This window comes from Gasterosteus aculeatus, chromosome 1, assembly GCF_964276395.1.
Source record: "Gasterosteus aculeatus chromosome 1, fGasAcu3.hap1.1, whole genome shotgun sequence".
Classification (NCBI taxonomy): Eukaryota; Metazoa; Chordata; class Actinopteri; order Perciformes; family Gasterosteidae; genus Gasterosteus; species Gasterosteus aculeatus.
In genome coordinates, this window is record NC_135688.1 from 13,452,176 (window position 1) to 13,519,030 (window position 66,855).

General features: G+C 43.0%; 4 protein-coding genes and 1 non-coding gene across 7 annotated transcripts; 4 read left to right on the forward strand and 1 right to left on the reverse strand.

The window, feature by feature from the left end:
- Window positions 1–380: 380 nt before the first annotated feature.
- LOC120828018 (uncharacterized) lies at window positions 381–9,683 on the forward strand. The gene is made up of 14 exons (XM_040191304.2): window positions 381–578; window positions 2,364–2,684; window positions 2,885–3,193; window positions 4,596–4,877; window positions 4,966–5,101; window positions 5,390–5,559; window positions 5,652–5,933; window positions 6,087–6,383; window positions 6,476–6,760; window positions 6,881–7,043; window positions 7,623–7,783; window positions 7,956–8,031; window positions 9,140–9,167; window positions 9,324–9,683. The coding sequence occupies exons 1-14, from the start codon at window positions 512–514 to the stop codon at window positions 9,471–9,473; spliced, it is 2,727 nt and encodes a 908-aa protein (XP_040047238.2). The 5' UTR covers window positions 381–511; the 3' UTR covers window positions 9,474–9,683.
- Window positions 9,684–10,032: 349 nt separating this feature from the next.
- Window positions 10,033–14,395, reverse strand: rrp8 (ribosomal RNA processing 8). 2 transcript variants are annotated; one of them, XM_040193624.2, is made up of 8 exons: window positions 14,084–14,395; window positions 13,887–14,007; window positions 13,100–13,361; window positions 12,156–12,984; window positions 11,268–11,397; window positions 11,073–11,179; window positions 10,883–10,979; window positions 10,033–10,592 (listed from the first exon to the last, which is right to left on the reverse strand). In XM_040193624.2, the coding sequence occupies exons 1-8, from the start codon at window positions 14,275–14,277 to the stop codon at window positions 10,479–10,481; spliced, it is 1,854 nt and encodes a 617-aa protein (XP_040049558.2). In that variant the 5' UTR covers window positions 14,278–14,395; the 3' UTR covers window positions 10,033–10,478. The 2 variants fall into 2 exon arrangements, with proteins under 2 accessions (XP_040049558.2, XP_040049567.2); XM_040193633.2 differs by having other exon boundaries at window positions 14,121–14,350.
- Window positions 14,396–14,695: 300 nt separating this feature from the next.
- On the forward strand, window positions 14,696–27,645 carry LOC120829500 (scaffold protein ILK). Of its 2 annotated transcripts, none has more exons than XM_040193646.2 (13): window positions 14,696–14,885; window positions 16,594–16,859; window positions 22,445–22,610; window positions 23,019–23,114; window positions 23,227–23,323; window positions 23,433–23,516; window positions 23,686–23,771; window positions 23,873–23,982; window positions 24,161–24,288; window positions 24,485–24,606; window positions 24,679–24,778; window positions 25,955–26,085; window positions 26,208–27,645. In XM_040193646.2, the coding sequence occupies exons 2-13, from the start codon at window positions 16,771–16,773 to the stop codon at window positions 26,355–26,357; spliced, it is 1,359 nt and encodes a 452-aa protein (XP_040049580.1). In that variant the 5' UTR covers window positions 14,696–14,885; window positions 16,594–16,770; the 3' UTR covers window positions 26,358–27,645. The 2 variants fall into 2 exon arrangements, with proteins under 2 accessions (XP_040049580.1, XP_077954339.1); XM_078098213.1 differs by having other exon boundaries at window positions 14,746–14,885; window positions 21,998–22,610.
- Window positions 27,646–28,547: 902 nt separating this feature from the next.
- On the forward strand, window positions 28,548–37,325 carry apbb1 (amyloid beta (A4) precursor protein-binding, family B, member 1 (Fe65)). The gene is made up of 14 exons (XM_040193611.2): window positions 28,548–28,926; window positions 29,578–30,248; window positions 31,051–31,256; window positions 31,339–31,398; window positions 31,928–32,007; window positions 32,110–32,176; window positions 32,283–32,429; window positions 32,707–32,834; window positions 33,451–33,565; window positions 33,676–33,760; window positions 33,857–33,937; window positions 34,102–34,217; window positions 34,587–34,763; window positions 34,861–37,325. Exons 2-14 carry the CDS (start codon window positions 29,600–29,602, stop codon window positions 35,014–35,016), a joined length of 2,067 nt encoding a protein of 688 aa, XP_040049545.2. The 5' UTR covers window positions 28,548–28,926; window positions 29,578–29,599; the 3' UTR covers window positions 35,017–37,325.
- Window positions 37,326–53,817: 16,492 nt separating this feature from the next.
- On the forward strand, window positions 53,818–53,890 carry trnak-cuu (transfer RNA lysine (anticodon CUU)). Its single transcript has one exon. It is a non-coding gene; the product is annotated as a tRNA-Lys (tRNA).
- Window positions 53,891–66,855: the final 12,965 nt, after the last annotated feature.

The window sequence follows — 66,855 nt, forward strand, 5'->3', positions numbered from 1 at the left end:
AAACAATACACAGAAGTGAGTGATTTCCCAAACTGCAGACGGGCTGTCGCCGAGTGCCCCGGCAGGGACAGGACGGTGTGGGTGATGTATGGTTTACCACTTGCTGGGGCGCCCTGCTATATGAGGTGCCTGAGTAACTGAACAGACACAGCGCATGGCGACTTGGAGAAATTACACAGTGAAGAAAAAAACAGAAGTCCATTTATTGTTTCAGAAAAGCAAAATGGAGAAGCGGTTTGACAAACCTGACAAATCCTACTGTGTGTGTGTGTGTGTGAGAGTATGTGTGTGTATGTGTGTGAGCTTATGGACCAGATATGGGTGTGCAGCAAACGTGCACCCAAGAAGGTAAAAACATCGGTCTCAGCTGTAGAGGGTGTATACACATAACCATAAACCACAAGACACACACACACACACACACACGCACACACACACACAGGCTTTAAATACCTTTTTGCCTTAGATACTGTCAGATCAATGCGACTGTGTTTCACTCAATGACGCCAGCATGGGACACTCAGGGCTGTTTGTTTGGTTTTTTGTCCTAAATGTTGCTCACTGCTTGGAAATCATGGGTAAGTCTGCAGGGTTACAATCTGTCTGTGACTGTCAGCTGTTTATGGGCTTATTTTACTGGTCCTCAAGGTCGTGTTTAACCTGTGGCAGTTACACTAAACAGTGCTGCTGGTTTTCCTATGTGATGAGTCCAATTACCAAGGCACCTAGGCAATAAAGCCACGTGCCGCATGTATCTTGAACACCCTAAATGGTAACTATTTTTGCTAAGTAAGTATTTCGCTGACGGGCAAGTTCGCATTGTCACTCCAGCTGTCACTTCATCATTATTTAGTAAGGGCGTCACCTAAAACCACATTAGTTCCCTTTACAGCCTTTAAAAGTTAATATATGAGGGCCGTTAAGGTTTTCTTTTGAGCGAAGGAGAAACCCGCTGCAGTCTAGAGTTCAGATTTTCTACTCAATGTTTTTGTTGTTTTTCTCTTTGCTTCTGCTGTCTCTGGGTCTAAAAATGTTTGAAAACCAACAAAAGCTGTTTCTCAAAGTTGAAAGTCTTCTTTGTTTACCACATCCCCAGTCTGTGAAGAAATACCTGCTTTGCACCACTGGTGAACGGCTGCTGTTTGGTGAGAAAAAAAAGAAGCCTCTGGGGCTCAGAAAATATGGTGCAATGCATGAATCTTTTTTTTTCTCTCAGTTATTACTTAGTCCCTATTCTTAAGGTGTTCCTTTTACGTGGTTGGCTGGCATTTAGTTTGGCAAACACCTGCAAGGGCAATTGAATTATAAACCCACAAGGCATGATTGAAATGATGCAGCATATTTATTTCTCTCCCTGTGTGTCCTTCCCTCTTAAAAGGCTCTCCACATTGTTTCCATTTGCTGTGATCTATAGTAAGACCAACATCGTTTCAGCTTTCACCGTGTTTGATATAAACATCTGAGTTTCTACTGCAGCGGCCGGCTGTAAGTTATGTGGTTTTCCATGCCGCACAGCAGCATCATTATTTTACTCATCGTGTACCTAAAGCCGAGGTTCTTTGCTTCAGCTGCCTCATGGGCCATACCGTGTCCTCAAGTGCACTTTGATGAAGTCATTGCAGGAAGAAGAATTATGGAGCTTTGCATGCATTGCACACTATTCTTTCTGCAAGTGTTAAAAACCCGTCATCGGCTCTACGGAAACCTCCTCTTGCTGTGGCTCAGTTCTGAGCAGTGTGGAGGGTTGTTGGTGGATGGATGGATTAGGGCGTAGCTTTTGGACTGTTTTCATTTCATTAACATAATGGAGTCCTCTGATAAATATACATTGTGGGGCCAAGGTTGGATTTTGTAAGTGTCATTGTGTGCACAACGTCAATCCCTTTTTACAGTGCTTTGATTATTAGCGTTTTTGAGCCAAAGCTCTGTGTTGGAAAGCCACGCTAGCAGCACGGACGGAACCGTCTGCCAGTTGTTGCCCGACAGTGAAGGTGTCTAACGTTATCTGCCAGACATGAGTGTGTCAGCATTGTTGTCAGCGGGTTTGCATGGCTGGAGACCCTCACCCTGGTTTTTGTTGATTAGTCATTGACACATTCTAATAATGATAAAATGACCGAGAACCCCGTCACCACTGAGCCGGTTAGTCGTTCTCATCCATCACAGTTCCGCTCAACTAGTGAAAGCCGGTAGGATGAGAAGAAAGAGCTCAACAAAGGACATCTATCAACATGCTATCTGTCGGGGACAATCACGCCGCGTCCCTCAAACATTTCTGCTCTGCTGGCGTTTGCAGTTTGAGGGGCGTTCAGGTGAATTTATTACCTCATTGGGACTGAAGGTTTCACTGTTGTGTGTCACAGGTCTGGTTGGAGAGAGGATCCATGAAAACATCACAGCAGTCCTGGGGGAGGACGTCTACCTGAGCTGTACTTACGTGGGTGAGAGTGAGATCCAGGACGCAGAGTGGAAACGCCAGATCAACTCCAAAATGAAATCCAAGCGACTGGCCGGATTTTTTAATGGCGAGCCATTTAGCCGCGATGGCATCTCAAAGCCGGACTCTCTCACCAACCTCACAGTTAAGATGAAAGTGTCCAGTGTAGAAGTGGAAGGAGAATACATCTGTGAGTTTGAGGCTCAGGAAGAGCCGTATTACGGCAGTGTACATCTCACTGTAGTAGGTAAGTCAATCCAACAACCTATTATTTTCTTTGCATCTCCACAGTGAGAAAGAATGATCCTAATGGGATTTCCATAATTTAAAATAATTCTAAATGGTCGAATTGCATTTTGATTTAATATGGGGATAATCAATCTTTGACCAAAGACACGCCGATGTCTTGTCCAAGCACATTGACATGTTTACTGCATTCATTCACAGCCCGGCCTGACATACAGATGCTGGTGAAGGCAGAGACCATCAACGGCTCCCATTACCAGTCGGTGTCGTGCTCCGCGGCCGGTGGGAGGCCCAGACCTCAGATCAGCTGGTTGGTCGCCGGCCTTCCTCCGTCCCATGACCCTTTTGCTGTGGAAGTGAGTGAAAGTGTTCACTCAAACGGCACCTACACAGTGAGCAGCATCCTGCGCTTCCCCACCCACCTGCAGGATGAGGACAGCGTGACTTGTGTGGTCCATCACCAAACCTTGCCGGAACCAAAACTCACCTCGGCCAGGGTGGAAACCTACAGTAAGCTCACGCTCACCACCGAGTGTGTCCGTGTTGTTGGAGGGGGACACGTTGTCTGCCGCATTCAGCAGTCTCAGTTTTGCGATCATGCATCATGACTCAGCATCTCACAATACAATAAGGTTCCTCTGCTGATTTTTCACACTGGCCATTGCTTCCCACTCTGCTCCACATACACAACGACAGACCATAAATCACACAATGCACTTTATTAACGTGGGAATGCTCTCTCTCACTGACGTCAAGCATATGGAACACCACAATGCAGCAATATGCCAGTGAGTAATTAATACCATCAGCGTGCATTTTGATGAATACATTTCTCTCGTGAAATTTGATTTTTTTTCTCACAAACTGCTCATGTGTGAGTAAAAACCTTTCATGTCCCTCACTCCCACAACGTTTAGAACTTTAACACACAATCTATATATATATATATATATATATATACATTTTGCATTGACGTGTTTCTGCTGCCCTCACGTGGCTATACCAATTTAAATATATAACTATATATACAGTACACACATACATGCATATGTATCAGTCACCCAGGCTGGCAAGAAAGAGCAAGTAAAAAGAATCTGTCAGAAGTTTGGTTTTCACTCTAACTGACCCAGCAAGGCTCAAGTTCAACCACCCAGCGTGGCTCTGGTTCCTGTGTCTCTGGCACAGAACAGACAAAATAGGTCACTTGTAACAAACCAAGCAAATGCACTTATGTGGTGCTGCATCTCACCATTTAAACGCCCTCCTTTTTCAAAGGGAACCATGGGAAGTGCAGAGCATCTGTGGCAAGCTGCACGATGTAAATATCCCATTAGCACAAGCCCTGCCAGCCAGCTCATTTGTCCGTGACACATTCACACCCCACTGAAGCTGCGCAGCTTCAGTCATTTTCCAGCTGCAGTGGCTAAATTCACAATAAACTATAGGCGTCGATGGATGACATTTTTAGAGCCAAAGTGCTTAAACTCACTTTAATAGCACATACCCCTCCCTAACACGCGAGCTCGCTTCTCTTTCTCTTTCTCGTTGAGGACGGCTGGGTGCTGTGTGACACCACAACCGTTGTGTATTTGATAATAGACTCTGATCTCTGCTGATTCCCTGCATTAAAGCCCGTGATTCTCTCAACGTCTGTTGGCGAGCAGCTGGAATCTGTTCTCAGCTGCAGCCCAGCCAACAGATGGGACAGGTGCCTGAGTCAGCACTCTCCAAAGCCCGAGCCGAAGCCCTGTACGGCTTGTGCTAAGCTCATCCGGCCCCCGGCTTCCTATTCAACAAAAACACCCTGAATCTCCATTTCATATGTGACTTTTAGATTTGCTGAATGAAACGTCAGACACTCGAGAGAGAGAGAAAAAAAAAACTCTTTTCGCCTTTCTTCCCGCTCTAATAGCGAGGCCGAACGTGAGCGTAAAAGCAGAGATGGTGCAGAAAGGAGGAGTGGAGTTCTGGGTGGTCTCGTGCATTTCATCGGGAGGGAGACCTGACGCTGACATCGCCTTGGCTTTGGACAGCGGCGAAGAGCTGCAGGGAGAGAACGTTACGAACTCACACATGCAGACGAGTTCAGTTCTCCTCCCTGTAACGGTATATGAGGGCCACAATATCACCTGCGCCTTTGACCACCCCAAATTCACGCACCATGTGACACGTGTCATAGCGCTGCCGTCTTTTTGTGAGTATTAGCAGTGTCTCACCTGAAATGACTTGGCTGATCCTCCGGAGGTAGAAGTTTCATAAAAATGTGCTTTATTATTATGCAGATTTGTCAGAGGTGGGAAGCGACAGTGATGACCTCCGAGCGGCTGAACCTTTAGAGTTGCAGGAAGGACGGACGGACGTTGTCATCAGCCTGCCCGTCACTGGCAACGTGCCACATTACAACGTTACCTGCAAAAAGTACCCGTAACTGTACTTATTATTCTTTTTTTTTCTTTAGTTCTCTTGTTTTTCCGTTCGGTCTGGTTTTCTTTTTATCTTGAGAAAAAAGGAGAACAACATGGGGAAACGATGTGTACCTTGTGAGGATGTGTTGACTCGTTTGGTGGCACCAAACCACAGGTGACAGACGGCAGGAATCAGATACCAACTTGTTTCCTGACTGAGAGTCATATTTTCTACCTCGGGTGATACACTACAACTGAAACATGGAGTCTTCTTTGTATTCTTACTTGTATTTCCCTCCAGAGACGACGGCCCCTTGCCTGACGGTGTTGAGCTGTTTGGCAGCAGCCTCACTCTTCAGGGTCCTCTGGAGCTTCAGCACGCCGGCCTGTACGAATGCTTCTTCTCCTATCACCACGTTAAAGCAAACCTGACGATCCGTGTCACAGTTAAACCTCAACGTATGCTGCCTGGTAGGTGAAACTCTTCTTAAAAGACTTTCACGGGCCACATTTCCACATCGCGTGACCGTGAGACATCAACATGGAACCTTCTCTCCTCCCAGTTGCTCCAACAATTGGAGTAGACTTTCGGACTGAAGACGGACACAGGCTGATAGAGTGCTCAGCAGCAGATGCTGTACCTGCAGCCAACATGTCCTGGCTTCTACCAGAGGGTTCGTCTGGAGTTTCTTGGTTCAATTTCACTTCTCATAATGGAAGCCACTCCGTCAGGGGAGTTTTACTCCTCCCTGCCTGCTCGCCTTGGGAGCTCACCGCAGAGTGTGTAATAAATCACCCGGCGTTCGAGGGGCCGGCGAACAGAAGCATCACCCTCCCTCCCTGCGGTATGTTCGACAAATCAAATCAAATTTTGTCTGAGGAGCGGACGTTTTTTGGCCGCACAAGCGCGGTCCGATTTCCATGTTATCTTTCTTATCTTCTCAAAAGAAACCCCCTGGCTTCCTGTGGTGTTTTAAACTCCTTCTTTCCCCACGCAGCCTGCCCCGAAATCACCATCAACTCGAGCACTGAGTGGACGGACGGCGAAGAGTTCACGAAGGTGGACTGCTCCGTGGAGAGCGTTGCCCCGGCAGCAACCGTGAGGTGGCATGTTGGAAACAGCAGCAGCATCGGTTACCTGTCTGCGACTGAGGTCCGGCCCGATGGTTCGGTGCGGGCCCGGAGCTCCGCGCGTGTCCCGTCATCTTCGTGTTGTGGTCAGAATGTGACCTGCACAGTGGAGCATCCAAGCCTGGAGGCACCAGAAAAAAGAACAATGCACATTCTTTTGAACAGTGCGTGAGTTCTTTCTTCAATCTGTGACTCATACTAACTCACGCAGCTGCTTATCCTCTTCCTCTTTGTCACCCCTTGTTTTCTTTTGCAGAAGCCCCCCTGCTGGCTGTGTCTCTGGTGAGACAGCAGGAGTCTCCTCTCTGGCTGGCGGTGTGTGACTACAGCGGAGGGGGCGTTGGGCCTGACCTCGCCTGGGTCCTTCCCGAGAATGCCAAAGGCCAAACATCCCTGCATTCAGAGCATGAGGGCTGTGTCATCAAAGCCAGGCTGACTTATCAGTTTCCTCTGGCCCTTCATGAGGGGCAGGACCTGACCTGTGCGTATCTTTTGGAACGGGGAGTGACAGAGAAAAAGACCATTCACATCCCCAGATACTGTGAGTTTAGAATCGATACCTGCACATTAAAGTTGCACCAAATTTAGTGATTCACGTGAATTGATTCTGCGATATGTAGATTCAAGGTTCAGCTTCATGGTTAAATGGGCTTTTCTGCAGATATCTCCTCCGTCAGAGTCTTAAATCACACGACTCGTCTGCAAAGCCGCTACGTTGGTGAAACCATCACGCGTAGACTGGCTCTCAAGGAAAACCATCACAACCAAAGAGTGCTGCTCCGAGTCGAAGGCAACGTGCCAGAGTACAACCTCGTCTGTGAAAGGTGATGCAGCCACCGTTATCTACCACCTGATGAGGAGGCAGCTGTGCGCACAGTGTACAGTAAAACATGAAGGCTTTTCCCAGTTGTAAGGAGCTATCACACCAAGAGCTATCAGCCTGGAGATGTTTCCATGACAGGCATATCACCCAGAATAACTTTAGGTTTAGAGATAATTTGTAATCCCATCAATGTGGGTACTGCAGCCCTTTGGGTAAAACTACACACACACACATTCTCTTGTGAATATTCACCAGAAGACCAAACGTGTTCAAATCCACAGCTGGAAATAGACCCCAACTAATGCACATGTACTCCTATTATGTATTTGAATAACTTTTCAAAAAAAAAATAAGAGTGATGTACTCGACAAACAAGTTAACAAACAAATTGAACTTCATATTATGGCGCAAACTCCAACATCCATGTCTAAAGTGTTGGAACAGATGAGCTGTAAACAGAGTTTAAAGCACTGACTCATATAACGTTGGATTATGTCTTTGTGAGTGATTTGTTCGGAATGAGAAAAATATAAAATGCTCCTTCTGAGACAAATTCAGCTCAAAGTGACTTGTGTTACAGGAGCGATGGCGCATTTGCCCAAATGGAGGGTGATGCGATGGTCTTCCAGTCCCGGCTCACGGAGCGGGATGAAGGCCTGTACAGCTGCCGGGCGTCGTTTTATCACCACACGGCCACCGTCCACATTCAAGTGGAATTCACCAGCGAGAAACAGCAGCTCGGTGAGTACGGACCATGTTGTGTTTGTTCATCTACAATCAGAGCGACTTGTGTACTCAGTACATTCCGATCGCATCAACATGCTGAGGAATGCTTTTCATTATGAAGTTTGCTGCGACTTTAAAAAAAAATACATTCGTGGCTTTAACAACTGTGTCCGTGTGTGTGTTTTAGCTCTTGCTGTAGTCGTCGGCCTTTCTTCGGCCTTGGCCGGCACCCTCGTCCTCGTCCTCACCTCCTGGGTGTGCTGGTGAGTTAATCACCTGCACAGGTAACGGTGGTTGCAGCACGGCAGGTGACGCGTAGACCAGTGAGAACGGCGCTGGCGGTGGCACAGAACACGAGACAAACAGGATGCGCGGATCGTTAACCCGAATGACCAAAAAACCCCAATCTCATGCTGTTATTCACAAACAGGAAGCAGTGTGGCAGAAGGCAGACAGCTGCCTCTGCGCCGCAGCCCTGTTTTGCAGACAGGTAACACATTGTAGATGAACAGATTAATGATTCCAGTTTCCTGCTTTGGCTTTTAGCAGTGTTATTTCTGGCACTTTCAGCAGTCGGCTGCTGTTTGTTGGGCCAATTATGGACCAACGCCACATCAAGAAAGCAAAGGTCAAAAGTTCACAAGTCCACTACTTCAGAAGTATAATAAAATTCAAACTGCCAGTCACCATGAGGAAAGAAATAAAACCCATCTCTTCAGCGTGTCACTCGTCTTTTACGACTGATGTGGGACATCTGTCACAACCCTAGAATCGTTTAATGGCTTCTGAGTGCAGAACTTTCCACATATTTCCTGTTCGCTGCCAAATCTAAGTTCAGGCCTGGATGTAAATGAAGCCACACAGTGAAGCACAACAGCAGTTCAGAAGCTGCCTCAGTAGGCCCACTTCTCTGGTCAGAACATTTAGTCAAGGTGCCATTGTGCTCTTATCCCCGGCTGTGATGGGCGGGTCCTGTCAGGCTAATTTGGGAAGGTCAGTCACACGACGTACAACAGGCGAAAACATGACTCCCCAGGAGAAAAGCTATTTTGGAAACACCGTCAACCCCCCTTTGCAACCTCTCTTCCAGTACTGGGGACACTTTTTTTGACGGCCGCGGGTCTTCGTTGCGTTGATGTCTCTAAGGTCCTCGTGTACAAAGTTAGCTGCTGCGTCTGACGTGAGATCAATGGCGAGGGCTCAGGTCACCCCTCGCTGTTTCCATCCATATTCCTGAAGCACAACGCGGTCACGCCTGCAACTTGTTTGTCAGGTTAAATCACAGTGCCATCTAGTGGTAAAGTTCAACACTACAATCTCCTTTAAAAAAAGTCAATAATTCACATAAATTATTTCTTTGTTGTTTTACAGCAAAATACATAGCCGGTCCCATTATAAGGTAAGACCAAATCCAGTTAAGATGAAAGCTTGTTTTCCTCCAGAAAAAAAAAGTTTTCATTGGGAATATTATTTTTCTATTATCCAAATCTAAAAACAGCAGTCCCTCAACCAGTTGACTCTCTCTCTCTCTCTCTTTATATATATATAAATTCAGAAAAAGGAGTCTCTCGCTGCGTTGACATCTCTGATGCAAGAGCCCGGCTCCCCTGAGGTAAAGAAGTCAGCAGTGACGGAAAACAAAAGCGAGGAATATGGTCCGATGGTCAGCTACTCCATTGTCTTTGACATCAAGAGTACAGTGTGAAGATGAAAGGACTTTTGATTGACATTCTGCTTTGCACTGTGAACAAAGCTATTGATAAAGGCTTGCTGGAACTGCAGTGTATTTTTAGCATAAGACGTGAAATAATCCTTTTTATGTACTAAAATGTGATTTAATCCTAATGAATTTGAATGATTTCAATGTATTACTTCAATGTATTTGTCAATAAAATCATTTTAATATAAATGTAAATTGCTGTTTGTATCAAGTTGTTACCACGTAACTGGACCAAAACAATCTCCAGATAAAGATAACTGTAACCGTAGCCTCCCACCATCTGAACCTCGTGATATCTTTGGTCATCTAAATCAGTGAGGACCACCTGCTGTGGCAACCAGAGTTAAGTCTATGAATACAGTCTCTTACAGCTCATGAACCACCCCCCCACCCCCCACCCACCCATCCATCCACCACACACACACACACACACACACACACACACACACACACACACACACACACACACACACACACACACACACACACACACACACACACACACACTGTTACACCCTCTTGTGGCAAATTGTCACACACACAATTGAGCAAAACAGGTTTTATTCTAGACCACAAAGTACAAATCAAAAATCTATTTCTTTTCAATGTCCCTCTCAGATCAAAATAAGAGTCAGTCAGTCCTCCTGCACTGTAAAGCATACAGTCATGAAACATTTAAGAGTAAATTTTATTTTTTATTCGACAGGATGAACTTTACTAAAATGGTAGCCTGCATATGTTTAGGCTTTCTTTGAAATAAAAAATGTTTTACTGATAAGCTCATATCTACATTGATGTATGAAAAACAATGTACAATTAATGCAGAAAACTCAGCTGTCAAATCTGTGAATTACAGAGGCTTGAAAGTGTGGCAATTAAGAACAATACATTTAGACACAAATGTACAACTGCTGCTTTGGAAAACGGTAGATTGAAGCAGAACATTCAAACACACTGCTTCAAAAGTCCATGAAGTCCTCCCACATACATTCATCTTTTCTTGTAGAGACAGGGCCTCAACTGCAGTCCAAATTTCTTTATGCTTTCTGGAGCATCTTGCACCTTCACTAATTCAAAGGAGTAGAAATGAGTGCCCTCTGTGGACTATAGCGAGACAAGAAAAGAAAACACAAACCACTCTGTCAGTTCCAAATATTCACATCAGATAGATTAAGGTATGGTTAAGATCTTAAGATTGAGCCTTGAAATGTACATACAACTTACATATATCTTACAGTTATCTTGGATGTTTGTTGCAAACAACAAACCAATTTACGGAACATATTTTGTGCATGCAACACTGACCATTTGCTTTATTAGAGTAAGCATTTCATTTGCATGCGTCAATTTGGTCTATGTATGAGAAAGACCAATAAGGACTTTTGTTGTCTCACCTTGGTCGACATCTTGAATCCCAGACTTGTCAGCGCAGTGACAAAGTCCCGCACGTTCTCGAACCTGCTCGCCACTTCTGCTATTTTCAGGACACCCCTGCAATAATTGTGCAAATCGGTTGTCCAGACATGTGCTGTACATGCGCATCGTCATTATTCTTGCTTTTACAAAATCAGTGACATATCTCACCCTCTCTTTAACACGCGGTTGGCCTCTGCTAGGAAATCGGCCAGGTTGGTCCCCATGAGAGAAAGGCAGAACACAGCGATGTCCACGGAGCCGCCACGAAGCGGCACCTGCACAGAGGGAAGGCCTTACGTTTGCTAACAATCGCACGGAAGTGGAGGATTGGCGTGCAGGGAAAAAAAAGAAAACGACACTCACGTTGGCCATGTCACAGACCGTAACGAGATCGCAGGCGGCGGCCAAGTCGAAGCTGTGCACTTTGTTCTTCACGCTGCGCGCGATTTTACAGTCGCCACAACCAAAGTCTGCCACCACCAGAGAGGGAGGTCTGAAATAAACGGCAGATATGAGGAGTTTGCAATTACAGCATATTAAACTGAAAGTAGCAGCTCGCCTTTAAAGGGAATCAATACGGTGTTGAGGCTGCTCTGTAGTTCATAGGACCACTAAACAGGGAAAGCTGTTGATCTTCTCCCGTAACTGCTGACATAAACAAAGCGATCTTCCCACAGCAGCCAAATGACGCATCGAATCCACACCCACAGTGCAGCGTAGCCTCCTGCATTATTCAGCGCTGACAGTTCTCAGCAGAGTAATGGAGGATATTTACTGTGATAATCCAAGTTTTGGACCGTCGATAAGAAATGGTGTGGACATTAAATAGTTTTTACGGTTTTAGCAGTTGAGAGAGACGGTCCTGTTGATGTGAAAAAAGCGGACCTAAAGAGGTGTGTTTGTCACTCTGCATTTTATCAGGCTATATTGATCAATGAGAGCATCTAAATTTAGTCTATGTGGTGAATCAAATCAAAACATAGTTGAAAATATAATCGTGTTGTTTGGTTTTCCAACATGTATGTGTATATGTGTTGATCCTCTGCATGTGTGTTATAACTAAATCTCAGCTCAAGATGAACTCTTTGTAGCTTCAAACTGCATCCTATGGTCGTCTTCGGCAAACGTACTTGGCTCGAGCGACCCTACGCCAGAAGTGTGAAATTTAATTTGGTTGCGAAGGAGATCCGGTCACGATTGTCAGAAAGTAAAGTGTTTTGGAGACAACAGAACACAGTGATAACATCTCACTTCTGTCGGATGAAGGAGATGATGGCGTCCACCGGGTTGGCGGGCCATCTCTGAACCTGCGCCGTGTATCCTCTGTGGTAGATCCCGAAGGCCTCGGGGTCCTGCTGGAACATGCGCTTCGCCTCGCCGCTGGACGTGCTGTACAAAACCTCATTGATGTATCGGAAACGGGCAGAATCCAGTCGCTGCTCCACGCGGGACCTCAGCGAGGCGGCGCGGTCCTGTTTGGCCTCCTCTTCTTCTACTGCAGGCTCATCGTTCGTCTCAGCGGGACTCTGCTCTTGGACCGGCTCTCGCGTTTTGATCAATTTCCGCAGCTTTTCTCTTTTCAGAATCTCTTCTTTGCTCAGCTCAGGTTTTAGTCTTTTTACTGGTGACTGTTGCTGCTCACCTGCGATCTTCACTTTCTGTTTTGATCCAGAAGCCAAAGACTTATTTGCGTCTTTTTTAACTTTGGCGCCAATTGGCTTCTTTTCCGCTCTGAGTGCATTTGTGTCTGGTGCGCCGGATGAGTCTTTATCCACTTTTGTCTTTTCCAATTTCTGGGGTTTTCGTTTCTTTTCATTTTTCTTGGCTGGTGTCTGACCATTGATGTTTTTATTACTACGTGAATCTAGTTTGACTTCCTCCTTCAGCTTGTGTTGCTCGGCACAATTATTGATTTCCATCTTGGGCTTATCCTGACTGTATTTATTTTTACATTTCCTCTTGTTCTTCATCTTGTTTTTCCACTGTTGTCTGCTCAGTTTCTCTGTGTTGTCTGGTTTGGATTGGATATTATTTCCGTTGGTCGTCTCTTTCTCAGATGTTGTTTTTAACGTCAGGTCAGCTTAATGGAGGAAAGAAAACATTTAGATATTAACAACTGTGAATATCAACACGGTGTGCTTATTGATCCGGTGAATACTTTTCAAAATGTGAATAAATTCCAGCTAATTACTCACTTAATGTGTTTTCTTTCTTCCTCTTTTTTATTGCGGGTTTCTCGTTATTTACAGTCGGATCCAAGTGTCCATTGTTTGGCTGCTCTCCTGTTGTCTCTGCTTGCTTTCGCCTCTTACTTCTTTTCTTCTTTCTCTTGGTGTGTGATGGGACCACGGCGCCATCGCTGTCGCTGCCCTGCTGATGGTCGTCGTTCTTCCAGTCTGGCACTGAGCCCAGAGTCTGGAGGGTCCGCAGGAGGCTCTTCTTTCCAACCAACTTGGACTGATCAGGGGATGAATTCAGATCACAATAAGCCCTTCCATTGAAACATGCAGCCTAATGTCGCAGACTGCTAATCAGAAAAAAGTGTTTCTTTTTCTTTGTGAATGGGGAGTGAGGGGGGGCGTTGTACTACAAATTACATTTCTGTGTAATGTATTCCATTTCCAGGACGTGTATGAGATGCAGAGCTTGCTCAGGCAAACATTTTAGAGTCATTATCTTGTGTGTGCGTGTATACGTCAGCAGATTTAGATTACTATATTTTTCATTTATCTCCTCCTTTGTAGCAAATCTAACTTATTTGAACTTAAAAACAATTATTTATTGCACTGCTTGATTGTTCCAAAAATGAGATAATCTAAAAGAATCTACAGAATATCAGCAGTTAGATACATTTCCAGGCTGCAGTCTGTTCTTTCACTGCGTATGTTGAACTTGCACACTCAGGTTAACAAATTAAGCCTCATATCATTATTGGTGTTACAATTAATGGTTATTCTAACACGACTTTTACATTCAAGTTACCTTGACATCCGCGCGGCTGGTCGTCTTCTGTGTGTTTTTTCCGAGTACAGTTTTGCTCAGGACTTGAGCGTCTTGTTCGTCACTCCAGTCTTCATCCTCATTAAACATGTTCCCGGCAGGACTGTTAGAAACAAACGTAACGTAACGTGAATTCACTGCTGAAGATGAGAAGACAAACTGTGCTACCGCAGCGTTACCTTCTTCTCCATCGACACGCTAACTCGGCTAACTCACCAGTTTGTCTCCAACCAGAAGATATTTTACAAGTCAAACAGCTTGTTTCGTTGATGGCGGTGCTTGTATAAACAATTGTTTTTGTAACGAACGTGTAAATATGTCTGATAGCTGTAAAAAGATTGTCAAAGGCAAAAGCCACGTTGGTTGATCTCATGTGCGTAAAGGAAGCAAAACAGAACTACAGTCGGATGTTGATGACGTAAGCGCAGCATTGCTTTGTGGGACGTGAAGTTCTTAGAAACTACAAACATAGATGAACCTTAACTTCCTGCTGTTCGGGATTTGTAGAACAACACTGAACTAAGCTAACGTTAATTGGTATCATTAATATAATAACTATTATTATTACAATCGTCATCATGAGCCCATTGAGCTTTAATAAATAAATAAATGTGTTCATAAAAGTCTTGGTTAATAATTATACCTTTTACTACAGTATATGCATTGCACTTAAACATTCTTAGATCCGTTAACAATAGTTGTATGTAATTAAATATGAAGTGAAGAATAATACCATGAATTACTCTGCAGATTCTTCTTCTAAAATAACCATGACCTGAGGCTGTGAATAGTTCGACTTCGTGCAGTACTCGCTGCCGCCTGTAGGGGGCGGGGCCCCGGCTTTCTCAACCGCACGTCACCACGTACGTGCGGAGGCGGCGAGGGTGTGGACGACGTCCCACGGCACTCAATCTGCTGCAGACAACATAACGCTGTTAATAACTTCTAACCGAATTGCTCAGCAACAGGCGTTTGTACCCGGTAAGTTTGCCGCCTTGGGAGCCACATTTTAATCTCCGGTCGGACCGTTTGACCTCCCGACGTATTCTATGTCTATTGTAACGTCACGCCTCAGTGAAGCCAGCGGCGAATGAGAGAAGGCTGTGCGGCGCTTCAGGACGGTTGATGTTAGCTCGTTGATGCTAGCTCTCATTCGGTCAACAAGAGGATGCTAACGTCTGTATTGCGTGGAGCTACTTCAGTTAGATCGAGTGTAATGAAAGCACACGGTGGTACCGACAGGAGCAGGGCGGTAAACGAGCTTTTCTTCTGTGTGAACTGGGTCGGTAGTTCAGCTTTTCACGTGAAGGCAGTGGTTGAATTCAGACTGTCTGTGAATTCGTTATGTTTACGCTAACTAACACATGTAGGAATCTTAAAGGCAACGGATTAAAGGCTTGTTAAATTACCCTCAAATATACAACTTTAATTGTTTAGCAGTACATCCTCAATATTGAAAAACTGGAACCAGGAAATGTCTGACCTTTTACTCTTATTTTTGTATTTATATATTTCTTAAACATCCGATACATGTTCACAAAAGTTGCAGATATGCTGTCTGTCAATAAATCAACTTGGCTAACTAATTATTTAAACATTTCTGTACTCCCCAATTCAAATATGAATACTGTACATACAGTGCTGTGAAAAGGTATTTGGCCCCTTCCTGTTTTCTTATTGTTTTGCATATTGGTCACACATAAATGTCTCAGATCATTAAACAAATGTATATATTAGACAAAGATATAGAAAATGCAGTTTGAAAAAGCAATTCACATTTTTGTAAGGTGTGCGTTCCGTTACATCTCGCGTGAAACCAACACAGCATTTTTATAAAAACCATATCCCACCAACAGTCCCACGTGTTGGTGGTGTGATGGTCTGGGGCTGCTTTGCCGCGTGGGGACCGGACCACCTGATGGAACCATGAATTCTGCTTTCTACCAGAACGTGCTGAAGCCATCAAGAGCACTTGGGTTCTGCAGGACAATAATCCCAAAACCTCCAGCAGGTCCACCTCGCATTCTTCCTCACAGAAGAAGCTTAATTAAGGTTTTGGAGCGGCCTCTTCAACGTCAGGATTTAAATCTGATTGAGATGCTTTGACAAGCCGTTTACAATCAAAAACCATAACTGCAAATTACCAATATGGAAAAATTAAATCAATTCTGCAATGACAAAATGGGCCAAAATTTCTCCACATTGATGTGAAAGACTCATGCCAGTTATCGCATACGTTTGATTACAGTTGTTGCCGCCAACGGGGGAGCAACTAGTTATTAGGGTTAGGGGGCAATTCATTTTTCATACAGTGCCAGGTAAGTTTGAATAGATTCTTTCCCTTAATAAAGACCATTATCCTTTAAAAAATGCATTTTGCATTTACTCTGGTTATCTTTGTCTAATATTAAAATGTGATTGTTGGGAGGGGGCACATTGCAGCACTGTAATAGTTCAGATTTTAGCATGACAAAGACTTCTGTCCATGATGGTGCGTGTCGCCTTTTGCAACAGAGTGTTGTGAGTCACCCAGTAGGGTGGATATGATTCAACTCAACAATAGATATCTTTCCTTTCTTCTTTTCAGGTTTGCACTGCCGGGGAATAAAAGAGAGGGTTTATCACATGACGGAGATCAAACCCATGGATAAACGTTTCAATAGAGCATATCCCCCTTGTGTGTTTTCAGGGTTGCTGGAGTGCTCCTCAGTTCCTCAGAAGGCGTCCGTCATTATCCCAGATGAGGGACTGATGCTGGCCAGGATCCTGCTCAACCCCTCGGGTAGCCTCTCTCCTCCGTCCCACTTCAGCCCTGCATCTACTCTTGACGGGTGTAGCTTAAGGGAAGGAGGATTCACGTGCCACAATGGATGATATCTTCACGCAGTGCCGGGAAGGAAATGCAGTGGCAGTTCGCTTATGGCTGGACAACACAGAGAATGACCTCAATCAAGGGTGAGGCAGAAGTTTTCTTTCGCTTTTACTTGCATTTACCTTGGTAAATGTAAACAATATCACTTTTTGATGCCATCGTTCGACAATGATGTCCCAATAACATTACTAAACTTTTCTTTTCTATTAACAACACATTTATACAAGCTGGCTTTAACCACAGCAATTTGACTTTGTGACGCTAAATTACATAAATCAGAAGTCATTTTAATTAGGAAGTACACTGCCGTTTAATCACTTAGTATAAATGTGTCATTCTCAAACCCAAATGCCGATGCAGGCTGAGAGCCCGCCTCTCTGGTCTTTAGAGAGATTTTGGCCTGTGATTGAACCCATTTCCCTTTGGGCACATGTTTATATAGAGAATGTCAGCCGAGTACTTCAGAAGTGTACCGTTGGACAGGAAACGTGCTGTGATTGTGGGGTTGGTCCCTCTTTCGGTTGCTGCAATTGAATATAGGCCTTATGGAACTGAATGGACTGGAAATAACTGCAAATAAATACTGAAAGCTGCTGCAGGATTGGACATGGTTGTATCTGTTTTGATAGGTACAGATCGGTTGGACCTGCTTCCGTATCCTCAGCTTAGTGCTGGGCTGTATGGCCAAAAATTAATTTCGCGGAATTTTCTAGGATTTTCCCGGTATTCTTTTTTTGAGTAAACACATTCATTGATTGACGCCGAAAAGGATACCGCCCAACTGAACAGCTCTTCACCTCTTTTTATTGTTCATTGACCCCAGAGGCTGTGTCAACACATTTCTTTATTATTATTTGTTTCCCTTGTAGTTTCTCTCCCTTTTGGCTTTTTATTGTTTACTGATATATATGATATACTGTTGCAAATGTAACCCCAAAATAAGGAAAATATTTTTAAAAGAGAAATGACTGAATAATATGATTAATAATACGTGAAAATATTGTTTTGGTAGTATATTAATATGCAAAAGGTTAAACAAGTAAGCACCACTAGCAAGACGCCAGCTACTATTTTTATGTTCAATCTTTGTGGGGAGGTTTGCAGGCGGAATTTACGTCTGTTTTTGTTAAGTTATCCCATTGTTGTAACACCGTGTGATTGCATCGGTTCAGTGTGGATACATGATGCATTCCCAACATGTGACTTGCCCATTAGCTGATTGCATGTCAAGTTCCTTTATCCTGGTGATGTATCTCTCCCACTGGGTGGAAAATCGGTTATGCTTCCCTTTTCCGCTCCCTACAGAACTTATAGTTCTTCCCCTCCTACGTCTCTGCTATCCAACAAAATCTTAGCCGAACAGACCCCCCTCGCTGGATATGAATATGTTTCATGCTCCTCGATGATGGCCTGTTTACACCAATGTAACTCCCAGTCATGGTGGAATGCTGAATCTCCTTACATGGAATAACACCCAGGCCTCGAGGGAGCCGGCTACCACCTTCCAAAACTGCAGGAGAGGGGGAGGAGGTTATTGTAGTGTGAGTTAAACGTGACGTCGACACCCTGTGTGTGTGTGTGTGTGTGTGTGTGTGTGTGTGTGTGTGTTGGAGGGGTGGGGGTCGTGGGTATAGGGTATAGTGGGTAGAGGGTATGGTATAGTGAATTTATCAGAAGGGGAAATGCAGAGAACATCAGCATCTCCTCCTCTACTTATGTTTCCTGTTGTTGTCTCCCAATGGTATTAGAAAGCTCCTATCATTTCCCTCCCAACATTTCCTTAATGTTGGCGTCCAAGTCTGTTACAAAGTTTAAACCAAATTGGCTGCCAGTTATTATTAGGGCTGTAAATAGGTTGGAAAAAACCCCAAATTAATGTCATATTTTGAAATTCATTAATCTTCTAGATTAATCACAATTAAAAGTTTTATTTTTCTTCTGAAGACTAAATCTTATTAATTAACGTGTAATCACTTTGATGGAAGTAGCCTTCCATTGGTGTGTATTTGTGTTTTATGCTGCTGCTTTGCTATTTGGTGCTTCATGTAAGTACATGCTATAGTTCTGTGTTGAATATGAACTGACGATGCAATTAGTCAGGTTATTGAATAGGCTGTAACTAAATACTATTTACTTAAATAATCAGCTAATAGTAGAAAAATTGACTTCATAGTCAATCTGGAGGTTCCTTGTTTTGTCCCAATATCAAGCCAAAACACAAGTATTTAGTTTACTTGAATTGGCCCCAAAGAAAAAACGTATTGTTTCACCTCTAAATTAGTAAATTTGCTGAAAATGTATCTGCAGCTATTTCAACAATTTAATTCTTCGTTTGAGTTGCATGTTCCAGCTTATTAAATGTGCTGACTTGCTGCTTTTCCTTAACCTACTTTGTAATAGATTGCAGTATTTCCCATAGGTTTACATCTTCAGGGGAGGACGGCGCTCTCCTGATATAATGGTAGGGGAAACACTTTGGGGTTTAGACCGTTAGCCAATTCATCAAAACAAATATCATCTACAGAAGTAGTTGGCATGTTAATCGATCGCCCAAATCAAATGTTATCCGCCCCCTCAGTGCTATGGAAATAGTGCCTATTAATAATGTAAACGTGGCCCTGTGCTCTGTCATTCTCCAGCTGTTGCTGTGGTTTGGCCTGATACAAATGAGGTCGACCCTCTTGGCCCCGGAGTGGGTAATCATGGCTTTGGTGGTTATCTGTATTTAGTGTACTGTCTAAATGTGCAAGAGAAGTGGTGTGTGATCGCCAGTTTGAGCAGAAAACTTTCCCTTTTCTTTCGTGGAGGTCTCTTTTTTTTACCATTAAGATTGATGCTGCTGCTTCGAGAAGGAGCTAGATTTCCAGTCTAAATATTGATTTTATGTGTAATCGCTCTGTTGGGAGCAGCAGTGTGAGTCTTTGTTGCAAGCTCACTCGGGTCGAGAGGCTTGTTGCAGCAGGTACAAATTCTATCAGAAGAATCACTGCCAGCCGATCATGTGATTGAGGCAGAGCCAATTACCAGGTCTGACAATAAGGTTCTCTGGGCTCTCTGAGTTTACAGCAACAGATTCCAAACACAAATAGCACCTTTGAAATTAACTGTAGACCTTCAGTCTGCTTGTAAATGAATTAACGTGGGAATGACACACATGGAACAGCTGAGCAGCTAATTGTCCAATTAGTTTTGGTCCCTTACAAAGGGACGGGGCACGTATAAAGTTAGTTGTTCACCTGATTTGGATGTAAATACCTTCAAATTAAAGCTGAAAGTCTGCACTTAAAGCACGTCTCGATGGTTTTATTTCAAATCCATTGTGGTGATGTAAGTAAAGGAGAGCAGATATGACACACGAGCTGGCTTAAGATATGAAGGACCTCTCTATCACTCTAGAATTAGTGCTTACCGTAGATAATTTTGGCAATTTCTAGAAACATGGAACATAATTGTGACAACGTTATTCTCTCTCTGGACGTTCATTTCAATCTTTTCATTTGTGGTCCTGAGGCTTCTCGTACGAGGTGGTGGGGATGTCGGAGCAGAAACACACAGGGTGCAGACAGGGCCTCTTCCTCTGGCTTCAGTCTGCCAAAATGAGCACTGTTGGCAGGTGGAAGTGCCTGAAATAAATTACCGCTGCCCGTGTGGGTGGGGGGGGTAGCTGGAGAAAACCCTAGCACTCAAGTGCCTTTGGGTTAAAGGGATGAAGCTGCCTGAGAGAGAACAAAATCTATCCTATAAAAAGGGCCACCAAAAACCAAACACTCCCACAGGAAGCAGCGGCTCACTCAAAGTGAAAGTGCATTTTTAGCATGTGGATCGGGTCCCATTTGTTGTTGCTAAATGATAAATGGTCTATTAGTAATTGATGAAGGACAGTTAAAACAAACACTTTTTTAAACATTAATGGTTACATTTCTAATAATAATTTCTTTACATAGGAATACACAAGAAGAAAAAATAGTAATTTTTTTTTGGTCCATGTCGGCTTCTGCTTTCATTTCTCTTCAACCGTTCATCCAAATGTCCCATTGTGATTGAAGGAATTCCCCAAATTCCAAGAAGACATGTTTTTTTAAATACTTTTATAAACCAGCGCACCAGAACTTACGACTGGATATATGATCCTTTAAAGACGATATAAACGCTAAAGTTATTTGCAATCTGAAAATCTAGATACACAAGCAGGTGTGCTCGTGCTTGCAATGTTACTCTTTAAAGAGGAGCAGCATCGACTCCCCAACACAACCTCCTTCTCTAAACAGACTGTGGCTTGACACACAAATCAGTGAAGCGGGTCTATGGGAGTTTTTTTTTCTCATAAACTTAGTGTAATTATTTTTTTAGGATTTGTCCTTTTGGTCTGGAGGAAATTGCAGGTGTGGTGTGACTGCAGAAGGTCCCCCAGAGGCACAGATACATGTGTGTTTTGGGACTGAGGGTCTCTGTGGGACTCTCGAGGCTGTTTTGAACAGAGCTCTGCAGGATGTGAGAAGACAAGCCAGCGAATTGATGCCGTAGAGGGCCGGGGGGGGGGGGGGTAGAAGGTCGAGACTACTGCAGATTCATAATACTCCCTCAGTTCTCGGGTCACATTATTATGCTCTCTCCCCACTCGTCATTTCTGAGAGAGTGCATAACTTTGTTATGTGCTGTGTCTTGGAACAAACGATAAAGCCCTGATGGAAAATGGGAGCGTATGAAACATGGAATATGTCCCCAGTGCAGTCCAGCTGTTTCAGTGGAACAGAGGGGGAGAGGGGGGGGAGGGATGCGGACGAGGGGACGGGGGAGTCGTGGGACTCTGATGCGGGAGGAAAATTAGTATGAGGTGAAGAGGACGGGGTGACCACCAGCCAGGCGGAGAAGGGTTAGAAAGACAAGAAGAATGACAGCTGAATGAAGTCTCACCGGGGCCTATAAGGATCGACTCACTCAGCTCCTACTGTGTCTGAATCCCTCAGTCTTTATCTGGTCGGCTCTGAGGGGGTCTGCCATCAGTCACTCTGCCATGTCATAGAGGCCACTGTCCTAACATGTGTCGCTGCCAGCGTAAGTGAGACAATGACAAACGATGAGCCACCAAAAGGTCTATTAGCTGTTCCCTGAGTTGCCGCAACTTCCTTTTTCTGACGAAGCTGACAAAAGAACAAATTCTGCACTCAAAGCCGAGTGTCGTAATACTGAAGTAACTGTATTATTTTGTCCATCCTCATAGGTTTGAATGGGGCGGAGACCTAATGAAGAGGAGGATTTAGTGCGGGACGGTTTGATCGAAACGCATAACGCAGTTCTTTTAGGACTGGGGCGTTCATACAGTTCACGATACAGCTGAATAAGTTGATATTTTTCCTGTTGACCACCCAGTTTTCTCTCTTGAATGCACTCTTTGGAAAAGCAATATCATCATTGATGTACAGTGATACAAAAACAGTTGCAGTTTGTTACAGTTGGCAATGTGCCAGTTCTACTCCGGATTTGTTTACAGGGAAACATTTTATGTGGACAGCCAAGGGGCTGATGTTGCTGGTGTACTTTTTTTCTCCCTCCCGCTCAAATGATGCAAAGAGTACATGCAAGACAGGCAGGAAAAGTTGTTACTTCATGCATTACTGAGCGTTTTGGCCACACCCGTGCTGAAAAGGAACTCCTTTTCTCCCCGTAGGGATGACCACGGCTTCAGCCCCCTGCACTGGGCGTGCAGGGAGGGCCGCTCCAGCGTGGTGGACATGCTCATCATGAGGGGGGCTCGCATTAACGTCATGAATCGCGGCGACGACACGCCTCTGCACCTGGCCTCCAGCCATGGACATCGCGACATTGTGGGAAAGGTAGGGTCTATGTAAACACCGGGGCGGGAACACAGTGACGCTTCCCGGTTCCTCCACTGCAAACAGCGATGATACACGTCTACAAATGTCATTGTTGTTGCATCATAAGCATTTCGTCAGGGTTGAGGGGAAAGTTTCATAAGCTGCAAGTATGATTTTAAAACCTGTTTGCAATGTATGATGTCGAAATATGGTTAGTGATCCTTCATTTACTATGGGAACCTCAGTTCTCAGTTGCTGCCGGCATCTTTTGAGTTTAATGTTAGGCATGTCTCAATACCTCAGGTATGTGTCCTCGGGCCTCTTCCATGATGCCTGTTGGCAGTATTACCACTCATCCCTGTATACAGCTCAAACAGGATCCGACCAGCCTGGTTGTTATTTAATCCTTTGTTTCTGCTTCTCCAGCTGATCCAATGCAAAGCAGACACCAATGCAGCCAACGAACACGGGAACGCACCACTGCATTACGCCTGCTTCTGGGGCCAGGACCTTGTGGCTGAGGTTAGTGCTCCCCCTGGTGGTTTTAAAACGGAGACTAGTCCTTTTTTATGTGTAATTCCCATCTTCATGAACTATTAAAATAATGACGACATCAACCCATCTTTGTACTCAGGACCTTGTGACCAATGGGGCTCAGGTGAGCATCTGTAACAAATATGGGGAAACTCCCCTGGACAAAGCCAAACCTCACCTGCGTGAGCTCCTAAAAGGTATCCTGACGCCCCGTCATCACGCTCCTCATTCCAACATCTTCAAGTGCATTGTCGGAGGCTTTTGTTGTCCAATATCTCATTGCGAGCTTATCCCTCCACCACACAGAACAAGCTGAGAAACTAGGACAGAGCTTGGCTAAAGTCCCCTTCAAGGACACGTTCTGGAAAGGCACCACCAGGACTCGACCCCGTGAGTCACACGCACACACAGACAAGCTCCTTAGCTGACCAGTTTCTTTCAGTTGGTTCGGTCATAGAGCTGCTAGAAAAGGCAAATTGTTTCTTGCTGGCCGGGCAAACGATTTGAATGTCCACATTAATAACCGGGCTTTTGTCTAAACTCTGTCTTGTGTTTTTAGGCAATGGCACTTTGAACAAACACGCAGGCATTGATTTCAAACAGCTCGCTCTAGTGGCTAGAGTAAACGAGAACCAGTCTGGAGAGGTACTTATGCTCTTATTCTTTTATCCTTCTCCCTTTACTGCCAAATGGTCACGTAGAGATGCATGTCGTTCATTTCCCCCTTTTCTGATTCTTGTCTGTAGCTGTGGCAGGGGCGGTGGCAGGGGAATGAGGTGGTTGTTAAGGTGCTAAAGGTTCGTGACTGGTCCACAAGGAAAAGCAGAGATTTCAATGAGGAATATCCAAAACTCAGGTTATTATTTAATCTTGACTTTTGTTACAGTCTCTATGTTCTGTTGTCACTCATTTGTCTGTCTGTATTACGTTGAACCAATTTTTATTTATTATTTCTATTTGGGGGTGTCGTCTGTTTATGTCAAATCCTTTGTGGGTTTTGTCTGTCTGTCTGTCCCTCTTGGGCTGTATCCCAGGATATTCTCCCACCCGAATGTCCTACCTATGTTGGGAGCATGTCAGTCTCCTCCCGCCCCTCACCCCATCATCATCACACACTGGATGCCTTACGGCTCCCTCTACAATGTGCTGCATGAAGGCACCAGTGAGTACTACTACTCCTGTAACGAAGTCTGTACCTGTCACCATTTTTAGTTTTTAGCAGGGATTTGTGATTTATTGCACTTTTGCATTTGTCATTATGTTGCCATCACGTAGCAATTCAACTATCATCCCATTGTGTGGTGAAAGTAAGGGGGGGCTGAAACCTTTTTATGATTTGTGTGTCATTGTGCTGTTAGACTTTGTGGTGGATCAGACTCAGGCGGTGAAGTTTGCGCTGGACATCGCCTGTGGAATGGCCTTCTTACACACGCTGGAGCCCATGATCCCTCGCCACTATCTCAACAGCAAGAGTGTTATGGTAAGAATCTATGGTAAGAATTTCTGTTGCACTTAACGGTGACATCTCAATCAGTGTTGCTTGTTTCCACAGATAGATGAAGACATGACAGCCAGGATCAGCATGGCAGATGTTAAGTTCTCCTTTCAGTGTCCTGGCAGGATGTACTCGCCTGCATGGGTCGCCCCCGAGGGTAAGCGTCACTCATACAGCACAGATCCAAAGTGACAGCTGGCTCGAGTGGGAATGACGGATGTGGGGAACTCTACACTGTCTCAGAAGTACACGTAATCTGCAGCTGTTTTCCCCTCGAGATACAGTGAAATCCAAGATACATGGAAACATAAACTGATAAACAAAATAAGAGAGGGAACATCCGTAGCAGTGACCCGAGCCACAGAAAGAGGTTTTACTTTACAGAGCAGTGTTTGGGGAATGCTGGTATTGACTGCATTTGATACAGGATACTCGTTACCATAGAAACGACATTTACTTGGTTATGAGCCATGAAATGTATAGCACAGAAACCGTTGCTATTTATAAGTCATAAATGTACAGATTTGGTTACGGTGGAGAATATCCATCCGACTCATCTTCAGCTACGACATCTTTATGCCAATTAGGTAAATATAAAAACTCTAATGTAGAAACACTTGTGTGTCCGAGACATCAAAGATGTTTACTGATTCCTGAGCAATATATATATTGGGCAAGCGTGAGTGAGTGTGTACAAAGACAACCTCACAAACTGCTGTGCCAGTCTCATAATATTTTAGGGGCTCATTTATGGCTGCATCCTCAACAGCCGCTTGTGTACAATGACACACACTTTCTCAAAAAAACTTTTGTTGCCTGTCTTTATAGATAAATAATTGACTGCTTACTCTTCATTCACTACACCTAAGAAGCCTGCAGTGGGTAATGGACACAATTGAGACACAGTTTACTCACCTGTATTGGATCGGATGGTTTGTTCGGTTGACGGCTATCAGAACTATCAGCACACACAGTTATGCGAGTCATGATCGCTGAGCTGCTGCTCTGTGGCTAGAGACAGTCATTGCGTGCCCTTTTTTGGGGGGCATCAACTGTACACTTACACATGTACTGAGTTACGTGTGGCGAAGAGGGTCATCAAGCTCTTCTTAGACACCAAGTGTTGCATAGTTTACCACAGGGAATGTATGAACAGTATAGATGGAGCACAAATGCTGATTTGACCCCTCACATATTATAACTAATTGAATTATTTCTGTGGTCAGGTGATGTTCGCATTGAAACATATGTATATTATTTATTTTTTGTGGAAAGAGGCATTTCCTGTGTTTGCTCTGCGTAACCTTCACTTGCTGCCTTTTTTAATTTCCAGCCCTGCAGAAGAAGCCGGAAGAGATCAACCGTCGGTCAGCAGACATGTGGAGCTTTGCTATCCTGCTGTGGGAATTGGTGACAAGAGAAGTGCCCTATGCTGACCTCTCTAACATGGAAATCGGCATGAAGGTTAGCAAAGTTATCTTTCGTTGGTTCGGTTTACCAGCTGAGTTACTTATGCTCGCAGGCAAAATAAAAGGTTCAAGAATAAAGTGTTCAAGAATATCTTCTCTGTCTGCTCTGCCCTGTAGGTTGCCTTGGAGGGTTTAAGGCCCACCATCCCCCCGGGCATTTCGCCCCACATTTGCAAGCTCATGAAGATATGCATGAACGAGGACCCAGCGAAGAGGCCTAAGTTTGACATGATTGTGCCAATTCTGGAAAAGATGCAGGACAAGTGACCTCCTGTGCTCTTTGGTTCCGACCGTTTACTTATGGGGAACGTTTTACCCCAAATATCGTTTTGATATGGTGGTGTGGTGCTTACCAGTATTGCCTTAAACTCTTACTCTACCGCTGCGTTCAATGCCACTGTAGCTTCTGAGATGAATTCAGCGGCAGTTGATTTTTTTGTTTTTGTTTTCCAAAGTGTTTCCTTTTTTTATTAGTGTCTTCATCTTTGTTGCTGATGCTGCTCATCTTGTAAACTGTAATCATGTGGACTGAGTACAATCATCTTCAAACTGCTAGACTGAATAACCTGTGGAGGTCAGCATGACGGTGCATCTGAGGCCTTATATTTCTTAACTGGAGTTGACTGGCTGTTGAAAAAGTCACAATGCAAGGAAACCGCTTCTCTGTCATGTTAGCTGTCCGTAGAACAAATAAAATATTAACTCAAAGTTTTAGTAGGGGACAAAACTGAGTGTAACTTGGCTAGCATGAAAAGTCTCTCAAATGAAGCATTTAAACCACATTTAAGATTAAGACTAAATGTGTACAAGTGGTGGCCGGGAGAGTGTTTGGCTGTGTGTGGCTGTGTTGAGACTGAACATGACCCGCTGACAGTGGTGTTAAACGGGCCATGGAAACTTTATTTGCAGTGCGGCAACAAATATCAGTGTTGATCAATACAGTTTTATTTTCCAAATAATTAAAAAGATAACAGATTTTCTCTTGTTCATAATGGGATTATTCCAATAAATGACCGTAACCTAGTTTATCTTCATTATTGTCATTTCAAAAGTGTATAATTGTTGATCAAATTCTGTTTTCCTACAGAGTACATCGTCTCCTCTATTAAGTCTGAAGGTGTTTGTGTTAAAATCATGTGTTTTCATGTTGAATACATACTTTTTTTCACCAGAATGTAATTTCTTCATGGTTATCATAGGTATAGTTATTATTCTTTGTGTTGTTGTTGAGCATGAGTGCTGCCTTTCCTCCCATTTGTATGGCTACATCAGAAGCCGCTGTGAGCAGGTGTCCGGGACATCGAGGGGTTGAGTTTGCATCCTACAAACTGTCAGGTTGTTGCATCACTTGCTTTGATTGTTGTCGTCTTCTGAAAAACCTAAATGACTTTATCTATCTCCTGGCTTGTTTCTTCTACCTGCGTCTACTCCGTGCCTCCACCAGCTTGCTTGTTTGTGCTGCATCACAGGTTAAAGCCAAAATCAAGAATCACTTCTACAAATGTATGTATTTATATATAAGTATATTAAAAAGGAATCATATGGGCAACTTCAATGTGTGAATTCATAGTTGGAATTGTATGTTTTGGTGTTATTATGAATACTTACTTTATATTTGAAACATTGGAATGGGATAACTATTATAACTAATTTTGTTTTTACTGAATGTCCTAAAGGAGAGAGAAAGTTAAGTAAAATTCAAATTACATATATTTTGTGTGGATACACCTAATCCAAATACATATTTTAAAATGTAGGTAGTTATATTTGTTATCAATAAGCTTTAATAAAAAGAAGCCAAATTAAGCAGTTGAAATATTGAATATCAGTGGTAAAGTTTTTTAAGTCAACTAAAGATGGAACATTTTAGAACATGTTGATTCAGTTGTATTGTCTTGCCTTAATATTTAAACACGTGGATCTTCCACCTTACTTTCTAAGCATTTTTAGTTTAGTTTCAGTTTGTTACTGTCTAAAGTCATAATTTCAAACAAATGTTTGACATTTGTGCTTTTAATATAATTGGTTTGATTAATGTTATAAAAATTATATTTGATTGAATATATTGCTTCCACTTACAGATATTTCCTCCCTTACAAATTATGAAAATAAATAATTGGATAATGCTTTATTAATCTAATGTTTGTCTTTATTAAGGACATTATTTGGCAGCCAGTTTGTGAAAAATCACTGGCTGGTGAGTTTCTTACTTTCTAATAAGCCATTATTCTAGATGTGTGATTGTTGTTATATAAGACTTGTTAAATCAGCATCCCTTATTTCTGACATTGTAATATGTCATTAGATAGTTAGACATTGATAAACTACATCAAACCTCAAGTATGAACATGTTTGTGTATCAGTCAATAATAAAGGTTTTTTCTATAGATTCATCAAGCCTGGAGTTTCACAGGTATAATTAATAGTTAGAATGAGGACTGGTCAAGCAGCTGTTCTGGGGGTCAGAGGTCAAATTACAGCTGAGACCACCATGCCTTGAAATAGCGTCTCCTAAACAAAGTGTCTTCTAAGAAAACCATACAGACAAATACAAATATTTTTTTCTTAACCATCTATTTGATTTATCAGTATACCAATATCAATATGTCGAAAAACGGTCGGGAAAGGTCCACTTCAAGCTCCATGTTCTGTCTGAACCGCGGCAGTGAGCTCTGTTGGTGACGTGGATCGGTGACGTAGGTTCGCCCTCCATCACCACCAGTCAAGCCCACTAACAGAAAACACCATCTACAAGTCAGTCCTCGCGATTTATGGAAACATGTAGCTAGCTGGCACCGTTGAGTACAATTCGACAACAGGAGATTCAGTGGAGCTGGTAAGTAAACGTTCTTGAGTTATGCGCGATAAAGCTCTTTTCTTTGATGTGCCTGTTTGTGGATGTCAGCTAGCTGTGGTGCTAACAGTAGCTTAGCCAAGATGACTACGAAGATGATGGCGGGTGGATACCGTTATTTACAGCTGCGGCCCTGGCTTCCTATTAATATTGGTGTATGTCAGTACGCAGGTTGCTTATTGAACTGCATGTAATATAAAGAAGACTAATTCTAAAATGGTGCAGTGAGTGATGCAGTGAACATTTAGCTCAATACGGAATAGAAAAGGTCGTGTTGGCAAATGGAAGGTGATTGTGTTGAAGTACGTTTCATATTCGTCAAAGGAATCCAACGGTGAAAGTAACCACGGAAATGGCGAACCCGGAATAGTCGAACTAAAAACGTACTTCTGTCTCCAGATTTTAAGGTGGCTAGCTAGTTTTAGCTTACAGCCAATTTAACTAACGTTAGTTGAGCTATTTTGGGGATAGTGGAATGATTTACAATATGGATTGTTTCAGTAGCCAGCATCCACTGTACTTGTGTCTGAACTTTGACAATAATAGCTGTCGTATGCTCACAATTGTATCGCTACGCTGCTAGCTAGCCTGCTAACGGTAAATGCTAACATCTCAATCTCTTTTTTCCATCAGGGCCGTTACATGGAAAGTTAACATGGGTGGCCATGACGATGAAGATATGCCATATGTTGTAAACAAACAAAAACAAGACGAAGAGCTCAAGAACAAGCTGAATGACAGCACTCTCTGGTGTGACCAGGAGTCCACTGGCAACAATGCCAAGTGGGTCAAAGAAGGCCGGAACCAGCTGCGGAAAGTAGCCGAGAACCAACAGGACCAGGACCACAATTGCAACATCAGTCAGAATGGGAACAAGGAAGACTTCCCGCACCAGAACACCACTCAGGAAGAACAACAGGGAAACGAGGATCAGACCAAGTCTCCCAAGATAGCAATGACCCCTGGTCTCAGCGAGGAGGAGTCCAAGAACATCCTTTATCAGCCCAAACTCATCGATACTCTGGAGTCTACAGAAGAGAAAGAGAGAGAAGAAGATGTTAAAGAGAAGGACAAGACATCAGAGGAGGAAGAGGAAGATGATGAAGATACATCGGGTCACATCCGAGGAGAGGCGGTGACCCAAGAACCGGTGGACGTGGAGACTCAGAGAGAGGGCAGTGTTGTTGGCCGAAATGCCTGCCTCCTGTTCTCCAACGTCAACGGGACACCAAATGACGAGGAGCCCAGCTGGCCGGCACCGTCTCAGGACAACGTAGCCGACAGCTCTCCAAATGGCAACAAAGGTAAATGGAGACGGTGGTTAGGCCGCTCATTTAATGCCAAAATGCAACATTTGGCGATGCCGAAAAGGAAGGTTGGGCATCCGAACATGCACCAAAACAACATACCATTCCAGATGGAGACATGTTGGAAGCTTTGGTAGATGTGGTCATTGAACCTTGAGCACTAAGCACTAAGGAGTAGCATTCGCAGATTGGCTGAAGGTGCAACAATGTTTTGTGTTACCCTTTTAGCATTTACAAGCAGTATGCTTTTAAAGGGTTTATAAGAACTTTTAACGTAGTTATAACTGAGTGTGTATCATTGATGTGCTTAACATCAACTATAGCTATGAATACGAGGAGGCTGGCGTGTAAACGGACAACAACAGCTTCTTGTCACGGTTGTATTCTTCATTGTGTACTGCACCTGCTGTGTGCCTCAATTGCACTCTTGTCTTGCAGGTTTTGAATTTGGAAAAGGCCTTTAGTTCTCTGCAACAATCAACCAAATTACATTTATTCCAGCTAATTACTATATTAATGTGGGGGTAGTGGGATAAAACCCTGAGCTATGCCTTGCAGAGAATTATCCTGCTCTTTTTACATTTTTTGATATTAATATTATGTCACTATTATAGTAGTTGAATATAGAAACATATAGTAATGATTTAATCTCAGCAGAATTATATGTTAGAATAAAGCCATTTGGCAACAAGCGACTGCTCTGTGTATTGGTTGTTCTCAGGATGATGAGTTCGTAAAGAAGATTGCATTGTTATGTTTAAACAATGTGCGTTTCCTGTGTTTGCTCCGTGCCCTTCAGAGTCCTTTTGGGATTCCAGTGCCTTTGAGACCGACACGGACCTGCCTTCAGGGTGGATGAGGGTCCGAGATACGTCCGGCACATACTACTGGCACATCCCCACAGGCACCACCCAGTGGGAGCCTCCTTCACCACTGGGTAAAGTCGGCGACTCCATGATGTCCTCGACCATGTCCCTGGAGACTACGCCCTGTGAGGAGACCGAGGTGAGGTCTCCTGCACATTCCCTCAAATTGAGGCAAATATCATGTGAGTTTGTAGACGCTAATATTCTGTTAATTTTGCTAGGAATCCTGGGCTCACCTTTCCAGCACAGATGAAGGAGTCTGTGAAGGGGAACTGTGGAATGTAAGTTGCGGCAAGAATTAAATGTATTGTACTTTACTGTAGGGCCGGGCGGTATACCCTTTCAACAGGTATACCAGTATCAGAGTTCCTTAGTCGTAACTACTTCTGTTGCTCTTCGGCAGGCAGCAGAATTAATTAATTCACCTCATCGATGAGCGCCCCGCTACTTGTCTTGCGTGTATAGAGATTGAGTCACCTTTTATAACATTTTACAACAATTAATGAGCCACAACAAACACTCTTTAACAGGGTGAAACACCACTGCACAACAACTTGTGACAACATAAACATTTTGTAACACTAATAGCTTTTATAAAACCACCCTGCCAAACAACATGCTGGGTACAGCTGTCAATGAATGAATGTGTTTACATGAAATACAATACCGGGATATACCGGCATACCCTCACAACCGTGATGAGTTTTTGGCCATAATTGTACTCAAAATACATAAGATGGGTTAGCATCTTTTGGAAAAGTGAAAGGGTCCATGTTTTACAGTTTTCTTTCTTCTCGTCCGTGTCTTCAGGAGGAGGCTGAGGTTGCATCTGATCAAAGTCTGAAGGAGTTTGAAGGGGCAACTCTTCGCTATGCGTCAATAAACCTGAAGTATGTGCCGTGACAGCTTTCACTTGATTAATAGTGTATTATCACCTGTTTTTACCTTTCTTTATCTTACTTATCCTTCTCTCTCTCTCTCTCTGATTGTAGCTACAATTGCTCCCAGTCTGAGGAAGAGGAGAAGCTTGCTCCGCTCTGCACAGATTTAGAAACTAAGGTTAGAGGATCACCACTAACTTCCACCCTGTCCCACCTTAATTTCACCCGCACCTTCCCAATAGCGTCCTGCTTTGCGCTAACGGGCGCCACACTTGTATTATCAGTGCTTTGCAGTGCGTTCCCTGGGCTGGGTAGAGATGTCTGAGGAGGACATGGTGCCCGGCAAGAGCAGTGTTGCTGTCAACAACTGCATCAGACAGCTTTCTTATCACAAACACAACCTTCATGACACCGCCGGCATCTGGGGAGAGGTGAGGGGATTTAACTGAGTTGCACAAACAACCACAACAGTTTCTGTAACATCCAGTTTGATGTGGTACATTTAAAAAGATTTACTTAATACGTACTGTATTGTATAACTGTACGGTGTCTAAACATAATACCATTGTATTTGGTGGTTGATGCAACATTCATTCCTCATGCAGAGGTATCTTGATAGCAACTGGTATTAGTCTGATAGTTCAAATGGTTTTAAGGTGTATGTGTGTGTGTGTGTGTGTGTGTGTGTGTGTGTGTGTGTCATAACAGGGAAAGGATATGCTGATGGTCCTGGAGAATGACAACATGAACCTGATCGACCCACTGGGACAGACTCTGCTTCACGCTCAGCCTATTTGCAGCATCCGTGTTTGGGGCGTCGGCAGAGACAACGGCAGGTCAGTGGCCACCGTCATGGCAAGACTACACACCATTTATTTATTTATCAAACTTATTTCATTTGTTTTGGAGAACACACACATCTAAATTGCTTATTATGGCAAGTTTTTATTTTATATCCTATTGGACACATATACTTTTTATTTGACATACAGGAATGAACGTTTTTTTTTAATTAATATTCACATTTTTTAGTTGGTGAAAATATGTCCAGTAAGTAACCCTAGAGTAGAGTATTCTGTCATTATCCTGTTTGATTTGATTCCTGTTTAAGACAATGTACCTGCTCCTGTACTCAAAATGTTTACTGGCTCAGATAACAATCGCATTGTACTCTAGCAGCATATACTCATTGTTGTGTTGCACTCTGCCGCCCTCTGCTGGCTGCTTTAAAACATTGCAAACAAAGACGACCCCGACTGTTTCTTCCTGCTTCTTGTCTCGCTGCACACTAACAGTGGTGTTTATCTTTCATGCTGCTCTTTCCACCATGAACAGGGAAAGGTACACATTAACGATTACTATCTTCTAAAACTATGGAAATATTACACACAATCTCGTATTAATGATTCAATATGTAAATGTCCCCTTATCCAATTTGGATTCCACCTGCAGGGATTTTGCGTATGTGGCTCGAGACAACCTGACTCAAGTCCTGAAGTGTCATGTTTTCCGCTGCGACTCGCCTGCCAAGAACATCGCCACCAGCCTACACGAGATGTGCTCAAAGGTCGGCCGCTGTTGGATTTAATTTAGTTTTATATAGAACGCCGTACAATCTGTGTTCCGTATTTCAAGTTGACAAATGCGCAATGATCCGCCTCTTATTTTGACTTGAAGATAATGATGGAGAGAAAGGCCAGCAGGCCGGGGGTGAGCAGACTCAGCTCCGACCCGAATAACCCTGTGGTCATCCCAATTGAAGGTACAGCAAACTACCTTTGGGGCCTATTGCACTTTGACTACCTTTTATAGTTCAGAGTGGATTCGGATCAATTCATTCTCCCTCCTTCCTTGACAGAGTTTCCTGCTCCGAAAAATGAACTCTTCCACCGCTTTACCGTCTATTACCTTGGTTGTGAGGCTGTGGCTAAGCCAGTTGGTAAGAAAACCTTAAATATATAATGTCTTGTTATTATTTCAGCTGGCTGCATTGAAGTCATTCACATCTATTTAGACTTTGTCTCCTGATCACCGCTATTACTTTGGCACGGTTACCGTAGTGAGTAACGTGCTTTTTGTATTTCATTTGTACACATTTCTCAGGTATGGATATAATCAACGACACGCTCGCAGCAGCAGTTAACGGCAAAGTTAAAACTGACTGGACTCCTGTGTCAGTGAATATCGCACCAGCCACCCTCACAATACTCTCAAAGCAGGTAACAGACCGCCAAGTGGAGATGAATGACACAAATGACAACATGAAGGAGATTCATTTTGGGCTTTCATAGGGATGGAGGGAACATAGGGAACATATTTCCATTCAAAATGGTCCTTAATTAATGTGGACACTGCTGTCGTCCAGCTCTGACTAAAAAACTTTAAATCTCCCAAATCAACAGGGATGGACTTCTTCCTGTTCATTCTGTCATCATGTACTTCGGACAGGGAGCATGAGATTAGTTTAACGTGTCTTTCATGTTTTGCCACGTCTGTGTTTTCATTCACAAAATGAGCAAAATGTGAAAGTGGGTGTTAAAAGTAAACTTTGTGAATTGTTTCCCCGTTGTGTCTCTTCCTCCCCGCAGAGTGAGGAGGTGCTGTCGGAGTGCCGGGTGCGTTTCCTGTCTTTCATGGGGGTGGGAAAGGACGTCCACACTTTTGCTTTCATCATGGCTGAGGGTCCCCAGGATTACACCTGTCACATGTTTTGGTGCGAACCCAACGCAGCCAGCCTGAGTGAGGCTGTACAGGCGGCGTGCATGGTGAGCTACAGACAAAACGCACAAGATGGGGGTGTAAATGACTTCAAAGTGATTTCCCAACAAGCAAAGACTGCCGGTTTGTGTCTTCTCTTCACAGCTTCGTTACCAGAAATGTCTGGACGCGCGTCCGCCCGGCCTGGCCTCCTGCCTGCCCACTCCCCCGGCTGACTCCGTGGCTCGACGGGTCAAGAAGGGGGTGCAGAGTCTGCTGGGCAGCTTTAAGAGCTACAGGTCAGGCCCTCAATCCCCGTGAGATGGCGTGAAGATGGCCCCCCGTCCATTAAACACGAGGTCCGTCTCCACAGACCCGTCTCCATGTCACTCCTCCGCCTCATCTTTCTGCCACAGTTGCGCCTTACGGCCGTTTTGCTTGTCTAGCCGTTGGTCTGGTGTGTGTGGAATAGTTTGTGAGGAAAAATAGATTGCATTTATTTCCTATTTTGGCTTTTACTTTATACACCAACTTTAAACTCCAATCTCCAAACAGATGAAACCCTGGCCTCCATTTGTTTTCTTTGCCGGGATTCTTTCTGTGAGTCTTAACTATTTTTGTGTTTTAACAGAAACAATGCCATGAATGTTGAATATGGATGTAATATATATTTACATGCAAACGCCTAGAATTTGCTTGAAAAAGGGGTTGCTAGATTCTCTCTCGGAAATGGTCTTGTTCCCTTTTCTTCCTCGGGCGGCATTATCATCGCCCCCGCTTCCCCTCTCTTCTACTTTCAAACAAGGCACTGCAACGTAGTCCTTGTCAGTTGGTGGGAAATCTCCTAATATTGATTATCTAACACACCATTGCACCTCTCTGCTCATCGCCCTAGGTTGTAACTGTAAGCGGCGCCCCGTATTTGAACGTCCCAGACTGTCCCCGACGATGTATTTTAGTCTTCCAAAGAACTGTAAGGTCATCTGTCACATCTGTAGTGAGCAACCACTGATCTGAGTGTAGTGTATGTGTGTGTGTGTGTGTGCGCGTGCCTCATACATTCTGCATGAACATTTGCAAGTTCAGTGCTAGTGTGCAATAATCGGATGTTCCTGTGCGGTGAGGCGACGGCTGCCTCCGGATTTTATTCCTTCACTTTAATGCGAGTGTCCGGCTGGATTTGGATGCGAGGCTGACGGAACAAGAGAGCCATGTTGAACACCATTAACAGTCATTTATCACCCACAACTACTGAATAGTACTGTAGAAACTCACCACAAGCTGCATGTTTTGATAGCTTAGAGTTCTTGCTGCTTGCAGCAGCGTTGTGCTTGAGACCCATCAATGTATCCTCTAAATCCCGTCTCTGTTTTTCCGTTGTGGTGAGAGCAGGCTAGAGGTGATGTGTTGTTACGTGTTTCAAAGGCATGTCGGTGTCGGTGTTTATCATAATCTAGCAGTAGAAAGTTAGCCGTCCTGCGAGTTCCTTCACACTGAAAAGATGAGAGCAGGTTGATGTTTGTATTTACAGTTTGTGTATTTGGAAACCGTGAGATGATTTCTCCAGTGGTTTACATTTTTACTTTTTCCTTGGCCACCTTTTGACATGTGTGAGCTTTGGCAAATCTACACTTAATGTATTTTTTTTATGGTTTCCACACCTTACGGTGTACACAATTAAGATGATATTCACGTTAGTTGGTTAGATTTCCTTTCTTTATAAAGAAAACACTAATTAGCCAAGTTGTCTGTCCGTGATAAATACTGTATGTAGCACAATAATAGTCACCTCTAAGGTTAAAGACGCAGTTTGTACGATTTCTTGGGAATGTTGGGAATCTCTGCAGAGCGTTTGTTTGCCCTCGTTTAGACTTTGGTAGCTACGTTCAACAAAACAACGTTCAACAAAATCTCTTAACAAATATTGTGAAATGAATGTATAGACATGCATAAGAAATACGACGTTGGGTTTAGAGGACAAGAATGCATCTATGAAACAGTGGTTTCATAACAGAGAACATTGTGTCCACTATATCATGCTGTGTCTAACTGCTGCGTAATGATACATATTTGGTTTAGTTAAAGCCATTTTTACGTAATCTCGATTTATTTACCTGCTAGCAGGGCTTTTACATTTTCTGGATGTTTCTTTTTTTATTCTTCGACAAAATGGATATTACTACATATATTTATTCAAATATAGTTTCTGAAAAGAAGTCTCCATGGAAGATATATTCCCCGTTTGAAACATGCATTGGAATTAATCCCACATTTAGAGGCGCGTTCCAAGCGATGAAGAAAGAATACGCTGCTTTGTGCTGACTGGCCTCTCTTAAAGAAACCTCCCGTTATCGGATGTTTTAAACATTTTAGAAGTTCTCACTAACACTCTTACCAACTGCTTCTTTATATGTGTATGGTGTGTGTGTGTATATATAACACTAATGAAAGTTAGTCTACATTGACTCAAATTACTGCCATGTCATGTGTCACTTGGGATTTTGCTGTAAAACCCAGATGAGTTAAAGAACATTTAGCAGATTAATTTATTTCTGTTCATGTAAATTAGGGGAATAAAATGTATGTATATAAAAGTCACTGCACAATAAATGTGAACATATCATACCCGATGAGCGAGTGGTTTTTGGTTGCATGAAGCTCTCTAGGAGTCTGAAGATGTCTCCTTTGTTTTCTGGTTGTGAAAGCCTAGATTTTTTTATTTTTATTAATGGCTTTATCTATCATTCCGAGCTTTTCCATTAAAATGTAAAAGAAGCCACACGGCAGCTGTCTGGCTCTTTAGTTTATGCATTAAACCTGCTGATGCTGGTTTCACCGTGTGTACTGACAGACCCGCCTGCCAGAGAATAATATAAAAAGAAGCAATGTTCAAATCATATCAGCACTGCTGCCCCCACCTGGTGAGTTCAAACGCATGGGAGGGGCTGGTTTTTGTTTCCCTAAGAGATGGCTTTTGGAGATGAAAGGCGCACATCAAGTGGAATCCACAGCGGCGGCAGACTGGTTATAATTTGCTTCGCCATTTCGACACAAATATCAGCACTGCCCCGCCAGCGGGATCCTGGAGGATGAGGAGGAGGGGATCAAGGCTTCCTTTTGAAGAAAGTGACCAGGACTTCTGTGCTTTCACTGAATTAGATGATCCGAATCCACTGCCATAGTCTGTCCCTTTTGCATCACTTGTGTTAAACATACCAGCGGTGCTTTTTAAAGCAAAAGCGACTGCTTTCATCATGATATTGCTCAGGTTTACAGCACAAGCTGTGAAATGGGAGCAGCCCTGGACGGGTCATTCACGCAGTCGGTCAGTTTATTAGGTATACATCACCAAAACCTGGTTCCTTTTGTAACATTGAAATCAATTATCCAGATAATTTCTGGGAACAACATGTTTCTGCTGCCAGACGTTAATTATAATTTATAACTGTCCATTCTCCCGACTGTGGGATCAATACCATCATAATGCAGCTAATTTACATCCCTCATAATTCTAAAACGTCCTGCCATCTTTTCTTGCAATTGAATACCACATAAGTGTGTCTCTTTTAATGCAAGTTTAATAATTATTAAGCCTTTTTGCATTTCAAGCCATGCGTGTGGCCTGGCTATGGAGATGAAAGCATTGGTCCAATACTTGTTGACTTAAATGTGTTTCATTTATTTTTTGTAAACATAAATGGTCCCAAGAGGACAGAGCCCACGGACCCCTGAGATTCCCTGACTTTAAGAATAAGAGCGCTGTAAACTGTGTGTCCAATCCCACTATATAGTAATTCTAAGCTATTATCTGATGTTTTCACACAGAAAACAGTATTTGCACGGAGCAACTAAATGTCTATTGATTATTATCCCACATTGCAATGTACAAAGGAAGGAAGAGGAGGAGCAAGTCACAGGTGAAAAACAAGACAAAAAAAAGAGAAGAGAGGACTTTTGGAAAAGTCCATTTCATGACAAAGAAGCATAGTAGTGCTGTTGATGTGGTACAGAATTGAGACACAGGTGGCCTCTTACAATACAACGAATGCCCTTTGCTCTTATACTTTTTTTTGCTGTTTCAGAGAGGCCTTTAAATATTTTGTCCACCGTGATTATATCAAAAGGACGAGACAAACGTCTTCAACAAAAATGCACCATCACAACCTTGAAAAGGGTAGAATTTATTTTATAATTGTTAAATCTGGCTTTATTAGTATGTGTTCCTGTAACTGAGTGTACTTTATATTGCACATTGCAATTTATTGCATCATTTGACGGTTTATTCTGGACACGGTCTTGTATGCATTGATTACGAATGTGCATTGGGGGCATGTTCACAGCCCCCCATGCCCCGAATCCCTTTGTCTGCTCTGTATTCCCATGCTTGTTCATGTGCTGCAGTGTATTGTGTGTATCTCTGAAGCCTGATTTATGCGCTCGGTTTCTGCTGGCTGTCAATCACGATTTACATAGGTCGGCCGGGGAGAAACTAATCACAATTATAATTATTCCTATAGCCTAATTATGTTTATGGCATTTGTTTAATGGAGATTTATTTTGAGTAATGAATGGGTAGTCTTGTGGAACATTGCTTTTCCTCTCGTAGTGGAAGAGAAGAGTAGCGTCTCCTCTGCTGGGCTCTTCAATCAAATCACCAATCTCAGGCGAGATAAAAGAGCCGGGTGCGAGCTCCGACTACAACCTGGTATCAAGGTCTGAGAGAGATGATGGGATTCCCTGCAGGGTGCAGAATCCTCCGACTGATCCACACTGCAAGAATACACCTCTTTGAACAAGGACTCTCATATCCTCTGCAGCCTGTATTTCAACACCGGTTACATGTTACAACTTTCTCTCCTTTTTTTTTTTGTTGTTTTGTTTCACTCACTTCTAGAGAAGCTTCTCGGTAGTTTAGAGACGACACCGCCGAGTGCTGAGCCGTGTTCAGAACCGCAGCAAATGAAACACGGCCCCAGGACGCGCGTGAAGGCCCGAAGCAGAATCAGCTACAAAGAAAAAAACGAAGGGGACGACAACTCTTTTTATGCCGTATCACAATAGGGACCATTACTGCTTCTGCAGCCCTACGAAACTCAGAATAATGAGATGCAATGAAACACCATGGAGTGCGGTGTTGGAGGATAAGCCAAACCAGACAAATGCAAGACCCAAATGTTGGTGTGATCTCTATCAACGCCCTGAGCGACTCATTTTGGGATTAAGTGGTCTAATCTTAACATTTTCACCAATTCATTCTCTCCCAAATAACACAGTGATTGCTTTGCCAGTGGGAGCAGCCGGCAGCCCGCTGGTGTCTGGATAATAATTTCTCCAGTGGTCCTCAAGCGATTCCTGCAGCTCAGGGACAGTTAAGTAGCAGCTCAGCGCACACAGCGACGTGAGAGGAAGCACTGCCTCCACCGCCTCTGCTGTTCCGTAGCACGCAGCGTGTGGTGATGCTCGGCAATGTCTACACAAACCAAACGCACCGAACAATTAACTCACGAGCTGCATGCGGTAGGACCATTATTAGCAGGAAGCAGGGAGGTGTTTTGCTCCTTTGCATGGTCGGAAGTTTAAAAGTACTCAGTAGCAGGTGAGAGTCGTACATATGTGAAAGTGCGGAATGAAAGAGGTTTGCAAGCAAATGAGTTTGCATTGGTACAAATGTGACGTCTATATTGCTTACTGCTCTGAATTGGGGAAAATGTGAGATGCCAAATATTGTAATGATGTCTGGGTAATGTTCTGGTATACGTTAAAGATGTAATTCATTATCATTATTAATAATAATATTATTGGCTCTGCTTTAGGAAAATTACAAGTATTTTTAGTAAAATGACAAAACAATTTCGGAAAAGTGAAAATTATTCAGCAACATTTGTTCAAATTGTTAAAAGTAAAATGCCCCTGATGTATAACACATTATTGAACATGACACATTATCTAATGTTTTGCAACAATTAAACAATTAATACAAACTAGAACTAGAAGAAGTGTATAGACAAAACATAATTATAAAACCCTAGAAAAGGGCGACGCAAACAAGGGAATGTTGAGATGTTTTAATAACGTGTGGCTCTTTCAACTAGCAGACATGTTGCTCAAAACAGCAAACATCTTTGACTACAAACATTCTTTCTGCAGTTTTCTTACATTATCAATTTGCCTGTTTGGCAAATACTCAAATGATATTTCCAACAGTCACTTTCTTATGAACCTGTACATAAATGGAAATGCCGTCAAGGTGTCAACACGACTGTTCTCAGGCGCACCGTGGCCGAATCTCCTCCTTCTAGCAGTCATTTCTATTCATATTTGTCAATTCAATGATAAAATAATTGCTGCGAAAAACAGCAACTGCTGTGCGGTAATGAATAGTCTTTAGGGCCGGCGCAGCGTCGTGTGTGATGTGGATTCATTAAACTTGAGATGACAGACATCCAATTTATGTTTTCATTCCGTGATGATTGGAGTTTGTCAAGGGTTTAATGTTCAATGATTTGAGTTAGTTGAAAATGACTGTTTCATTATGCACCAAGATAAAACATCTCTCAGAGGTTATCTCAGATACAACAGAGTGAATGTTTCCCCATTTCACATTACAGACCATTACACGCACATATTTTCTGCTTTTAAATGAGCAGTTAAACATTTTGTGAGATTTGCTTTCTTGTCAAGAGTCAGATGAGAAGACTCATGCCACTCGCATGCTTGTACAACATGTATGAAGCAACAGCAAAGAGACAGTTGGTGTACTTCAGCCTGGCAGGTAACACAATCCATGTAACCACAATCTCTAAGGCTCTTTGATAAACACAGGAACCATTTGATTTATCTTTACTCGGCCAAGAAATAGCATGGCAACATGGCGATATAAGGTAACAAACTAAAAACACTTCATTAGTGAGCAGGTGCTTGGTGGATTTTCTCACCTTGGGACAAAGCAAAGACTTGAGAGTGGTATAAATAAACTCATTTAACTTTCAGTAATCATGCAAAAATTCAAAAAAAGAAAGATTTATCGTTTAGCTGCAGATTTAAAAGCGTTTGTTGGATCAAGAGTGAACGTAATTTACTTGCAGACCGAAGTCTCTCTGAGAAGACAACAGCTTCCCGGCCTGGTCTCTCGCGAGTCCCTCGACAAATCCCACCAACCAAACGGCCAGAACCCTCCCCAGGCGTCCTGCGGCAAATTGCATCGTTACTTTGCAAATTTGTTCAAGCAATCAACTCAATCTCACTTGGGGTACCAATCTGACAACAGGAATGATTAGAATCCAGCGCCACTCGCCGCTTGTCACAAGGGACGGAGATGAGAGCAGAATTACAATGAAGCCTGAAATTGTGTGCTATTGTTACATCCCCGTGTTCCCGTCCACGCTCTCCATCCACCCATTTACCCGTGCCCACGTCTGTCTCCTCTACTCCACCCTTTGGAGATGCGGTAACGGGGCGTGACGGTTGCAGACGCAGCCAAAGGGCAATTGTGTAGGACGGTAGACTGGAAGCGGCTCCTGTCCCCTGATTTTGGGGGATGGAAAATGCACTTTGTGTGGAACTTTGTGCGAAAATGCAATGGAGGATTAGAGTTGATAGGGTTTAATGGGGTATGGCTTCAAAAGAATTGCTTTAAAATAGGGGATTAATACTTTGCCGTAGAATGCATTTATATTTTGCGAGGCGCTTCGCCTGTAGGTCTGGACACAATACATTTATATGGAAAAATGCAAAGGGCCGAGGGGGGGGGGGGCTCTCAACTTGCTTCATGTTTATTAGTTTCTCCTCACACGTTGCCTTCCACAGTGGGGTTTTTGGGGTGAAATGACCTGACGGGAGCCGAGGGGAGGAGAAACAGGCTGTTGATTCTCATTTCATCGTTCCCCTCTCCCAGCAGAATTGTCTGTGACACGTATAAATACTGCCACCAATGCCATTTAGAAGCCAGGCAGCAGACGCAATTCCACCCATTACCTGAGCGACCCAAAAGTCCAACGCGCTCGAGTCGCCTGCATACAGAGTGCTGTGATTTCAGCTGCTTGTGTCATTCTTCCCTTTGCTTTTCCTCGAGCTCATTCTTGCACTACAAGGGGGCGAGAGAACCCTCAATATTCACTCTTTTAGATTATAACAGTTATAATTATAGAAAAATGCTCTGCTTCCTAAAGGAGAGTAGATGATCCCTGACATTTAATGCACTCTATTATACAGTAAAGTAAGACATATTACACAGTGCTTTGGTTTAAATCTTATTGGTTTCATGGTCTTTTTCAATTTGAAGATCTTTGCTTCTTGTTTCCTGTGTTCAGGAATTTTCCTCTGGAGGTATTTAGTTTGTGTGTGTGTCCATTTGTCAGTGTCGCTTTGTCTGCTTTTGTTGCTGGTTTCTTCTTTCCCCAAATGTTTAGCATTTTTGATTATTCTGTTACCGCCCCACTTTTTGGACAGCTGGTTGTTTGTAATACTGTTGGTTAAACCACTGTTCACTAACTGCTGATCTGACTCTTTATCTGCCTTAAAGTTTTAAACTGCATCCTGCGATTGTGACAATATGTTGCAGTACTTTTAATTCAACAATATATTACTGCTTCATCATATTGGATACTTGTCCAATATATACATGAAGGACTTAATCATCAGGTTTGACATAAAATGTTAAGCGGCAAACATGCTCTTTTTTAGCCTTGGAGACGTTTTGTTTTCAGTTGTATAAAATACCACAGACTTTCCACCGCATCATCCAAAGTCAAATTACGCCTGCCAGTAATATGGGTTAATTGTTCTGGATGGCTGGATCACTTCCAAGCAGTTCATCCAATTTCTATTTAAATTGAGCTATCGGAGCGTGACACAGGCGACACTCAGCTTGCCACAGTTGCAGACAGGCGCCACCGGCTGGGGTGCAGAAAAACCTGTTTACACGTTGCAAAGGAGACCTTCAAGTGGATCGGAACAAATGAAATGCAAGCACACACCTTGCTGGTTCTCTCAATGGGGCTTTAAGAGGGAGCAAAGAAGAAAAAACTCATTGTCAAACTGGTCAAGTGTGTGTATCTACATTGCTTCATTGTTAGTCTCCTGTTGACTGTGGCTCCTATCAAGATCGTTTCTCATCTTTCCTTCGGCTCCCTGGTGATGATTTGCGTTTTTCGAAATGAGCGGTACACGTCTTCTTCCTCCTCTAGCTCTTAAAAGATGACATTTTGTAATCATCTATCTTTTTGCTGCCGCTGAAGGATTCATTTCAGGTTATATTTTAATTGACAAGTTCGCAGTCAACTGCACACCCGACAGTTTTTTACTCCAGCTGTTGATTTAAGGCTTCAGCTTCCATTTATCTCATGATATGTTAATACTAATGAGCCCTGATTACAGCCCATTACTTTTGTCCTCAGTTTATAAACAATATAAGAGGCGGAATTCATCAAATACATCACTTGCCTTCTTTATTGACATCAAGTTCAAAAAGGAAAATTTGAAGCAACATCCCCACTTTTGACTGCATATCATGAGACGTTTCTCTAAACACAAATATAACCCTACATTTTCTCTTCAAACTTTTTTGATGTTGAAAAAAGAAGAGTGGGTGCGAAGCAACATTTAATTGAATGCAATCTTTATCAAAATCACACAGTATAAAGTGATGATCCACGTAATAGAGGAAGCTATTGGTGTTCTCTCTTGGGAGAGCCACTTGAAAAAATGGGAAGTAAGACCAAAGTCAACCTATAACTGTAAAACCTGGGTTTCAAACTGTTTTGTATGACAAAGAAGAAGGGCCAGTAAAACCCTTTCCATGTTGTTTCTAAATAAAAAATAGCGTACATGTAAGCCTTGTATCAGGCACGCCGATATGCACAATGCCACATAAAACAAATTGGTTATGTCCAGGCAACAAAACTACTGGTAAGTTGGTAAGGAGTACTGCTTGGTAAAGGAATTAGTGCAAACCAAAAAAACGCCTTCACGGTCTGGTGTATTGAGTCACTTTCAGTAGCGGTCACGTCCTCTACGCATCGCTCCTTCTCCAGTGTAACTTGCTGTGACCGATTCTAATGCTGTCAACATTCACCGTATCCATGGTTTGCAGAAAGGTACAATACCAAAACATTTACCTGGCAACTGGGATACCGACTCTCACCGACACTCTTAGGCTGGCTGCATTATCGTTGTCCTCAAAAATGCTCAAAATACTAATTTTTATCTCTGTTCTAATTTCACCTTTTTTCTTAATCCAAACAAAGATGGCGGATGTAAACAACATCTACTATTCGTACAGCAGGAAAACAAAATAACAAAAGTTGGTTATTTCTATAAATCGTGCAACACGGAATGCTTTTTTTGCCCAGAGGTTAAAAGAGTCTCCAAGGAACTTGGAGGTACCTTCTCCAAGGCCATTGTCAAGTCTTTGTTTAGTATTGTTTGCTTAGCTTGGCCTCTTCTAAATCTCTGATGTTTTATATAGAAGTCCCCTTCTTGTAATGCTAATACCTGAGGAGCAGAAACTGGCTGTGTCCGACGGAGCCTCCAGCCTCATTTTGCCTCCACACTTCACGCAGGCCTGTGCTCAGTGGAGCAGCTTGAATGGCATCAGTCAAACCCCCACAGCCAATCCAGCTCAACTTCTCATAAAATCCAAACCATTCTGTATCATCGATTTGTTCCCTTCTAAAAATGGGCCCCGTGTCACGCGTATTGTTTCTAGATCGAAAAGGAGTTGGCCAACATCTGCAGTCAATCATAAACTCCCATTAAACCAGAGGGATCCATTAGTCCACCAGACATCAGCTCTGCCTCTCCGTCCCGAGTCGAACCGCCGTCTTGGTTTTTCATTCTTGCAACCATAGCAGGCCCGACCCTCCATCACTGCCCCCCTCCCCCACACCCCTTTAGAGGGAGGACTGGTTTATGAACACAATGATGTTGAGTGCAATAAAAAAGCGTTGAACCAAGTGGAGGAGCAACGCGACCCCACGCGCTCACATAACCAGTCGGGTCAGGACGAGAAAATGGAGGTCAAACAAAACACAAACGCATATAATTCTACGCCACTAAATGACAACGGAAGGGACGGTTTCAGGTTGATGTTTGTCCAGTTTCATCTCTGCATGGTTCTCCATCAATTGAGACAGTTCAAACCAAGCCAATAAAACATAAAAATCTCACTTACCCCCATAATGTCATCTAATCACAAAGACAGTTTGGATTGAATTTGATTCTCATTGAAGAGATATTTCTTTGTATCAGGAATTACTGGACTCATTTCCAACGGGGTTGCTGGTGTCAACGCAGTTTTTACGCTTTATCAATAAAGAAATAAGCATTCTGACATGAAAATATTTAAAAAACGAATAAGCTAGATAAACAATTGGCCGATTTAATTTCTTCATGTGAAAAAATATTTTTGTAAAATCATGAGATAATGGTTGTGGCCAATATCAGTGCATTAATGATTGAATGAAGCATTAGAGCGTTGTAAGACATCCACATTATGTAAGCAGCCATTAAACAGGGTTAGGTTTATTTAAGTCTCCCCTCAAAAATATATTTTAAGATCGCACCTGTAGATAGAAATTACCTTTATAATGTGGTAGGATTTTGTGGACAACAACGTTTTGTATGCTCGACACACAATAAAGAATTTGTGTCTACTATTTAATTCACCACGCGGTCCGCCTGTGAAAGACACGTTTCAAACCAGACTCCGGTCTCCCACGATAGCGGTTCCCCTTGAGCTGTCCTTGACTTGAACGCACGGAGCCCGAGGCGCTGGGTTGAGGGTTGCGCTCCCCCCAGGCTCCCCTCCCCCAAGGACACTCTGCAGGTTGCTCCGCCTGTCTGCCTGCCTGCCTAGAAAAAACATGTCCGGATACTTCAATTGTTCCGCGCTCTGATCTTCACACAGGTTGCTAAAACAAAGCCCTCTTATTAATATTTATAGCCTCTCTGATGGAACGGGATCAATGGGGAGAGGAGCACGAGTGTGCCTGAATAATCATCATCCATCTACTTCCAGCCCTCTCTCTCCTCTCCGTCCCTCTGCTGGAAGTGATGTTTTAAAGAGGAATAAAGTGGGCGAGCGGGCGATGGAAATTTGTTGAGAAAGGAGAGAACGGTTTTCACCCATTCGCAAAATTTCCGCTTGCTTTTGAGTTTGTGGCTTTCAGGCTGCCACCTTGACAGGAGGGTTATTAAGATATTTTTACAAGTAAAAGCTAAATAATCTGCCACAGTACAAGCCTAAAAAAACGCGAGGACATCCTCACAGACATTTTTCCTTGCCTGATGGCGGGTGGGAGACTGTTAAGAGTAGATTTGTAACAGATTCCCGGTGACTTCATCGGCGGGCCCAGCATGGTGGATCCCTGAGATGAAAGTCCGAGAGGCTTCAGTCGGTGGGCCCGCTGCCCAGGTGCTTGGTAAGCACATGGATGTGGGCATTACGCCCAACACTGTCCCTCCTGCCCCACTGTGGCTCTGCAGAACGGCGTTTAACGGCAGAAGGAGAACGTTATTAATCAGATGTGTTTGCGTCTTCCAGCGTTTCCTGCAGAGGGGGGGAAGTGCGGGGGGGGGACCTGGCTCGGTGATGAATGCCCTCACTTCTAAGCGTTTCAAAAGTACAGTTTATCCATGAGGAATGGAGCAGCGTGTACATGGGCTGAGGGGAAATTGCCTTTTCCTTTGACCTGCAGCCAAGGGTGAGGAAGTGAATGGAAAGTGATGTGAGCGTCTGCCCTCTGCGGTGATGAATACTGCGTTAATTAGAGGAAGAGGCCTTTCAATCTCCAGCGCTGCGCCATTTTCCATTCCTACAACTTTAAATTGTTTTTTGCTCTTTTGCTCCACAGCCAATTCCTGCTGTGCTCATCTTTCTTTTCTTTTTTTTTGTTGTTGTAATCTTTCTTTCCTTTTCTCTATACCCCTTCCATCCCCACTCTGCTGCACTGCAGCAAGGGTCTGGGGGGGTGGGCGGGTTGACAGGTTGAGCCCTGGGAGGTCGGGGGCAGCATTTGCAGATTGTGGGACGGAGAGCTGAGGCAGCACCGTCTTCAGTGCGGAGTCCCAGGGAACCTTGAGCTGTGAGCAGAGAGAAGGTCGACACGGCGCCATTGAGCCGGGACGTGGGCTTGCAGGTCCCTTTGTCCTGCGTATGCGTACGCTCATTGGCAAACATTTTTTTTTTTTCTCGACAACACCTAATGCACTATTGTGAACTATTGCTGTTGTGTGGGTTTGTAGTTCACATACATGCTCAAAGTAAATGTGCAAACCTCAAAACTATCCTCCAACTATCCACCCAAATACCCGTGGGATGTGAATCTTTGAATCCTACGTGAGTGGAATAACAACCCTTTCTCTTAGGAGGCTGATGGACTGCTTTAAAAATACACGTGATTCAAACGGGTCCTAATGAATCGACACCAACACAAACCAGGGAGAAATAGACTGTAGATGTTCTTGAGCAGTGAACTACATCAACTATGTTTATTCGGTGTGTGCATTTACCCTTATCCTTCACTAATGTGTGCATTTTTTGCTAAAAGCTCATCCACAAACTTAACAATTGATGAATCCCCGCAGAGCCCTTGGCAAATAAAACTTTACATTGGCAGACACCACAGAACTTTACTTAAAGTTCAGACCATATCTGTCGTTGAAATGTGCATTAATAGCTATATTTCATTTGACATGTATTAGCATTTTTTAGATACAACCAGTGTTGCCAATTCAACTTAACTTTGTTAACTATGTGAAAATAGCCCCCCAAACAGACAACATACAAAAAAAAAGTTTCGATCGAGGAACATGATGACATGGAGTGGTTTGCTGCTGATTGAAGTGGTTCCTTGAAGAAGAGGGAAGTAGAGACATTCTAGCTGTCTAATCCTTGCAGCTAGTGGTCTTTCGTCTCAGTCTGCATCCTGGGGGGTTTGCATCAGGTCCTAGTTTTATTTGCAGTGTAGAAAATGTAAGACCCATTTCATCCAGCTGTGGACACATGATTACACGCCCCCTCTCACGTATTGTCAACAGCGCAGCAAGGTTTAAATAGGGCGAGGCGGTTAGAAAGGACATAGCTAACTTTGTTTTATGCATTATTGCTTGGAAAAAAACAACCAATGAGTCTTGAACATACTGTTTACCTTTGTTTGTTGTATGTCAACTGAGCAATACTGACAACATAATTCTAAATAGAAGGTTAAACCGTCAGGGAGACCACTATGTATACCTTGTTTCCCACTGTTTTCATGTGCGTGGTGGAGTTATGTTTCATATTAAAAGCGATTCTTGGTTGTTTTATATTTCCATTGAATCTCCTTTGTTGTGGTCTTCAAACTTGAAATTAGTTTTTTTTATGCTCAAACTCACTCTGAACAAAACGACAGGCTTGCGATGCCTGTCACACCGACTTGATCCTTTTAAAATGAAACACCACCTCATCTCATGTTGCCTCTTCCCTCTATTTTTGTTTATGCAACTATTTAATAAAGTCCCCAGCTTGATTATTATGTGAAATGGATCCCTGAGAGCAGCAGCTGGGTAGATACACAGACTTATCTTTGCCTGGGTGTCACATAACGGTTGGTCTAAGTGATACCACCACCACACTGTGCCTATTCAAAATGTGTGTCCTTAGTGGCAGCTGGCTCGAGATGTGGCACTTGGAGCCAATTCCTTGCAGTATGTTTTAATACAAGAGCGCTGAGCCACGCAGCCTCTAGCTGCACACTAATGGATAGGTCATGCTGGGGGTGCGCAATTATTAATCTCGGGCCTGAACTGGGGTTGAACCAGCATTAAATATGGATTCATTGTCTTATAGAGCTGCTTGCAGACATCACAGAGTGACTGTCTTTCATGCTGGGATATTGTGTGTTTACCCCGGTAGCCGTGAGAAATGATGCACAGTCAGGCTCTCTGCTAGGCGATTACTTCCCTGGGAAATGTTGCTCATTTTCCAAATTGCACATGAATATGTACGGGCAAAGATTGGAGGCTGATGATGATTTATGTTGGATGGACAAGGACCAGCTGTGGTTTTCTAAGTCGGTGCACATACAGTAGGAGCAAAATGCAGCAGATTTACACTTTGTATGTAAGAGCTTTCTGTGATTTTTTCCACTTTTCTTATAAAACTGTCGCTCAAAGGGACTTTATGCACTGCTAGAAGTTTTGTGCTGCTCTGTGGTCCTTAAAGGAACAGTTTAACATTTTTGGAAATGAGCTTATTTGCGATTGTTGAATTAAACTATCCTTACCGCATCTGTCTAATACATCAACCGCTTAGCACAAAGACAGTGTTACTGTTAATTAGATTAATAGGTGCCTGCAGGTTTTAAAAAAAATCTTTAGATAGAACAAGCATAGTTGTTTTCCAGTTTCTGGTCTTTATGATAATACGCTAACCAACAATTGAATGTATTTTACAAAATGTAAAATTAGAAATAATTCCCCTTATAATAGATGATTTATGCAAGAGTAAAAAAAAGACAAAAAACTGGAAATGGTGGACATTCATTTGTGCTGACATATGTACAAACACTACTGCGTTGAGAAGCAGTCCATACGTCACAAAAATTAATAAAAAAAAAAAAGAAGACATTCATCTATGTGAGTTATGGACCCTCTTCAGAGGTGAATCTGTGCTACCTCAACCTTCACTTCACTTGTATCCTAAACCCTCTGTGCAGTGCTTTGGGCGTTGCTTGTCTAAGCGTGTAGCGTAGTGACACGCGCACATGGACAGCCGATATGAGGTTAAAGCCATTCACCATGGAAGAAACTGGAATCTGCTCTGGCACCAGTGACGAATGGGCAGAGACAAACACGGATACCAGATGGCAGTGAATCTATAATTACAATTCTCTGGTGCAAAATGAGACATTGGTGGGATGAAATATTACTGCAGCTCCCAATACCCTGCATGTAGAAGTCCTTGATTACGGCACAAGGTTCCACAGTCATCCTGGTTTCTCAGCGGTCCACGCCTCGTATTTTCAGTGTTTCTTCAAATGTTGAGCAAAAGGCCACTCGGCACCAGCGTACTGCAGCAGTGTTGGTGCCCGCTGATTTCTTTGTGGAATGGTAATTACCAGCCTAATCAAAAACAGAAGATGGACAAAGACGGTTGAACTGAATTTAAATAGGACGAGCGTTTAATGGCTCCCAAGTGGAGAGCCGGGTCTGTGCTCGCCCCAGAGGGACTCACCTGTGATTTACCCTCCTTACTTCTGTATGTGACAGGGTGGCATTGTGGCATCGCTTTCCCCGTCCCCCGTGACCCCTGATGCTCCCTCTTCCGTAAGAGGCTGCATAATTATCTAATTAAATGGAGAGACAACAGCTCCAGAATACCTCATTAAAGACATCGCTCCATCAGCTCCCGCCTTTTCATTTCTTCTAAAGAGCCAGCCAAAGTGTTGGAGTAAGTTATTTGTCCTTCTTAGCATTGCTAATTGTATTACTATATAAAATAAAAGGCTTCTACATTTCTTTTTTTGAAAGTCCAAACTTTTGGATCAGTTTGATTGATAATGTGGCAAAATATGGCAGCACAGTAAAATGCTCTAAAGCGCTAAAAAATATGTTTTCCATGATAAAATACATTACGGTATCTCTGTTGTGTGCAAATAAAGTGAAATTAGTCATCATTTTTAATATTAATGAGGCATGCACCAATGAAACTTTTTAATTTCAACAGATAAATTATACAGGTTTCCACTGCTTACAAATGAGGTTAGTTGAGCAAAAGGTTCCCTTGTGAATACTCTTATTCAGAATTTTAGAATGATTAACCCAAAGATATTGTATCTCAGATGCATTCAAAAATTATCCAGACACGTCCGTATCTATGCGCGGTGAGTTTAAAACAAAAAAGCCTTTTCTGATTTATTGTGTTATGTTATGTATGTATGACAGTATTTATTGTTGCATGGTATACTTTTGTGTAATAATAATACTCACAAATGATACACTCGTGATTAAACCACAAGTGAAACATTGGGTCATTCTGTTGCATGCAGGTCATTCTGCATTAGTGTGTGAGAGTGCATAAACATGCATCGGTGCGAACGCGGTTTGTGTCTTCATGGTCGTGGTTACAAATGGGCCCCTGCCAATTTGGAAGCCACATTTATCTTGTCTTTCTCAATCCAGCTGATGCTAAATGTAACCTTTACACGTCCAATTATTTATGAGGTCTCCAAACACATCTGCCTGCTCCCTTTACCTCTGGTTCCCCACACATACATACATCATAAATATTTAAGAGGATGAATATTGGAGGTTAACATATGTCCCATCTGAAATGTCAGTGGCTCTTTCAGTAGCAGCCACGCTGTTGACAGAGCATCAAACCACTTTGTTTGGGATAAGAGACTATCACCGGTGTTGTTTAATGTACTTTTCCGACATGAACACAAATGCCCTGAATAAACTTGCCCAGCATCAGTTTGTTCCTGCAGGTGTCTCTCAAGCTTAAGAGAAGGAAAGAAGTGGCTCTGTAACTTGTCACAAGAGCCAAATAATCACGCTGACATCCAATCCAATCTTAATCTGGATTCTATAGATTATTTGTCAAGGTGTTACATAAGCACCTTTGTTATGTTTTGGGGTCACCAGGGAGTGCAAATAATCTTGTCATTTGGAGTGACACCTTGAGACATTGGACTGCGTCAACCACACTTGAGTTGTGTTCCTTTATAAAGTGTGAAGCAATTTGAAGCGATATGGCTGTGACACAAACAATCATGCATCTCCCAGGGTGCATCACTTATATGGACATGTCCTAGTCAACCTCAATTAGTGACACCTCATGTCCATGGTCGTCTGGGTCCCACATATTCTCCTCACATGGATACGTTCAATCGATCAATTATCAAACAATCTTTAGCTTGGGAAACTGAAGATGTCCATCACTCACACATTGCAGTAAAAACCCGGAAGGTTTGGGACTGAATGCATGAAGAAAGGAACCAACATGGACGAGCCATAAAAGAAAATAAGTCATTATTCTGCGAATGAACAAAGCAAAGGTCTGGGAGGGAAAATAAGTGACAATCATCGCCAACCTTTCACTAAGATTACCTCCCATAAAGAATCTAGGGAATAGGAAATGGATAAAATAGTGCAAGGGATAAAAATTATTATGGGAGAGGAAGTGAAACATGCAGAAACCTCCCTTCTATCAAAAATCTGATTCATGACGGAGCCAATTCACATGGAAGTACAACAGGAGCTCATAGGTTTCAATTCACGAATATCTCGGGATGGAATTGAAAGGCTCCAAGGTAGTACCTCAACCATGGGAAGAAGGTGCTTTGTATCTTGCTAATGGGGAGGCGACTAATCCCATTGGGTGGGGAAAACTTACTTCAAAGAAACGTTCTCACTCTTGGGACTCAGTTTAATTTCTAGTGTTGGAATGTTAATCAATGTGGCTGATGAAGCCTGTAGTTTTGAAGACCAACCCCTCTGTTACCTATCCAGTCAGGCCAGGAAATAAAAAGGGAGAATAGAAGATGCCATTGATAAAGTAATTTGTATGGAAAATAAAACATTCCACTATGGGGTTCAAAAGACACTCAGGCCTATCATGACAAACCTGGACACTGATTTTGTGTATTTTTTGGATCTTATGCATTTTTGTGGCTGGGTTGGGAGGCTAACCGGGCTCATGGGTTCCCAATAGCTCAATCGACAAGTCAGTGCCAGTAGGGATCCTGCCATCGATAAAAAAAATCACTTCACGTCGCGCATGCGCGGTCGACCGCTGATGCTAATGCTAATTAGCGACCGTTGTTCGCTAACTAACTTAATTTCATTCAAAAGCAGCCCTGGCTGACTGCAATCAGTGCATTACTCGATGACTCCAAGACATCAAGTAAGGTAATGACAAACATTGTCTGGAATGCTTGTTTCCTCCTTCTGGCTTCTCGTTCGCCCGATAAACCCCCCATCGGCCGAAAAGTGTGAGCACCCTTGTTTTAGGTAATAATCTCTAATTATGACAGGGTAGATGTGCTGATTGTTCACCTGTCTGGAGCCCAACTCCTACATTTAGTCTTTGGAAGGAATACTTAAGTTATTTGAGACGTGGTTTCACCAACAACGTCAATCGCCCGGCTAGCTCAGTCGGTAGAGCATGAGACTCTTAATCTCAGGGTCGTGGGTTCGAGCCCCACGTTGGGCGTCAGATCCTTTTGGGTTCAAAATACAATGCAAGTCGCATTGGATAAAATCGTCATCTTAATGACATCTGTGTAACTTTAGATTCTGCAACAAGTTCTTCCATGACATGCGTTATAAATTACATCCAATAAGAGCCTTACTCAATACTGCCCGTTCTCTGTCAGCGATGTGCTGTACCAGAAAACAAACCGAGTACTTTCAGCTGGAGGTAGAGGTTTGAGCCATATTTGTTTCCCCTCAACCACTTTGAAATAATAAACATCCTGTTTAACAGTCTGTACACTAAATGACTAAATTTATGATTTACATTTTGTTTATGTATTTCACCAGGATGTTGATGGATTATTGGGGTTTGGCTGCTTTAGTCTATGAATAATTCATCACAGGGGAAATATGTTTTAGAAGTTTTCTCTTTTGCAACAATAATTACTTATGAAATTGGATAGTCTAATTAAAAGGAGACACAACAATCAGTTCAGGTGGTCAAACAATGTTTAATCATCAGCGCGCGTGTGTTACCTCGTCAGCACAAAGGCCAGCTAGTGTCAAACAAACAATAGTTTATCAGAGTAAAAGTGTCATGTCTTAACATCTTAACCCAGGGAGGAAAAGCCCTTTATATGCAGCCTATAATGTGAGGGCTTTTTGCCTGGGTTTTCTTAGCCACTGATCATAATAACATCTCTGGACCCAACCCATTTTTGCAGTTATCAATGCCGCATCATAGAAAGTCTGAGAAAGTCCATTACTTTCCCTTTCACTCTTTGAACATGCTACTGGACAGCATGCAGATTGATGCATGAAGGCCAATAGAGGGAGCCCAATAGCTATTTGTACTCAAGCTAAGACAGTATGAAGGGGTACAACTGCAGTTTGCTGGCATACAAAATGGTTTAACGACTTAATTGAAGCCAAATTACCTGAAAGTTAGTTAAAGGTAGGCAGTCATAGAGAGCTTAATTCCACTTCCCGTGGTGTGTCTCAGGGTCTCTGACATCCGTTAAAGAGAAGCTATTTGCTGGCCTTTGCAGGAAGGAACAGGAAGTAGGGTCTTACCTGTAGCAGATGGGTGGTTGCGGAGGGTGTGTTGGAGTCCGAGACAGCTGTGGTAGTCGGTCATTTCTTCCCCCAAAAATGTCCAGACAGCATTTGGAACCTGTCAGCTGGTTTGCTTCTTCCACCTGAAAAGAGACGAGGGGTCTCGGGGGGGGGTGTGATCTTTCTAACCACTTCTGTGGATCATCCCGCTGTCTCATCTCCAGACTACAGTCCAAGATAGTCACAAACTGGCTCTCTACACATACTTGATTAACACTGAACGATCGGTAATTTTTTGGGACTAAATATTGTAACCATTAGAAGAGAAAGTTAGTAGTAAGTATATGTCACTGCTATTGCAATAACTGTTAACGGAAACAGGGCTCCCTTTAAAGTATTAGTTTAGTAATGATTCAATCCACCTGGCTCAAGGATGATCGATGGACTTAATACTTTTAGTAGAGTCCAGGATTCATATTGTGATATTGCAAAGAGTTGCTGTGTTCAGCCCGGCTCTGAGGCCACACAGGTCCTCTGTTAAAATCCCACGCAGCACAGTCGTTTAAGTTTGAAGGGCCCAGGAATATTACTTCAATAAATACTTGATGAAAGTCCTATTGATCCTATTGCGCTGTGAGTAATATGTGCATGTGTTCATTAAGTTTCTGTGTATCCAAGTATCCATGTTAAATATGCTTTGTTTACAGTCGAGGGTCACATAGGAAACTCATAAATATGGAGAAGGTGTCTTCCACTGGTCTTCACTGGCTTCCACTGGTCTCCACTGACCTCCACTGACCTCCACTGGTCTGCACTGGCCTCCACTGACCTCCACTGACCTCCACTGGTCTGCACTGGCCTCCACTGACCTCCACTGGTCTCCACTGGCTTCCACTGGTCTCCACGGGCCTCCACTGGTCTCCACTGGCCTCCACTGACCTCCACTGGCTTCCACTGACTTCCACTGGTCTCCACGGGTCTCCACTGACCTCCACTGGTCTCTACTGGTCTCCACTGACCTCCACTGGCCTCCACTGGCCTCCACTGGTCTCTACTGGTCTCCACTGACCTCCACTGACCTCCACTGGTCTCTACTGGTCTCCACTGACCTCCACTGGTCTCTACTGGTCTCCACTGACCTCCACTGGCCTCCACTGGTCTCCGAACTTTGCACAGATGTGTGTCCTGTATTCTGCACACACACACCTTCTGTACATGCAGATCATGCCCATGTACACGCGCACAGACACACACATACACACACACACACACCTACTGTACATGCAGATCATGCCCATGTACACATGTACACGCGCGCACACACACACACACACACACACACACACACACACAGCAGAGGATGTCGTATGTGTACAGACTGTAAAGCCCTCTGAGGCAAATTTGTAATTTGCGATTCTGGGCTATACAAAATAAAATGACTTGACTTGACACACACACACACACACCAACGCCCCATTTCTTTAATTAGAGCAAATAAGTACACATGCATACATTTTCATGATTGACAGTATTTCACTGTCTCCTACAGGATGTAGTCTGGATACAATCTCAGACATCACCTCCAGACTCGTAGAAAGGCATCTACTGGGGGATGGAGGGGACCGGCAAAGAGCAACGTGAAGGAGGTGTTGAACACAGAGGAGGTAAGTGTCTTTCTGTGTGTACTTTTCTGCATCCCTGTCTGATTATTGGTTTGTAAAGCCGTGGCTTGAGAAAAAAGGGGGTGGACTGCTCCGGGAGAGACGTACTGGCTCTGCCCTGCAGCATTTGGCACAAAGAACCTCTCCTATTCTGCACGCTGGCGGTACATGTGGTAGATAAGGTTTTGTCCCTGGGAGATACGGTCAGTTCCTGTTTATGAAACATGCTGAAGGTTTGCACGGGAACCTCGCTGCTCAGCTTCTCTGTATTTATTCATTTTGAAGCATTTCGTTCTCCTCAAGATAATATAATTCATTGTCAACCACCACCCCTCTCTGCATTCATATGAACAGACAGACTTGAAAGCATTTCATTAAATCAGATCATTCACCTGCAACCGTAACCTTCAACATTTGCACGAAAGAAAGTTACAATATTCCAAGGACATATAAAAGTGATACTGTTAATTAGGACCGATATTGTGAAATATTGCAACAGTGCCAGGAAGATGCCCTGCTGGAGCATAGCTGGTTCTTTGTTTATATCCCTGTGCTCTGAGTGTGGCCGGGAGGCATGGCAAGTGGTATCCACTCAGGTGATGGGTTTAGAACAAGCGGATGCAGGGGGGCCGGGGGGAGGGGCTCTTTCCTCCCCGCTGACTCTCCCTCTGCCGGCTCTGGCATTAAGTCAGCCCAGCGCTGCAGTAGCCGACAGCACAACAGCTGTTTCCTATGACTAGGGGAAAAAACACATTGATTCACTTCCTCGGTCGGCCTCATCTGGGAAGAGACGAATACTCCACCTGCACTGAGACGCGGACAGTAGAAAAAGGTCAGCAGCAAAGAGGAGAATGGAGGAGAGGGACCGCTTCAAATGACACAAGCCATATTTCTGCTATAAATGGATTTTAACCTTTTCCCATTGTGGGAGATGAGACTTGTTTTTTTAGCAATTCTTTTACCGCCACCATGCAATGGCCTGAAGCCGACCTTTCCTCTGCACCATACACTTAATTTGCCAGTTTATTAGATACAGTTAAGAAAACCCAATTCAGTCAAATGCTATTGTAAAATAAATCTAATGTTTTGCGGAGGTGTTGATTCTACTTTGGGGCCATTTTGAAGGTTGATGTTTTCCGGTGCTGTTGCATTGTATTACTTAATACTGACAAGTATATTGTGATTAACTCCATCCTCATTTGATTAGAAAATAGCTTAGGTTAAAGCCTACTTCCTAAAGTGGAACCAAACAAAAATACCCACATTTGGCCAGCGAGTGTAAGCTTTACCATATCAAAACCTTTTAGATTTGAAGTTTGAAAAAAAAACCGAGCTAAATCACAGTAACTGCACCCTTGAGTGGGCAATCTGAAGTGGAACCAAAAAGAAACCCCACGACAACTGTGTTTTGGGAAGAAAATGTTCTAGCACTCAGACATTAGCATCCATCCTGCTGTCCTTGGTATTGATTTGCCGAGTGAACTCTCATCTGACAGCCACCCGTCTCTTGCAAGTGCTGTGAAGGCTTTGAAAAGCCTCTTCACTTTCCTCAGTAGCTAAACGCAGTCATATGAAATCACAGTTACGGCGAGTTATGTGACGAGTCATTGTAAGGATGCCATAGATAAAACATATATTTTACTTTACCCCAAGGGCAAATTGTTTTTCACAGCTTGCTCGTGCAGGCTGTAAAAGCACTGATACGGGTATACATTTATTGCACACAAGAAATACAGACACATGTATCCTAGAGTTATTTCATTTAACTTTTCATTCGTCCTGCTGTGGTCTCTATCTGCTTCCTAAAAACATCTGGTGATGATGGAATGGATTTATCAAAACAAACACTTGTATCATATCGTGCAGTCTAAATCACTAGTAAAAGAGAAGGTGGTGGTACGATCAATAGTTCTCGTGCTACTTCCAACATCGACCCTCTCCTTTGAGATTTAATTAGTTTCTGATTATGCGCAGTGCAACATGAATATTGTGGTACAACTATTGAACGCTCGGATGATCCATACTGCATTTGTTCATGGATCAATTATGAATGTTGTAATTTGCTATTGATGCCATTGATCAATTTGTCCAATTATAGTGGAGACATTTGTCAGCCCTTTTTACTGAGCTGCTCAATGAGCGGCTCATCAGAGTGGGGGGGGGGTGGGTGGGACTCCTCTCGGTACACCACTGAGTGGGCTCGCTTCTCACGTACAGAACAGCCTTTACGTGAACATTTACTCCACGTGACTCATAGTTTCTTTCACTGGCGTTTTTGTACTGATTATTACCACCATTTTCTATCAGTCCAAAATGATTTGCATGCATGAAATGTACAACACTCCCATTCCCATAACATCCCTCAGTACATTGATATGTTATGTATTCTGTTTACCTCAGAGAACATGGCATCACACAATGGATAGAAATATTCCAATGATGAATGCATCTAAGTAATAGCTGCAAAAATGGCAATTACAATTCTTTACATTTGAGCAACTTCAGAAAAGCCTCCAAACTTTTCTTTTACTACGAGTTTTGAAAAATATTGTATGTTGTGTATGTCACACGAGATCAATCTGGTGACCTTTTCGTTTTGTTTTGTGTTTTTATCACAAACAACACTGTATGGTGTGAACGGATCTGGTCCAGCTTACATCCAGGACATGGTCAAAGCCGACATCCCGACCTGCACTCTCCGCTCTGCATCTGCAAAACTGCTCGTCCCTCCCTCACTGAGAGCAAAACACTCGACTAGATTCTGACTCTTTGCTGTCCTTGCTCCAAAATGGTGGAACGAGCTCTCTGAAGACACCAGGACCACAGAGAACCTTCACATCTTCCGCAGCAAGCTAAAGACAGACCTCTTCAGACTACATCAACTAAAAGACTAACAAATTGTAGCACTTAAATTATACTTGTAACACCACTCATCTATAGCAAATTGTAAATTGACTTATTTGAGGAAATTGCACTTTCTTGTTCTTCTGCGTTTGTATCCCTATGGTTGAATGCACTTATTGTAAGTCGCTTTGGATAAAAGTGTCAGCTAAATGACATGTAATGTAATGTAATGTATGGATTCTGCTCGAATCTCATCATCCTCATCATCTAAACATGTTTGTTTGATTGATTTCAGGGTCTCCATGTGTTCACCAATATTCATCACCCAATACCCACTAAGTCCTGGACGCATCAGTTTTTCGCTTATGCGCAGCAAAAATAAATATAATGAATAAAATAAAATATAATGTGAATAAATGAATACCTTATTTTTCTTGACAGATACCGTATGTGCTAGTTGTTATCAACGTATCGAGTACCAACAAAGATTCAAGGTATTAGCACAATTTAAATTTGAATTTAGTGGAAACGCCTCAAGAGGAAATGGATTGCCAATTTACTAGTTTAATTACATCCAGTGAAACTACTCCCCCAACACTGCTAGTACACCAGCCGCTCACCGAGTAAACCAGCTTCCTGCTCTCTCACAACCAATTACATCACACTGATGGGAAAACAATGCAAAACAAATTGAACAGAAACAATCAAACAGATTAAATGGAAAGATAAAATTCAGAGAGAACCCGCACCACTGATATCAGCTCATTGATCATGCTAATCACATGTAATGGCTGATGAGACAAATGTTTTTTCTCCCAAACATATGTAAATGTAGTTTTAGGATGTATGGCAACTCAAATGAAATTTAAAATACCCTTTCTTTTTTTTCTATCAGTCATTATCATTGTAAAGATCTGCAGGAATTCTTTAATCTCTTGTAAAACGCCTTGCCATCTCCTCACGTGCACCATGTAGTTATTTCATCATGTTTCAAACATTGCGTTTTTTATTTCTTTTGATAAACCACATCTGTCTGCCTCATATAAGCAGCTGCTCGGTGCACAGCGTGTGATACGTAAATAGGTAAGTTGAGTAAATTCTGTTTACACAGCCGCATATTACAAAAGAAGTTCTAGCCTTTTCCTGAGGAGAAAGTCTAGGATGCGATTTTGGCAACCAAAAACTAACTATTTTTTTTAGCAAGGGAAACCATCCAACTTTAGAGAGTAGCGCAGGACTTGCCGAAGCAATCATTTTAGCTGTGACCATGTTCCAAAAAGGAATCGGCCTCCAGCTGATTGTTTTAAAGCAAAACGAAGGCAGAGTACGAGACGTAACACAATTGGAGGTTCTTACTCAGACGCACCAGATAATGAAAATGGAGGTGGAAGTGAAAACGCAGAACAGGTCAGCGAGTCTATTTAGCATCCGTGCCGGGCTGCAACAAAAAAAAGGGTGCGACCAAGTTGCATGCTGCTGGAAAAGTTAGTCTGGAGTTCTGTGTCTGCATGTGTGTGTCAGATAGAAAAATGTGGTTGTGATAACACTTACTGTATTGTTCATACGTCTGTATGTACGCAACATAAAATGTACAAGTTCACATTATTGTGTAGAGATTTCTGCAATCTGTAACACAATGTGAAGAGTGGGCATTGTTTATTTACAAAACCAAAAAGGTCACCAGACACAATGCTTGCTTAAAAGATGGAGGATAATCAGGCGCTTGTGAGCGTCCAGTAACACTCCTCCATTTGTCCCTTTTCAGTTTGTAGGCCTCCAGCAAACTATAAACATGCATGATGGTATTTCATGCCGTCCACAAGCACTGCCTCAGTAATAACACCGAGACGTCACTCTTATTATCACTGGATTGATCACGTCTTGAGTTACTCTCGCTTTAGAGAGACTGCACAATGGTTGTAATTCCAGCCGCTGAAAAAAAAACAACCAAGCCATGGTTCTTAAGCCTCCGTTGAGCAGCACTTTACGCTGCAGGATTGGTGCTTATTGCGGCGAGTGCTCGGCGGGGCCGGCGTCCACACAAAGCTCCCAACAGAGTCTTTGATGTTTGCCTCAGCGGATCAAAGATGTCCGAGCGTCGACCTGCCAGGTGCGCCGCTCTTTTATCTCACTTACTTCCCATCCTCCGTACGCGGGACAAAACCACGTCGGCCAGCCTCCGCCAAGCACACCCACGGGACTCACTTGATTTCATCCACTCCGCTGAGTGGGCGGTGAGTGGCGAGTAAAAGGAAAACAAAATGTTAGACAAAATGTGTTACTAATTTCATTTGTGCCGCCTTTCTTATCTCTTACAATGAGATTCATGTGTGTTATTAAAGCAGCGCTGCTGCGATATGAGCAATTTTGTTAGGCTCCATCTTAATCAATCAACCTCAAAATACAAAATGAAAATAAAAGGACAAGGTTTCTCATGAATATTTGAATCACGTCACTACTTTTGATTGCTTTCAACTCATCACTATAACCAGCTGCCTTTTGATGCTTCCATTTACATGAAGCCGAACCGCTCCCTCTTTAACCGTAGCATTTCAAACGCAAAAATCTCCCACAGGACCTGTGCGTCCAAAAAGAAGTTCCAAATTATTGATTACAAATATAGATAATAAAAGCCTGCATGATTTCAGGGGCTCTGGAGTAAAGATGAATCTCAATTTACACATCATGTTGCAACATTTCCCTTTGTATACGTGTCGGCGTGTCTCACCGCGCTCTCCTCTTCACATGACTTATGGATCATGAATAAATGGATCAAAGGCTGCTTCAGCTTGGATCATTGATGCTTTGATCTCAATGTAAGCGGTGACGTCCTCATGCATAAGCAGGTATTGATTCTGCCCTCCTTTTCCCTGCAAATTGATCGAGAAACTAATTGTGCCCTTTCCTCTCTCAGCAGCATCTCACCCTGGAATCATTTCCCCTTTTCCAAACAACCGATCTTGTTAAAGAGAATATAAGCACTCTAACAATTTAGAAGGCAAAAGAGCCCATTTAAAGGGCAATTAACGTCACACTTTTCAGTTTAAGTGTGCTTGCCTGGAGTTGTTGGCTGTTGTAATTGGGTTAATATGTATGAGTGGATTTTGTACTTTCCCCAACAAAAATGAACACGGCAATGAGCGGCTAAGGGCACCATCACTATATGAGTCGCTGTGCTTCGTGTGCAGTATTGAGCGAAAATGGCACTGTAACCCTGTTGAAGTGATGATGGGATTCATCTCCCAGACAACATCTGGATTATCTATTCTTTGGACAGCAGCATGAGTTGATTTATTTCCCGGTTGCTCAACCATGCACACAACAGAATAACAACATAATGTAAGTGTTTCAGGAGAAAATTTTACTGAGTTAGAATAGAATATATGTTTGCAGTATACCAACTTGAGAGTGAGGCCATTTTGGCAGATATTTGGGAAGCGTCAAGCTTCTAGTTTAGCCAGAATATGAAAGAAAGAGACTGGATGCCTCTGGACCAACACATTCTTGCAAGGAAAGAAATAAAGGAAATCTAATAATAGTCAAGTATGCGTAATGGGCACTATTTGACATTTACAAGTGCAAAAGTTTTTTAAATTTCAAAAGAAGAGACATGTGAGAGTCTTTTGATCTGATGCCCGTACAGGCAGGGTGACATGCTCTGTAAGTGCCTTATTAACACGTCAAAGCATCACTATTTCTTGCGAGGTGCAGCCCACGTCCTTTTCGGCGCACATGGAATCCAATCGGGCCGTTCACACAGGACACGCAGCCTCGCAGTCTTCAAGGATCCGTTCAATACTTCCTCGATAGAAATAACCAATATATAAATGAGGTTCTTATTGCATATATGTGTGAGTTGTTTCTAAACGAAGCAATGAACAGACAGATGGAGAGGGGCAGGGATTGGCCCTGTAGGAAACAGCGGGCGAGCAGAATTGCTTATTGACTGGTGTAGAAAAATGTGCTTCTGGTGTGGGCGGCACTTTGCCGCCTGTCCACATCCAGTGAGAACCGAGTGTCCACGTGGTATTAGAGATTTTGGGTACTAACACGCTTTTTCTGATTGGGGTCTTACACATCCGGCTAGAGAGCGAGATTATGATTCATTGTAAATCGATTTTTGATTTCACCTGATGAATGTAAATCCAATATTCACAGCCTTTTTGCCTGTTTTTGCTCCCCACCAGCTCCCGAGGGCCATACCATAACTTAACCTGCTAAACATTCTAAATGGACCTCTTCTGTTTGGTACTACAACTCCAAGCTTTGGAAAATATTGTGTTTGTAATTCAGAGAACCCGTTGTTGACTGTCAGCATTTTTTTCGGAGAAATCATCAACATTTCAGGAGTCCTATAACTGGATCGCCAACTAGTTTGGACTGTGAAGCTGAACGTCTTAAATAACATCTGAGCGGCGCTGGCAGTGATTGATGGCTGTCTGATGAGTAAGAAATCTCAATAATCCTAAAAAAGACAAGAAAATGAGGTGTGTTGAGAGCCATTTGTTTCTGGGGACAGGCGGGCTGTCGTGTCCCATCACTGCCCATAAAACCCCTTCGCCTTGAACAAGCAGATCTGAGAGCTCATTTCGCCACAGCACCGGGTGATGGAGAGCACCGGGTGATGGAGAGCGGCCTGTCTCTGTTCTGTCGGGCCTTTGATGGAGTCATCGAGACGAACCACAGACGATGAGTGTGGATTCAAATGGAGAGTCGGAGTTCATCCTGACCCGAGCTTGGCGATCACTCGCTACAGTGACCGCTTTGATAAGGGCGACTGAGAGCTGGGGATGGGTTAGGAATGATCTAGATTGTCTCATTTGAAGCAGCATAATGATAACGTGGATAACAGAACAATGGATGATTACACAACAGCTGAAACAATGGCTTCTAGCTGCATAGTCAATACAGACCTTGTGGATCTAATGTGTGTGCCGAGGTATCCATGGTAACTAATCCCAGTAGTCCAGGGATCTTTTCTAAGTTTGGGTCATGCAGGTGGATCGCTCGTCACATCCTTGAAAAGGGGCAAATCAGACCGATCCTCTCTACACTACAAGTGGTATTTATTTTAGTTGTGTTCTTCTCCACGGCTGGTTTTCTTGTTCATTTTTGTAAACAAGAAAACTCCATAGGTCAACTTTTTAAAAGGAGATCTGTACATAATAGCTCAGTATATATTAGTAAGTATTTCTTGATTATATTTCAAGATACAATTAAGCACATTACAGGAGTGATCTTTTTTTTTCTTCATCAAGTCCGATGTTTCGCCTTTTTTTTTCCAAGCCACAATTCAATTACATTCCCAATCCGAGCGCTCGTAGGTCAAATTTTTGAAAAGGAACTTAACTGCATCATTATGCTTTTGACAAAGTGCTTTTCATATATTATCTAACAGCCTCTGAAACCAGTCAGCAACGACGCTGAATGTTTTCATTAATCTAAATAATCAAAGCTGGAAGAACTAAATAAAATGACTTTCAAACTGAAGTGCAGATTCATGGGGAGTAATTCCTGTGTTCTGCACAATCCAAAGCTCTCTTTACCTTGACAGGTGCTGTTGAGATTAATGGTCCCTTGTCCTCAATACATCAGCATATGTGTGGTCGCTGAATTTGGCTGTTAAATTTAAGAATTTAAATCGAAATGCAGTTTTAAATAAACAGCGTATTTTCATCATTCATAAAACCGCCATTGGACCAAAGTCCTTTTTAAGTGGACATCTTCTCATGAACAACATTTTAGAAAACATCCTTTATACTATACTTGTTTTGTGAGACCTAATTTTAACATGATGGACCCTAATGCAGAAAAAAGTGAACAATCAAAAGTTGTTGCAAAGAATTAACCAAAGGCTAAAAGGACAGAACTTTACAATTTAACAAACCATTCAACAGATGAATACACAATCAAACCGGCGATACATGTCAATAAAGAATAGAGAACAGACATGACTGAAGGTTGAGCGCCTTTGCATGTGCACTGCATGCACATTAAAAGAGGTCAGTTGAGGCTGGCAAGCATCTGTCCCTGAAAGCAGAGTTGGCTTCGCTAAGTATTTCTCCAACATATTTGGCAGAAGTCTCGCGCATTGATTTGAATTTGAAATGTGTTAAATACTGCAGAAAGCCTGCATGATTGTGTGAGGTTGAGACTGATGAGTAATATCCAGCCCTCATGAATGAGAAGTATAGGCTTCTCAGTTATGTTTCTGGTCACTTACAGCCTCCGATGTGGGAAAATCTACAATAATTGTCATGAGCAACAGTTTCTGTGGCATTCTCTGAGTGTGAGCTAGACTTTGTGAATACAACCATAGTGTTCAACAAACATAAACTGCTCAAAAAAATGAAGGAAGAATATTTTATGAGGGAATGAATTCAATTGCACTTCTCCGATAATGATGTGTTCAGGTAAGTAGCAGAGGGGATGCTAATCCGTTTCAGCTGTGTTGGTGTTGATGGAATTAACAACAGGTGCACCAGAGGATCAACAATGAGACGACCCCCAAAAACAGGACTGGTTTTACATGTGGAGACCAATTTGAGTTGCTCGCTCATCAGGTGTCAAGTAACGAAGTACAAATACTTTGTTACTGTACTTAAGTAGAAATTTTGGGTATCTATACTTTACTGGAGTATTTATTTTTCAGATGACTTTTTACTTCTACTCCTTACATTTTCACGCAAATATCTGTACTTTCTACTCCTTACATTTTAAAAACAGCCTCGTTACTTCCGGCTTGTCGTAGTTCAAAAACACGAAGACAAAAAACCTATCTAGATAAATTGCGCTATGCGGACAGAGGGAATTTGATTGTGTTTGGATGAGAATATAAACATTTAGCATCCAGACACGCGATTGGTTTTCTCCGCGATGCGCCGGCAGATCGGAGCGACACCGGGTGGGAAAAGTGTTGTGTGAGCGAGGTTACGCATTAAGATTTTGTCCTTAATGGAATTTCTTAAATTACTTTTACTTTTATACTTTAAGTAGTTTTGAAACCAGTACTTTTATACTTTTACTTAAGTAAAAAGCTTGAGTCGATACTTACTTCTACAGGACTCTTTTTAAACCCTAGTATATTTACTTCTACTTCAGTAATGAATGTGAATACTTTTGACACCTCTGTCCCTCATGATCTCTTGGACTGGCTTTCCACTAGTGTTTGCTTTAGCTAGAGTCATTATCACTACTGGGAGCATGAGGTAATTTCTTAACCCCTCAAAAGTTGGCAAACGCCTCCAAGTCGGCGGATGTGTGTCTGAGCACAACGTTAAAGGGTCTGGAGAAACCAAGGAAAACGCTATGCTATCTGCAACGTTAATTAGCATGACCGGTGTGGTGGCGGGTCAGTGATTGTCGGGGAAGGCATATCCATGTTCAGCCGGCCGTCAGTGGGGGGGTTGCTGTGCTTGAGAGA

Bases quoted from the DNA above. Each gene is read 5' to 3' on its own strand.
- rrp8 (XM_040193624.2), bottom strand. From the start codon at position 14,277: ATGAGATCAACCAACGTGGCTTTTGCCTTTGACAATCTTTTTACAGCT. The intron at 10,980-11,072 runs GTGAGATATGTC...CAATTATTGCAG, and splicing joins AACCGCGTGTTAAAGAGAGG to GGGTGTCCTGAAAATAGCAG. The intron at 10,593-10,882 runs GTGAGACAACAA...GTCTCGCTATAG, and splicing joins GATTCAAGATGTCGACCAAG to TCCACAGAGGGCACTCATTT.
- LOC120829500 (XM_078098213.1), top strand. From the start codon at position 22,353: ATGCAAGACAGGCAGGAAAAGTTGTTACTTCATGCATTACTGAGCGTT. The intron at 23,772-23,872 runs GTACTTATGCTC...TCTTGTCTGTAG, and splicing joins ACGAGAACCAGTCTGGAGAG to CTGTGGCAGGGGCGGTGGCA. The intron at 24,779-25,954 runs GTAAGCGTCACT...TTTAATTTCCAG, and splicing joins TGCATGGGTCGCCCCCGAGG to CCCTGCAGAAGAAGCCGGAA.
- LOC120828018 (XM_040191304.2), top strand. From the start codon at position 512: ATGGGACACTCAGGGCTGTTTGTTTGGTTTTTTGTCCTAAATGTTGCT. The intron at 2,685-2,884 runs GTAAGTCAATCC...ATTCATTCACAG, and splicing joins TGTACATCTCACTGTAGTAG to CCCGGCCTGACATACAGATG. The intron at 7,044-7,622 runs GTGATGCAGCCA...CTTGTGTTACAG, and splicing joins TACAACCTCGTCTGTGAAAG to GAGCGATGGCGCATTTGCCC.
- apbb1 (XM_040193611.2), top strand. From the start codon at position 29,600: ATGGGTGGCCATGACGATGAAGATATGCCATATGTTGTAAACAAACAA. The intron at 30,249-31,050 runs GTAAATGGAGAC...CGTGCCCTTCAG, and splicing joins CTCTCCAAATGGCAACAAAG to AGTCCTTTTGGGATTCCAGT. The intron at 33,938-34,101 runs GTAAGAAAACCT...CACATTTCTCAG, and splicing joins GGCTGTGGCTAAGCCAGTTG to GTATGGATATAATCAACGAC.